This window comes from Sciurus vulgaris, assembly GCF_902686455.1.
Source record: "Sciurus vulgaris genome assembly, chromosome: 13".
Taxonomy (NCBI): Eukaryota; Metazoa; Chordata; class Mammalia; order Rodentia; family Sciuridae; genus Sciurus; species Sciurus vulgaris.
This window is the reverse complement of record NC_136474.1, coordinates 17,259,908-17,331,996: the sequence shown is the minus strand read 5'-3', so window position 1 is coordinate 17,331,996 and position 72,089 is coordinate 17,259,908.

Genomic DNA, 72,089 nt, shown 5'->3' with positions numbered 1-72,089 from the left:
AATTTCCAGATCTCACAGATCAGGAAAGTAAGAAGGTGCAGATGGTGCAGGGCTGGAGTTAGGGCCCAGTCTTCAAAATTCCTACCTTTTTTTCTTTTTTCCTTCCCGCAGTTGCCTGATGGAATGATTTTATTTACTTGTGGGATACATACTATGTAGAAATAATCAATGTCAATTATAATTTCCCACCTGCGGTTGAAGCACATTAAATTAATGGTAAAAATAACCTTGACTGTTCAAATTAGCAGGTCTGTGGATATAAACATTTCCATGCTGGATGAGCAGAGATGTAGATGGCCATTTGTGGTGTGGAAATACACAGAGACCACCCAAAGAGAACAAGCAGGAGCTATTTATGCAGAGCTTGCTATAGCAAGAGACTGGGCCACCATCGCTTGCATTTGGCAGAGACTCAGGCAGGCGGGGAAGCGGGAAAGATTACAGTAGAGAGAGGAAAGGCTTCGCGTCTGCAGCAGGCTAACCAGAAGCTAGCATCCTGCGGGACTGGTCGGGTGCCTGTTGGGCTTCCCTGGTTGCTCCCAAGCTGGAAGCGGGGAAAATGAGTAAAGTTGTCAGAGTTAATTAAGTCTTGGCCCTTTGGGGTCGAGTGTTGCAGAGGCTGCCGTCAGGCCTCCTGATCAGCTGCGAGGGGTCGTGCTCTGACTTCCTGCAAGTCTGATGGGAGATGGGCGCCGGCTTCCGGCTGGCAACTGTGGCTCTGTGTTGGTTTCCATTTTAATGCACGGTCTGTCCGCCGTCTGCTTGATGTTCAGTGGTGGCTCTGGAGGAATCTAGGCACTTGCTTTTGGACTAGACTTCTCCCTCCTTGACCTGCCTCTTTTAAGTCATAAGGCCCAGATTGAGGAACAGGGACGCACTCAGGAATCAGTGTGTGAATGTTGGTACCTCTGTCTTCTCAGAGGGCAGGTCCTCTGCTGTGTAACGTGGCCCCATTGAGCCTTCCCTAAAACTCCGCTTCCCCCTTCTTCATTCCCTGCTGGAGGGCAGGGCCCGGCTGTCTGCCCTTCCAGGCCTTCATGGCGCCCGTCTGCCCCACCTGCCCTATCCCCCTCCTCCTGCCCTGCCCAGGCCTGAGCGCTTGCTTCCCCAGTCCCCCCAACCCTGCCCTCTCCCCTGTGGCTTCCCCCTTGGGAGGCTCTCCGTTGTCTTCTCCTGATCCTTCCATCGTCCCTATCCAGAACCTGCTTCCGTGGGACTGCTTCCTCTGCGCTCCCAGGTGCCTCTCTTCTCAACCCCGAGGGTTCAATCCTCGCTTGGAGGTGCTAGTGGCTGTTCAGAGCCTCACGTGGGGATGTGCATCAAAATGCAGAGTCCTGGGCTTTCGTGGTTTAGAAGTGAGGTGTCATGTATAAGACAACGCAAGAAGGTTTAGAGGTGAATGATTGGGTTATTGGACCTTAACCCAATCCGTGCACTAATTCACTTGAGTCAGTTAACTGGAAGGTAACTTAAGGCAGGTAGGTTGGGCTAAAGAGGTGGGTCACTGGGGGCGTGCCTTTGGGGTACATATTTTGTGGCTGATGAGTGGAGCTCTCTCTCTGCTTCCTGATTGCTACGTCCTGAGCTGCTTTCCTCCTTCACGTCCCTCCGCCATGGTGTTCTGCCTCAGCGCAGGCCCAGAGCCATGGAATTGGTTGTCTGTGGACTGAGGCCTCTGGAACTGTGAGCCCCATAAAAATTTGTCCTCCTCTACATTGTTCTGGTTGGGTCTTATGGTCACAGCAGCATAAAGCTGACTAATATGTGGGCCCTTCCTCAGAGGTTCTGATTGTTAGGTGTAGCCTGGACTTGTAAGGAATAAGGAGAAAGAGTGCTTTTGTTCAAAAACAAGCAACATGCCCAAGGCCGTGGAGCTGGGAGGGTACACCAGTGTGTGTGTGTGTGTGTGTGTGTGTGTGTGTGTGTGTGTGTGTGTGTGCGGGCTCGCTCCCACATATGTATAGTAGAGAAAATTATGAAAGACTTTGAAACAGAACAAAAAGATTACAGGGTCCCTCAGAGGAAAACGAGGCCTTCTCTGCCTATGCTCTTCTGGATTATGTGAATCTATGGCGCCTCTGTTCTCTTCATTGTCTCTGAGCTTTCTACCCCTTTGTAAATTGCCAGTAACCGATAGCAATGCAGATGAATTGTGCGTTTGGGTGGAAGTTCCATTGGCTTGCCCCCCCACTGTGGAAAGAACTGCTTTTGCATCTGTGGCCTATAAATGCGTTCATTCTTTGAATTTTCCTTTAAGCCAGTTCTGACATCTTACTTATTCTGCCATTAATTAGTAAGTGCAATAAAATATTTGGCACAAGTCCATTTTATATTGCTAAGAGATGCAGTTTCAACTTTAAAAAATTCTCTCTCTTTGTCTTTCACACACACACACACACACACACACACACACACATGCATACACAGGCAGGCTCAGCCAGCTTACCCTGAGTAAATGGCTCAGTTTGGTGAGAAAGTTATATCAGGGCCTGTCAAATCTTGCGTCTGGAACTTTCTTAATAATTAGCCTCTAAAACCGTCTGCCATGTTAAATGGAATCACCACTTTATAGTTATTCAGCCCCCAGAATGCCTTTGAGCCCGAGTGTGGGGACAGCATGGCCCTCCCTCCTCCGGTGTCTCTGGGAGCCTTCCCCTGAAGTCCCAAAGTGTCCGGGAAGGTGGAACTATGGAACATTTCCCTCTCCTCATCGCCTGATCAGGAGCAAATGCTGATCTGCTGCGTTGACTTTAGGTACAAAATGTCTTGACCTTCTGTCTGTAGGGAGCCAGGGAACCAGCCCAAGGACGGTGCCCGCCCTCCTCCTGGGCAGCAGGAGCCCCGAGCCATCCTGAGCAGAGCTGCCCTGCCACCCGCACTTCAAAGAGCATGGTGACCCTGGCTCAGGGCTGCTTCACTCTGCTCTGGCCCCAGAGGCCAAGGGCCCAGGGCTTCTCCTGCCCTTTTCCTTGCCACCTCCCACTAAGCAGGGCCTCTTCCTTGGGTCCCATCTTGGACCCGCATTGCACAGCCGTTGCAAGGATCCTAAGCCAGTTTAGCAAAACTCCTACCACAGGGGTACCCGATGGCCCTTAAAATCTCATGGAACTCCTGGTCTGCCATCCTGGGTGCCCCATCACGCTGGCCTGCCTTCAACGAGAATCCTGGTAGACAGGTGCAGCAGCAGTCCCCCTGCCCTCCATGTCCCCTCTCTGAGGTTTCCACCCACTGATGCCCTTGCCGCCCTCGTTCTTCACCAGCTGTAAATGCCAGCTGTCTTCATGGCCTTCAGAGTTGGGCCCCATTCCGCCCCTCTGTTCCTAAGGTCTTGACACCTATTGCAATTGTCCTGAATAAAGTTTTCCTTATTGCTTTGACAAGTGTCAGAATAATTTTTTTAGCACCACCAGGGGCTGAGCTCAAAGAGATGACCCACCCAGGCCACAATGACCCATGAGCAAAACTGACCCAAGTGGACTGGGGCCGCTTCTGCTCTCTGAGGCCCACCCAATCCGAGTAGCCATCTCTGTTCTCAGGACATCCTGTCAAGCACTGGGAAGCGGATGTCTCAGGCTGTGCCCTGGAAGAGAATGGCCCGTTCCCCTGCGTCCTCGAAAACGTCCCAAAGTGCAGACTCCGTTTCCATTGCTGGGATGTCCTGGCGTTAAAGGTCAAGTGAAGGACATTTGGACTTGGCCAAGTACTGAGCGGCAAGGACCAGTCACATGTGTTGCTGGGGCCTGATGGGTTTGTACCCTCCTTACAGGCCTGAGGGGGGAGTCCGATTCTTCAGAAGGGGAAATTTCTGGAAGCTTAGGGCTTCCTTTTCTTCCATACTGCTCATCTCGTAGAACCCCCACAGAAGTTAACCTCCCAAGTATGCAAGGACAAACGGGGATGGGAAATGGACCCGAATGGCTGAAACAGCAAACCCTTTTCCTAAAGAACGATTTCCTGCCTTAGAAAGAATTTACAACTGCCATTGGCTTGCCTCCCCTTTCCTCTTCTTTTTTTTTCCAGCTTCCTTCTCATGCAATAAAGGAGACCTGTTTCTCTGGGAGCCCCTTCTTTTGGATGGAAGTCTGTCTCTGGGAAGGGGATCGTGCTTCAAGGAGCACATAAAAGTAAGTAGTAAAAAATAAAGCACAGCATGCAACCCAGTGCCACCCGCAGCCACCTCTGACTGGCAGGACCCTTTCTGGTTGGGTCCATCTGCACCGTGATAAGAGCAGCTTGTGGTGATGTCAGCCCAATTAGCCAGGCGAGTGTCTGGCCTCCTGGAGAGGCTTTTGTGAAGCCACTGGCTACCTTGGGGTCAAAATGCAGTAATTTCGAGTTTTTTTTTTTTTTTTTTCTTTAAAACTAACTGAGATAAACAGCCTTTGAATTCTTCAAGCAAGCAAGCCAATCACATTGAGAGACTTCGCTTTGTGCCCCAGAACTGCAAATGGGTATTTTGACAGGTGATTTCAATACCATGTAGATATTTATTTATTCTGGGTTTGGGACATAAACACAAACAGTTTGGCCTGCAGTTCTACACGTTGTCCAAAGGCAGGATTGCAGGGCAGAGGATCTGCTGCAAATTCTGCTGGTGGAGAACAAGGTCAGCAGATATTTTGAGCTTAAGCAGAAACTCTACCACAGTTTGAAAGTCAAGGGAACAGAATTCCCCATGCAAACCAGTTTCCTTTTCCCTGGTTGTTTGCTTATTTTCTTTGTAAAAATCAACAGCAGAAGAGTCTTGGAAGGCCATGGGAAGCTAATAAAGTTTGGAAACGTCATTTCCAGCTCAGGAGGCACAGAGGCGGGATCAAGCAGAGCAAGACGTGAGCATGATTTTCCCTGTCCTGACTAAGGCTGAACCCACAGAGTGTAAAGAAACTGGTGATAGAAAGCAGGGAATGTTTTATAAACGAAATGAGCAGAACTTGTCCCCTTCCAGGTCCCTCCACCCTGTGGCAAACTGGCTAACCTTAGCAACCCCCAAACCCAAGTGCTGTCCACAGATCAGCAGCAGCCTCAGGGTGCTGAGTCCTAGGCCCCATTGCAGACCTCCTGAGTCACGATTTGCATTTGACCACGATGCACAGCGAATTCCTACACTTATTCAAGTTTGAGAAGCTCTGGTTTCAAGTCCTCAGTGACAGGGTTTGTTCCAGAGAGCAGTGTTCATTCCGAGCAAAGACATGGAAAAGGCGTTTGTAGGGTCAAAAGATAAGAACGTGCCTCTGTGCCGAGTGATGACATCTGGGTCCCTTCAGAAGCAAAAGGGTCTGTAGATGGCTTTCCCCGACATCAAACTTCAGTGAGTTGCCGGTGGGAATTTGGATACGCCCGCCTCTCCTTATCCCCCACCTACAATTGCTGATGGCCCACCTGAAGGAGACAGGCTTGCTGGTCTACCTAGCAAGCAGTTGGACATTCCAGACCAACTACTGTGCTACCGTGTGAGCAGGTGGCTTGGAAGTCACCACTCTTCCCCAGATAGGCTTTTTTTTTTCTTTTTTTAATAGACATCTTTTAGGATCCACTACACATATGAAAATCAGGTAATGAAGAGCTCAGGTCTTTTCTCAGAACCACCACAAACCTTAACGATTTAGAGGGTGGGGTGGAGGACGACTTTGGGAGTCCAGACTCTTTGTGGCTCCCACAGTTCACTGCTGCTCTATCATCAGGGCGTTCAGTGGAGCACTGCAGAGCTGGCCTGTGGGATGCCTGGCGTTTTTCTAGCACACTGGGAGAATGCCGAGAGACTCTGCCTGAGGATAGTATCCACAGCACGGGTGCATTAAGCCATTTAAAGGTGTTTATTGGTCCTAAGTCATTATATCGTCCAGCTTGCCTCTACACAGTAAGAACAGGGCCTGATCCAGCACTCAGCAGTCCCCCGGGGAAAGGAAAGGAGTTAGATTACACGACAGTATTTCCATTATTTTAATGGACATTTGAGAACGTGAAAGCCAGAAGGGCTTTCAAAGCATTCTGGAAACAAGTTGCTCTATAATGGTCCCTGTGTCAGCTTTATGTCACTGTGACCAAAATACCTGACCAGGAAAACTTAGAGGAGCCGAGGTCTATTTGGGCACGTGGTTTTCGAGGCTCAGTCCATGGTCGACTGGTTCCATTGCTCTGGACCCAAGGTGAGGCAGAGCATCATGGGGGAAGAGCATGGCAGAGGGAAGTAGCTCAGCTCAGGCTGGCCAGGAGGCAGAGAGAAGAGGAGAAGGGGCATCGGGGAAGATGCACCCTTCCGGGGCACACTCTCCATGGCCCCCTCCTCCAGCCAGCCCCACCTGCCTACAGTCACCACCCAGTTAGTCCATTCAGAAGAGGGTGGACTAATTAGGTCCCAGCTCACACAATCCAATCGTTTCCCCTCTGGACATCCCTGCATGAACCCAGGAGCTTCTGTGGGACACCTCGTATCCAAACCCCTATCTAGAAATTTGTACTTGATGACCATATTCTGTTCCTTAAGTCAGAATCTCTTCTCCAAATCTGTCTGTAGGAACTTGAGTCTTAATACTGCACAAAATACAAGTTATTTACTCAAGACTCTGAGCCCAGTGGTGAAGTTGGTTGCTGGGCATATGTGAGCCACAATACTAAGCAGAATAAAGAAGATTTTTCTTTCTACCAGTGTTTTTTTGAGTCTGTCATGTCTAGATACTGGTCTAGAGTGAATGAATGTGATAACAGTTAAGTGTCAGCCACATAGCGGGCAACGTTCTCTGCAGGTGTCATCTCATTTCATCCCAATGCAACACCATGTCTCTAAGAGGACAGACCCAGCCTACTGTGTCCTGGATACGAATGATTAATGGCTGGTCTGATGAGTTTTACAAAAGGTTGCTATGAAGTTTGAAGGCATCCTGAAGAAGCTTGTGCAATTTGCAGCTAGAACTCTGGAGGGCAGGTTTTCATGAGAAAGCTAGATGAGAGAAACTGGAGCCAAATTAGGGTGAGCTTTGGTGTGCCACATGATAACACTGAATTTTATCTGGAGAGCAGTGGAAAGCCATTAAAGAGGGGGTGATGCGATCCAAGGAAGAGCCACAGCAGGGTTGAGGAATGTGTGGTTTGGGGGTGGTGAGGGTTCGGCTCAGTGGTGTCCCCAAAGCTCACGGGTAAGACACTGCAAAGATGTTCCAAGGCGGTGTGATTAGGTTGTGAGAGGTGTAACTGAGTCAGTGGCTTAATCCACTGATCCAGATTAACCTGTAGGCAGGTAGGGTGTGACTGAAAGAGGTCGGTCGCTGTGGGTGTGCCCAGTGAGGTTATATTTTGTCCCTGGTGAGATGAGCTTCCTCTGCCTCCTGTTTCCCACGTCCTCAGCTGCTTTCCTGCTCCACGCCCTTCCGCCATGATGTTCTGCCTCACCTTGTGCCCAGATGGAGTTGGCCGTCTATGAACTGAGACCTCTAAAACCATGAGCCAAGTAAACTTTTTCTCCTCAAAAAATTGTTCTTGTCAGGTCTTTTGGTCACAGCGATGAAAAAGGCTTTCTAAAGCAGAGGTGGTCAGGGAAGGCCAGAGTTGGAGGCTGTTGCAATAAGAGGCAACGGGGGCTGGGGTGGGCCAAGCGTTGGCCGTGGCACTGCCAGATGTGGTTGATTGACAGCTGCTTAGGGGTGGCATCAGTGGGACCGGGTTTAAAGTTTGACTCCAAGATGTGTGAGTAATAGTATTTGACACTGACCCACGGAACCGGGTATTACAAACAATGCTGTGGACAGTCCCTCCTGCACGCCAGGGACCTTGCAGCTGGTCTGTGCACCTCGCAGCCTTAATTCTCAGGACAGCCCATGAGGGTAGCCTGCCAGGGTTCCATGTTACGGGTGAGGAAGGCAAGACCTGAGGATGAGACGGGTGAGGCCGAGAAGGCCGCGCTGAAGCTCCTTGACCGGCCCCACTAACCCTGGTCCTCCTGTTTCTGTGTCTCAGCTTGTCTGCTGAGAGACTCCTCTGGGACACTTGTGAAACTTACGTGTCACCAGGCTCCACCTGGACTCTGCCGCAGGGAGATGGGACCCTAGCATCTGTATTTCCACAGGCCTTGTCACCTGGCCACTTAGGGAAGCACTGGCCTGGGCTGCCTGGTGCGAGGCCGCAAGCGGTTTCAGGCCGGCACTGTGGCCCTCAGCAGATCCTGGAAAGCCGTTTCTTTCGCCCTCTCAGCGGTCTGATCCTTCCCCGGCTCTGCTCAGGGTTCATTCACAGAACCTGCTACAGCCTGACGTCGTTGTGTTGTGTCTTACCCACCGTCCTTTGGACTCCATAGAACACAGGCCGCAAGCAGATCTGACCCACCCCGGGAAGTGCCGGGACTAATACCTGCCTTCTTCATGTCCCTTCCTCTTTCCACGGAGGACCAGGGGGACACCCAGGCCAGGCTCCCTGCTTCAGCCAGACAGGCTGACAAGCCCCGCCTGCCCCCCTTCCTCCCTCTGTCCCTCGGCTCCAGGTAGCCACACAGGCCTCCAGTTACTCCAAGTGATCTTCAGTTCCCCAGGACACCCTTCCTGGAGATGCCAGCACTGTCCATCAAGGTGGTGAGACTAGAGGCCACAGTCCAGCGACGCCCTCTGCCTGCGTCTTCTCTGGGCTTCCCCTGGCTCCTCCAGGGAGCTTCCTTCACTCACCGGCCTGGGGAAAAGCTCGGGAGGTGGGGTGTGCACACTGAGGGTGGGGAACAGGGCATGAGAAGCTGCCCTGGGCAGGAGGGCAGGAGGCTGCTCAGCCTCCTCTGTGGCGGGCAGGGAGTGAGGAGACCGTAGGGAGGTCCTCCCACATGGGAATCTGGCAGCTCCCTGGGTGGCCTGGCTCGCCCAGCCTTGTGCAGTTGAAAGAAGCTGCAGGGTGGGGGACCTGCTCCCAGGGCCTCAGCCACGGGTTACGCCACACATGGCTAAAGTACACAGACGATTAGCAATCAAGGAAGGACCTCCCTGCGAGGGGGAAGGACACAGGGGTTACTTCTCTGTAAACATCTTGAGCAAAAGCACCCGTTTCTTTCAAGGGCTGTCTTTACTTCCTCTGAGAAGTTGCAAACGCACCCACGGAGCGCTCAGTTCTCAGCTCACACATGGGGGGACACACATAGACATACTCACTCCCAAACAGAAGAAAACCCAAACACCACCAGGATGCACAGCAGGGAGTGCCCCGAAATTGACTCTGCGGGACATGCAGGACCCAGCGCGCCTGTGACGGGGAACAGGTGGCCCCAGAGCAACACAGCCCTCAGGGCTGGCCGGAGTCTGTTCCATGGTATTGTCCTGGGACCTTTGTCCTACAGGCTACTCTTAAGAGAAGAAAGTAGGGCATTCATATGTTGCAGGCGTGGGAACAAATTTAAGTCACGGGGTGATCTGAGGAAAGGAGGGACTGAGGTGCACGTGGTTTTAGGAGCCCCCAACCCTACCCAAGTCTGTGAAGCCAGAGCCCCTGGGGTGTTTTCACTGGAGCAGTTGCAAGTTGTCACTCTCTGACTGGGAAGCCTGATGGGAATTCTCTATGGGAGTGATGATTTCTAGGCATATGAATGACAAGGAACTTGGAAGTGACAGAAAGCCCAGCGTAAGCAGCAGAGGGAACTTCTGGGCTTCTGTGACTGGGAAGTTCCTAGGGGGACAGGGCTGAGGGTGAAAGTCCTATGCACTGAGCCTCAAGCCCAGATCATACAGCTGGGGACGGAGCTTCCGGCCTCATCCCATTGTGCAGATGGAGAAGCTGAGGAGAACGACCCCGTGCTAGGAGACAGCAGACCCAAGCACTGCTCTGAGTCAGCACGCTTCTGATGACCTTGGGGTTTGCTCTCTCTGCTTCTGGGATCTGCCACCCTCTGAATTGGTCCAGACAACGCCCTGGGCACCAGTCTTGCCCTGCATGGGAAGGGTGGCGGCAGGAAGCTCCCACTGCATACCTCCTTGCCCAGGGACCCAGAACAGGGCAGCCTGCCCATAGGCTTACAGAGCAGGTAGCAGGGCCAGGCAGGAATGTAATGTGTGCTGGGCACTGTGACAATTGGGGGGTCCAAGCCAGCCACTTGAGAGATAAGGCCCAGAGCTGGTGGATCCTCCCAGTCTCCACCAAAGTCAGAAATCTGGAATATAGGAAAATGCTACACAGACCCAACGAAACACAGGGTAGAGACACATGTGCCAACCCTTGCTCTCCAGAAGCCAGGGGAACCGGCATGAGCTGCCACCTAGTCCTAAGGCAGAGCAGGGCCTGAGGACTCTGGTCAGCCTGGCACTGTCTACTCCTGGTGGAGGAGGGGCTGTGACTGACAGCCTCATGGAGCGCATCTACTGTGCGGATGCAGAGTCCCCAGAGGAGAAGCTTGAGAAAGTTCTAGAACTTCTAGGGCTGCCCCGGTGAACCTGCGATCCCAGAGACCTCAATATCAGAGAGGAAACACTTCAACTTTAAGGTTCCAACCTTAAAGTTGCTTATTTTTGGAAGCATTTCAGAGCAGAGATTAGCACGCTGGCCTGATGTGAACAGTAGTGACCCTTCTCGAGTCTCCTCTGATGAACGCACCCTGCTCAGAAATTAGGGCACCCTCTGGTCGATCCTTCTCCTTTCCCCCAGTGCCCTGACTCTGTTTTGATGAGTCTTGCTTCTATTTGTTTCATTTATTGTGCTAAATGCTTAAATGGGACTTTTCCACCCAGAAATTTAGGTCTGTGAGTTCTGGGAAATTCTCCTTTTTAAATCCTTTGATAATTTTCTTCATGTAGAGTGGAGAAAGTTTAGCTCTCAAATTTGGTGAATGAATCTTCTAATTTTCTCAGATTTTCAAATCCCTTCTTTTTTGTCCACCTTTTAAAAGGTTTCTTCAATTTTTCTCTTCCCTGGTTTTAAAGGAAGTTTTAAAAATTCATGTTATCATTTGATGTGTCCCTCTTTACATGGCACTGTGATCTTCCTTTGTGGATGCAATTTCTCACTTAAAATGAGTTGTAGATTTTTTTAAAATATACCTTATTCTCTACACTATTTCTCATTCCCTCCCCTCCCCCTCTTTCTGTCTCTTTCTCTCTCTGAATAACCCTGAGATCATGAGATGGGCATGAATCCATTCACAAAGGCAGAGTCCCCATGACCTGGTCACCTCTTAAAGGTCCCTCCTTCCAATACCGACACAGTGGCAATTAAATTTCACCATGAGTTTTGGAGGAGACATTCAAACCATAGTGGTCATTTGCCCCCCGGGGGAATTCTCTCTTCCCTGGCTGTGGGTTGGGTGGGGAGGGGACCGTGGGTCTGACTTTCCGAGATCCTGCCTACGGAGGGCAGTGCTCTGGCGGGCTGTCTTCTCTCCGCCTGTCGTTCCCACCTGGCCGATGCCAAGCTTCCTTCTGCTCTCTGGCTGATGAAACACTTCCTTCTGCTTACCAGGCTTCTCTGGCTGATGGCTGCGGGGTCCCATTGCCTGTGGACCAGGGATCTGTTACTTCCCTTATAGGTCTGCAATGAACCCCATGGTTTGCAGTCACCAACACCTTCTCAGAAGAAAGACTTTGTTTCTACTTGTTCCGGGCTCTGTGCTGTGACCCGCCTGCCACCTGCCCGGCCATCTGTGCTCAGGTAGTCCCTCTGGATCGGATCTGTGCTTTCCCATTCAACGGACCCATCTGTGCTGTGACACCTTTCCTGGTTTCTTTGCCTTCGTGGGTTGATGCCTTATTACATCTTTACTGTCACTTTAATCGGGAACTTTTATGGGGGACATTTGCCATGATAACTGACAAATGTGTTGATTTGTCAGGTTTAGGTCAATCTCCATAAAGCCTCCTGTGTGCCTCTCCTCCACCCTCACCCACAGCAGGACCATCGCCCCTCGCTGCCCACTGCTCTTCCAGGGACAGCCCTTCGTTTGGGATTTGAGAAGCAGGGGAAGCAGAGGTGTCAGGGCCACAGCCCAGGGCAGAAGGACTCAGGGGACGAAGCAGCGCCTGCTGGCTTCTGGGACGTTTAGGTGCCACCCTGGGTCTACGTGACTGAATATGCCAGCCTTTGATCAGTCAGTTAGGCCTTTGCGAAATCTCCCACGTTTATTGTGCCACAGGAAGGAAAGGTCTACGAGGAACAATCCAGACACCCATCTGAACGAGCCGCCCTTGCTCTCTCCAAGCCTTTGCTCCCAAGCCTGTCCTCTGGCTGTCGCGGAGGAAAAGGAGGGTTGGAGGCGGGTGTGAGGGTTCGAAAGCCCCACCCTTCCCCACAGAAAAGGAGGACATGCGTGGAGCCATGCTGACCAGGCTGAGTGGCCCTCCCAGCCTGAGCCCAGGGTTGCGCTGGTTGTTTGGAGAGCTGGACTGTCCTTCCTGGACCGCGGAGGTTTCTATTCGCAGGGAAGACAAGGATCAGGGACTCAGTGCAAAAGCCATCGCCCCCCTGGCTACCGGAGCAGAGTTTGAATCTTGTCACTGGGTGCCTGCAGACCCCATGTGCACTGTTGGGTGGACTCTGCCAAGTGGCTCCCAGAGGCCAGCAGGACAGGGCCAGGCTGAGGACTGGCTCACTCTGGATACAGAGTATGTTATTCAGTGGGCAAAAGCAGGGCGGGAGCATGAGAGAAAACCTTTAGACTTTGTGTAGGGGGTTATTTAAATCTCCCCTCTTCCTCGTACTCTGAACACAGCCAAAAGCTTTTGGAATTTGGCCCATGCTGATCGTATCATGGGTGACAATGGAATCCAGGCCACCCGAAATCAATGAATTCCTAACAAGGCACAACTGGCTGTTGGAACTTGTCTTCAAAATCGTGACGTTGCCAGCTGGGTAAAGGTTCTTTGAATACACTCTTCTCAATGTGCAAGCATCTCCTTCCCAGAGAGAAGCTCTTTAGCTTTTCTCTTCTCACTGGAGGCCGAAAACACTGTACTCCCCAAATCTTGAGGGTCTGGATGTGGGGACAAGGGACAATGTCTGAGCCAGTTCCGGTCTGGCCCCAGGTTCTGTGGTCAAGGGATGAGGGCAGAGGCACAGGGCTGCAGGGGCAGCCCCGGGCTGGGAGTGCCTCTCTGTTTGGAAGCGGAGTCTCTGCAGGGTGGTTATGTTGCAGGTCACCCTGGATCTAGGGTGGGGTCTAAATCCAAGGACTGGGCGGCATCCACGTGAGAGAAAGAAGACACAGAGAGGCTCAAGGGAGAGAGCCCGGCAAAGGTGGGAACAGGAACTACTGTGGTGCTGCCACCGCCATGCAGGGGAACCAGCTGGAGGGTACCAGGAGGGGATTCTCCCCCAGAACCTTCCGGGAGAGGGCGGCCCTACCGATTCTCTGATTTTGGACTTCTGGTCTCCAGAAGTTTGAGAGAACACAACTCTGATGTTTTAGGCCACTGAATTTGTGGTAATTTTCTCTGGTAACTTGAGAAAACTCATTTAGCAAGAAAGAGGTGGGAAGGGAAGAGGCAGAAGGTGGGGAGATGGGTGGTGAGGGCAGGGACAACCATGGAGGTAGAGGACGGAGGGGACCGCTCCTTGCTTCTTGTCTCAGTCAACAGGCTGCCGTAACAAACAGCCAGAGACATGGTGGCGTAAACAGCAAAAATGTCCTTCTCACACTTCTGAATACTGAAGGTGCCCGCATGGTGGCTTCTGGTGAGGGCTCTCTTCCTGACTTATCGACTGCCGCCTTCTGGCTGTGCCCTCAAGGTGGGAACAGGGCGAGGGCTCGGGTCCCTCTTCTTATGAAGTCACCCATCCCATCACAAGCCACCCATCTGAGCTGCTTGTCTCCTGGAAGCTCCAGCTCCATCGCCATCGCTCGGGGGTGGCACTAATCCTCCACCTAGATATCCCAGCATAAGTCTGGCCAAGTAGTCGCCAGAACTGGCCAGAGCCCACTGAAGCAGGTGGACCCACAGTCGACTATGATTTAGCCTGGAGGAGAGAGAGATTATAGGGGATCCAAGAGAGACACCTTGCCTCGGGTTTTACTAGGCTCATCATAAAGGAGAACCCAGCAGTCCCGCTCAGGACGAAAGCAGCTAGGGCAGCCGCTCATCAGACCTGCGAAATGGGTAGTGGGGCTACTTGACCCCACCACCTCCATCTTCTGGGATGTTCCTGCCAAGAGGGATTCCCTGACTGGTCACCTTGTGGCTTGGGGATGAATTTGTCACTGGACAGGGGTCTGAAGGGTCTCAAAATGGAGGAGGGGACCTCAGTTCAACTCGACTTACACCACAGAAAGAAATTTCGGGGCCCATCAAAAGAGGCACAAAGACTCATTTAGGAGTGGAAGGGGATTTCTTCAGGAAAGCAGCCACAAAGCAGGATCCACACTCAAAGAGAGAAGGAGCAGAGTGGGTCATGGCATCTGGTTCTTTCAGGATCTCTAGGTTGACATCTTCCAGTTAACAGCATTTGGAATACACCCATATCATAGGCCTCTAACAATATTTTCCCTTGGCTTTATTTAGTCTAAAGAAAATACATTATGTAAGCTAGCAGTGGAAGTAGGTGCTAATTAACTGGACTCACAAGAAGATTCCAGAATTTTTCAGAATTCAATTCTGGAGGAAAACAGGCTTGGGGAGGAGGGGGAGGGTGCTCGTGGAGCTTCTTAGGTTGAACATCAGCTTCTTTTTCCTTCCCCGTTAGTCCCTTTTCTACCCACCCTTATTTCTTCTCTTCTAACTCAAGTCAGGTTCCCCCATCCGGTCTTCCCTGAGTCATATGTTGAGATCCGAAACCCCCGGTACCTCGCCATAAGACTGTGTGTGGAGACAGAGCCTTTAAAGAGGCAATTAAGTCATTGAGGTCATGAGGACGGGCCCCGATCCAATATGACTAACATCCTTAAAGAGAGAAATTAGACCGCAGGTAGGAATGCCCAGCCCACGTGAAGATCGGGCAGCAGGCCACCTCAGGTCCCAGCAGCCTCCACCACTGGCTTGCAAACTCTGGGCCTGTGAGAAGACAGCCTCCTCTTTCTTCCGTCATCTCCTCAGTGGGATTCCTTGATGTCAGCCTGGCAGACGGATACCTTCTCCCAGGCCAGCACCTGGAGCAGAAGCCTCGCCCTGAGGGCACCTGAAGCCCAGTCCACCCCACGCCAGTCCTCCCTGCCGCCTGGCCTGTCAGACATCAGGGGAGGTCAGCTGGAAGCAGCATGGACTCTGGAGCCACCAGGTCATGTTGGAATCCCTGTCTGCGTCCTTCTGACTCCAATCAGAGTCTTCGAGTCTGGGCCATCCAGAAAACTGGAGGAAATTAATTCTTTTTGAAGTTGTGTAAATTAAGTGAACCAACGTAGGTAAAAAAGGTTTAATAAGCCCTTTTATTAAATAAACCGAGGCCCAGCCACTCTAGCGTTTTCTCCAATTCCATCTATTATAGGGGACATTGCCACTTTTGAGGCCCACACAGAGCAGCTTGGAGGAAAACAGGCTTGGGGAGGAGGAGGAGGGTGCTCGTGGAGCTTCTAAACCTTCTAACGACTCCTTCTCTGGAAGTGGGGCAGGCCGTGTGACTGGTGCAGCTAGACTCCCCCTCAGCCTTGGGCTCTTCAAGGAGTGACATAAAGAACTCAGCCATGTGGCAGCAGAGACAAAGGGCCAGTGTCCCGGAGGAGCATGTCCACTGCAGTGAGCCCTGGGTGGACCCCCAGTGGCAAGTCCTGTGGCGTGAGTCACTACTTCTAGCTGGAGTCCTTTGTTTCTGCCCATTCCTAGGACCTGGTCCTCTTGGCTTCCCATTCTTTCCAGAGAGTGCCTTCCAATAATTTATATCTTAAATCGTCCAGTAGATTCCTTCTCCCTTAGATTGGTTTGCCCCCGAGTGCTCTGATTGGTACATCTTGGTGTCTCTCCTTGTTGTCAACTTCCTTGTTCTCTGTCCTCTCCCCTTGGGGCTGGTTCTCAGCCAGAATCATATTGGAAAGTTTTCGACAAATTATTTCACACTAAGGTGGGAAAGATTTGCATTCAGTAGCTACTTTCCCAAAGGTACTTGCCTTTTAAAAAAAGGAAAGGAAGACAGTAAGGGTAAGTCATTAGCCTGTCATTGAACTGGCAATGGGAAAGTTATTCTTTAAGGCTAAATATGCATGTCCAGCGGGTCTGTTGCACCTCTGGGATCTAGCTGCTCAGGCATTGTCTAGTCTGTCATGCCCGAGACCCACTTTTCTGAGGGGACACCTCACAGGTGGCTCTTTGGCTGGCACAGGTGGACAGTTTAGCTGTTGTCCAGGTTTGCAATGTGCTTAGATTTGACTGGTTTAAACAGAAGGCTCTGAATTTCTTACTCAGATGCTCATTTGGTTGCCTGACTGACCACCCTGTCAGGTGAAGGTGACATATTGGTTGAACGAGGAAGGAGGAATAGGGAGAGGACAAAGGGACATTGTTTCAAATGTTTTAACTCTGTTCAATTTCCATGACATGTGGCATGATCAAGGAAAGAACTTCTAGGTAGGTATAATGGATTGGGGTGGGGTGGGGGGAGAACCAGTGCAAGGTGGAGATCCCAAAGTCACGTTCCAGTGTGAATTTACCGCCACTTCTTTTTCCCACCCACTACTACTGCCCCCGGCCCACAATTTATTCCCACTGGGAAATTAGTTCTTAATAAGTTCTTGATGGCCTTGATTCAGGAGAAGAAAGGTGATCAAGGACAGAAGGTATGGAAAAGAGGAGGAGCATACAGTGGTCAGGAAAGGGGCTTTCTCCTTCACTTTGTAACTTCTAAGAAGGATCTAAGCCTGTCGAGGGAGAAGGATACATGGTTACATGAAGCGGAGACAGGACTGAAGTCAGCCAATGGCACAATCCCCCGATTAGGCTCTTGATGAAAATGTGAAGATTCACCCTGTGAAACATGGGGCTGTACTGGTCAGCTTTCCATCACTGTGACAAACGCCTGAGGTCTCAACTCACAAGAAGAGGTTTACATTAGCTCAAAGTTTTGGAGGTTCTAGTCTGTGATTGGTTGGCCCTGTTGCTTTGGGCCAATGGGAAGACAGTACAGCCTGGGGGGCGTGAGTGGTGGAGAAAGTCTGCTCACTTCGCATCCAAGAAGCAGAAGAGAGTGAGAGCAAGGGGCCTGGGTTCCACTGTCCCTTCAAGGGCACTTCCCCAGGGACCTACAGTCCCACCTTTCAGTGGTTCTACCACCTCCCCAAATACCCCTGGGGACCGTGCCTGGCATATGTGGACCTTCGGAGGACATTCAAAGTGCAAATGAGGTGCGCTGCCTGCCAGGTCGTTCCGGGAGAAGAGACGGACACTCGCTGTGCTTTGAAGAGTGAGGGCGCTCTGAGTTTCTGTTCCAGGACAAGAGCCTCCGCAGCAGTAAAAGCAGGGAGCCAGCCCCTCCTCTACAAACAGGGTGACTCTCGGCTGCCTAAGAGAGGGTTGGCCGCAAGGAAAGAAATGAGTCGTCTTTGCACATTCTCGGAGTACTCACTTTAGAGGCAACCGGTTGGGCTTGAAAATCTTCCCGGGGCTTTGAAAGGGACTCTTAACCCTGTGACATTTACTCATGTCAAACGACAATTCTAGCTTTGAGGCTGGCTAGCTTTCTGAGGCCCTGTCTGAACGCCAACCCGCGCCCCTAACAGAAACGTTTCCTGACTCACCAGCTGGCATCTCCAGGCTGCTCCCTCTCTGTGCCCCCAGGTCTGTCAGTCACACACTGATGGATGGATGTCTCTGCAGAGGCTCCTCCACCTTCTGCTTCCGCCGGCCCGACTTCCTTCTTACTCTTTACACTTTCTGCTCAGGTTGGGTTCAGTGGCTCCTTGTGCGTCTTCTGGTTCTACTTTATTCTCAGCTCAATCAGTCTTGTCTACATTGCCAGATTAATAATTTTCTTAAAAAATTCAAGCCTCTACATTATCTACAAAACATTAAGCCTGAGAGTCAATATCTTATTCAATCCGGGCCCTTCTTTCATCTTTCAGGAATGAGAGAAGAATTTCACTCAGTTGTGGTTTCCTGTCTCCAAGATGCTAACAAACTGGAGAAGAAGTCGTATCCTGGGAGAACGACAGGACTGGAAAAGTCGCCACTGGCGGGTGTCTGGCTTCCGCATAGACGTCAGAGGGAACTCAAATCATTTCCACAATTCAGAAAAATGCGGTCCTCATGGAGACACATTGTAGCATGTTTTCTTCCTTAGATTTGAAGCCACAGAACCACGATCATGTGGTTGATTGGCATCAGAAGGACAGTCTGGTATGTTTCTAACTAAAGGATGGTAGGTGGTAGCAGAGGAGATGGAGAAGGAAAGCCAGGTGGGGATCCCAAGATAGAAGCCAGATGAGAAGACTGTTTGCTCAGGCCCACACTTAAACCCTCTCACCAACACGCACACACTGGATTACCCACAGGTGCACAAAAACATGCAGGGTCCCTTATACACACCAACTCACTCATACTCGGATTTCTAGAGCACTCATGTTACCGTCTGATTGCCTCGTTCTTTGGATTCCTGTTCTGGTTTGGATGTTGCCCCTTCCTTGGAGAAGGACAGCAGACATGGGGGCAAACATACGGATTGTCCTCTCAGTGGTCATTCTTTTTGGTAGCCTCCTTTCCTTTTTCTCGTTCTATTTTTTTTTTCTTTCACTTTTCCTTGTGGTCCGATGTCCTTAATGGTGCAAGAGGATGCAAAAGTTCTTAACACCTCTGAGCACCCAGCTTCCCGTAAGTCATCCCTTTCAGTACTATTTGGAGACAACTTATCCAAAGATAGAAAAACTATCAACATGGTAGCTCCACCTGCCCCCAATTTGGTTTTGGTTACATGTGTCTAATTGCAGTGCAAACATATTAAATGGAAAATTCCAGAAATATACATTTTAAAGGGCATGCTGTTCTGAGTAGCATAATGAAACATTGTACCAATTCACTCTGTTCTGCCCAGAGTGTGAATCATCCCTTGTCCAGCGTATCTGTGCTGTATACGCTACCTGCCCATTCATCACTTAGCATCCATTTAGGTTATCAGATCCACTGTTGTGATATCACAGTGTTTGGGTTCAAGTAACCCTTATTCAACTTCATAATGGCCCTAAAGCACAAAAGTAGCAATACCAAAGAGGCACCAGACATAAAATATGAAAGGACAGATTAACTCTGGGAAAAAAATGGCATATATAGGATTCTGTACTATCTGTGGATAGAGATATCCAGTGAGCATCTTAGAATACGTGCCGGTGAGACAGGGAGGGCCAACTGTAGTTGTTTAAGACACTCCATTTCCAGGGTGGGAGAGTCTCTTCACTATTATGTATATCAATGTGAGCGTTCTTAAATTTCACTGTTTGGGGATTAGCCATATTGTAGAGACAAAAAGATGTGATATGTGAGAAATAAATTGAAAAAAGATCTGGACCAACAGATTTTGCACTGTAAGGGTAAATTATTAGGTGTTAGAAAAAATATAAATGTTGCAAACAGTGTGTTTTATATACTGCTTCCAAGAATACAAATATGCCAAGTGTAGGGGGAAAGGTGTTGGTTCCTCAGATTTCTGGCTGGCCTCCTCCCTGTGACTCTCAGCACTGCTGGGCTGTTTTATAAGGCAGTAATCCAGTCACCAAGGAGAAGAGAAGCCCACCAGAGGCCTGGAGGATATACCAACTTGGAGACTAATTATTGCCTTGTTAAACAGTGAAATGGGGTTATTGTAAATCTTGGGGTATGGCAGTTAAAATGGACTTTAAAAACAGCTTTCTAGAAGCCAAGAATTTCCCAAATTCGAGAAACTACTAAAAGAGTAGTTTACAGAAATGCAGTCTCTCCCTGGAGCCAGGTTACGGAACAAGAAAGAAAAAGGATGATGTTAAATGAGAATGGGGTGACTCTTCCAGAAGGTTTCTTGGAAACCCCTTTCAGCTACCCACCCACCAGACAATGCTACCGAATGACCCCGTGTGTTGTATTTTCAGGCTGCCATAACTAAATAAAACAAAAAGGGTGTCTTAATACAATGGGAATCTATTATTTCATGACCCTGGAGGCTAGAAGTCCAAAGTCAAGATGTAAGCGATTCCACACTGTCTCCAAAGGCTCTGGGGAGGATCTTTCTTTGTCTCTTAGCTTATAGTGGTTGCCAGTGATCCTTTGCCTCACAGCAACATCATTTCATCTCTGAAATCAATGGCATTCTTACCGTGAGTTTGAGTCTACATTTCCCGCTTCTACTAAGGGCACCAGTGATTGGATTAGGCACACTCCAACCCAGTGCACCATCTTTACTTGATTACATCCGCCAAGAACTCATTTACGAACACATTCCCACCCACCAGTATGTGGGGATAGCATTTGAACACCTGACTCCTAGTCTGCTATATCACCAAGAAAAGACCCACACTACAAGTTCCTTGTGACTGGTGTGAAATGGTAGTAATAGCTTTATGTTCAAAATAAAACTCCCCAGAGTGAAGTCAACTTCTGTCATGACAGTGTGAGGAGACAACTTTTCAATGAAACTGCTAAAAACCATAAAAATAACCTTCCGGGAATGTTTCAAAGGAAGAAACAGAAAAAGTAGACAAGTCTATTTAAGAAAATTTATAGGGCTGGGGCTACAGCTCAGTTGGCGGACTGCTTGGCTTGCAGGCTCAAGGCCCTGGGTTCAATCCCAGCAATAAAAGAAGAAGAAGAAGGAGAAGGAGAAGGAGAAGGAGAAGGAGAAGAAGAAGGAGAAGGAGGAGGAGGAGGAGGAGGAGGAGGAGAAGAAGAAGAAAAAGAGGAAGAAGATTATTTATAAATTTGCTGAGAGGGAGTGAGTGTGTAGTGGTTGAACCATTCCTGGCTCAGCAGGGTGGAGATTCTACTCCAGGTTGCTATATCCCCTAGCCTACGGGTTGCCCTTCCCCCAGGACACAAAGGGACTTCCTTCCTAGGAAGAGCAGGATGGCAGTGTCTCTCAACCTGCCCTCTGCTACCTGTTTCCATGCTAAGTCTTGTGCAGTTGACAGAGAAGGGCTCCCTTTATCCACCAGTGTCCATGGATCCACCATGGATGCAGCATGCTGAGAAGTCTGTGGCTCTAGTCACACTCTTGAGGTGGAGGCTCCATATCCTTTCCAGATGCATGAAGAGAGGACTTCTGGCTACCTCCAACTCCTTCACCAGTGCTTGGTTCCTAGAATAGAGATGTCATTCAGATTGAGCCGGTCACTCTCTCCACTCACAACTCCTGAACCCTAATTTAGATATTTCCTGGAAAGTAGTGAAGAAGAAGAAGTCCAGAAAAAAAAAAAAAAAAAAAAAAAGTAGTTCCTAATTTCTTCCCAAGTGAATTGACTCACCTATAGTAGAGCTTGGAGAAAGTCAAGTCTAAGGTTCCCCTTAAAAACAAATGGCAGGGGCTGGGGTTGGGGCTCAGTGGTAGAGCCCTTGCCTGGCATGTGTAAGGCCCTGGGTTCAATTCTCAGCACCACATATAAATAAAGGAATAAAATAAAGGTCTATCAACATCTAAAAAACATTTAAAACAGACAAGTGGAGGGCTGGGGATATAGCTCAGATGGTAGAGTGCTCGCCTCACATACACAAGGCCCTGGGTTCAATCCCCAGCACCACCAAAAAAGAAAAAAACCCAAACAAAAGCAAGTGGAGAAAATGTATTTGAGAAGAGACTCAAGATTTAAGCTAAATTGTAAGCTTGGTAGTTTGCAGAAAAGAATCCAGAATAAATCACCCGAGAGTAATTCTCCTGAGATCAGAAAAAATACCAAACACTAACTTCACAAACTATTTCATCAAAGAAACCACAATTTGATTGCATTAGTTTATAGAGCAATTTATGCCCCAGGACATTGTTGAAAACAATAGAGCAATTAGTCATCAATTAGTGGAGTGTAGCAGGTAGTTGTGGTCAGGGAAGTGGCAGAGAGCCCTTGCAAAACCGCTGTCATCCTAGCATTATGGGACGTGTCCAAAACTGTATCTTTCTGAGAAGTAATATCAGAGGCTTAACCCTGTGTGTGTGTGTGTGTGTGTGTGTGTGTGATGGATTTCATGAAATTAACTCAGTAAGTCATTAAATAAATAAATGAAAAATAACAATAACAAGCCCTTGAGGAGGGGAATACCAATACTCAGATGTATTCCAATATATTATCTAGAATGTCCAGTTTCCAAAAAAAATTACGAGCAAGCAAATAGACAAGAAAGTATGAACCATACACCTGATAAAAAGCAGGAAAAGAAACTATCTTTGAGAACAACAAATATCAGATTCATCTGAAAAGGACTCAAGAAATCCATTTTTAAAAAATCCACAGAGCTAAAGGAAAGCAGAACTGAGAAAGCAAAGGATGATACCATGACTATGTTGAATAAAATAGAGACTGCCTGTAAAGAGATAGATGGTGTAGGGTTGGGGTTGTGGCTAACTGGTAGAGCACTTGCCTAGCATGTGTGAGGTATTGGATTTGATTCTCAGGACCACATGTAAATAAATAAAACAAGGGTCCATTGACAACTAAAAAAATACTAAAAAAAAAAAAAAAAAAAAAAAAAAAAGAGAGAGATAGACATTATAAAAAATACATGGAAATTCTGGAATTGAAATATATAAATGATATAAGATACTACCAACACCCCAATAAGAGTGACAGAGCACTTCTAGGCAGAAACAATGGTGGCTAGAAAGCAGTGGAATAGCATATTCAAAATGTTCATTGACAAAAATACTACAGACCAAGAATACTGAGGCCAAGTCCTCATTCTGGAGCAGTGGACCAGGTGAGCTGGAGTGTGGCCATCATGCAATTGTGAGACTGAGGTGCAGGTAGCCCAGCCCTGGCGGGTGCTGCTGCCCAGTCTGCATGGCACTGTGGCTCTGAACCCCTGAGCATTTACTCAACTTACCTCAACTTTCCACTTACCTCAACTTTCTGGGAAGCTGGGATTGCAGGCCATCAGCAGAAAATGGACATGGGGCAGACCAGAAAGTAAGAACATGCATCCAGATGGGAAAGGGAGGCATGAGACACTCCTGATTTGCAGATGGCATGTTCCTGTACATAGAAAATCCTAAGGATTCCATGAGAGAAAACTTTTCAAACTAACTCAAAAGCTTAGTAAGGTTGCAGGAAACGAGATCAATACATGGGAATGAATCGAATTTCTATACATTTGAAGTAAGCAATCGAAATATGAAACGAAGAAAACAATTCCACATACGCTATCATCAAAAAGAAAAACAAACTTAGGAATACATTTAGGAAGGGTGTAACTCAGCCCCTGAAAACTACAAAACATCATCGAGTGAAATTAAAGATGGCTCAAGTAACTGAAAACATAATTTGTGGGTCAGAAGATTCCACATCATGCCTGGCACGGTGACTCATGCCTGTAATCCCAGCAGCTCAGGAGGCTGAGGCAGGAGGATTGTGAGTTTGAAGGCAGTCTCTGCAACTTAGCAAGACCCTAAGCAATTCTCTAAATAAAACACAAAAAAGGACTGGGGATGTGGCTCAGTGGACTCAATCCCCAGCTTAAAAAAGAAAGAAGAAAAAGATTCAACATTGTTATGATTGCAATACTCCACAAGCTAATGTACAGATTTGATCAATCCCTATCAGAATCCCACTGACTTTTTTGTAGGTGTTGACAAGCTGATTCTAAAATTCATAAAGAATTGCAAAGGATTCAGAAGAGCCTAAACAATCTTGAAAAAGAAAAACAAGGCAGGAGGACTCACACTGCCTGATTCAAACTCAGTACCAAACAGCGGTAATGGAGGTAATGGAGAGAGTGTGGCACTGAAGCCAGCACAGACACAGGGGAATGGAATACAACTGAGAGTCCAGGAAAAACCCGCACATCCGTGGCCAACTGATTTGTGGCAGAGACACCAAGATCATCTGACAAGGAAAGAAAGATCTTTTCAATGAATGATGCTTTTTTCAAAAGCATGATATTGGACTCTGACATCATACCATACGTTCAAGTCAACTCACAAAGGAGAAACCCCCAAAGGGAAGGATGAAACTGTAAAACTTTTAAAGAAAATAGAAGTATGACTTTGGATTTGACAAAGGCCTCTGAGATATGATACCCGCAAAAGAAAATGGATAAACTGGACTTTATCAAAATAAAAAGCTTTTGGGCTACAAAGAATTGTATCAAGAGAGTGCAGAGACCATCCACAGAATGAGAGAAAAATATTTGTAAATCGCATATTTGATAAGGAATTTGTATCAAGAATACAGAAAGAATTCTTACAAATCAATAATAAAAAAACCAAATAAGGTAATTTAAAAACAAGCAAAAGATTGACAATGAATAATAGACATTTCTCCAAAGAAGATACAGAATGGCCAAAGCATGTGAAAAGATCTTTGGCGTCATGAGTCCTGAGGGAAATGCAAATCAGAAGCACTTCACAACCACTAGAATGGAAAAAAGACGAGAGTGCGTTGACAAGGAGGTTGCTGGTGGGAATGTAAAGTGGTGAGGCCATTTTGGAAAACAATCTGGCAATTCCTCAAGTGATTAAACATGGAATCACCATATGACCCAGCAATCCTACTCTTAGGTAGATACCCAGGAGATAGGAAAACATCTCCACACAAATGACCACCCATGGATGAATGGATAAAGAAAATTTGGTAGATTCACAGGGTGGAATATTACTCAGCTCTAAAAAAGAATGACACACGCTACCACATGGATAAATTCCAAAACATTATGCTACATGGAAAAAAAAAAAAACCACTCACAAAAGACCACATATCACATGATTCCATTCACATGAAATGTCCAGAAAAGGGAAATATAGACAGACAGAAAACAGATCCGCCTTCACCTAGAGCCAGGGAGGCTGGCAGGCGTGAGGTGATAACTAATGGCATCAGGTTCCTTTCTGAAATGAGAAAAAGTGTTCAGAATCACCCGTGGTAACAGCGGCACAGTTTTGTGCATGTAGTGTAAGTGACTGAATCATACCCTTCAGATGGTGAACTGTGTCAGATTGAACTGTCTGAATGGCGTGTTTCTCTGTATCTGCAGGGGGTTGATTCCAGAACCCCCAGAGGATGCTGAGTATTTGGACACTTAGATGTTCAAGTTCATCCATGCCACAGGGTCGTATGTGCCACCCCGCTCTGCTTCAAATCATCTCCGCATTGCTTACAACACCTCCTACCGCATACATGCTTGTAAACAGCTGTTCTTCTGTGTTGTTTAGGAAAAGATGACAAGAAAGGGCGCCTGTACTTGTTCAGTGTAGACACCACGGTTTTCACATATTTGGGGGCCTCGCGGGTGGAATCTGCAGTTGGAGACGTGTGGGTGTGGAGGGCTGACTGGAGCCTTAGTTAAGCAGCTGAAAAAGAAGCCAGTGACCAACTCTCCTGAGTGAGCACACCCTTGGGCGCCAGGACCCCGCACCTCCCGGGTCTCCCTTCCGTTGGGGGCAACCATCTGCCAGGCCCCTGTGAGGCGGGCTACCCTGGAGATGGGAGAGGGGTTCTTTCCATGCACTTCCCATAGCTGCCTGCGCGCACAGTGGCCTGGGGAGCCTGTGCCTCCGGTTCTGTTCTCCTCCTGGCCTCTGCCTCCTTAGCTAAGGAGGCTCTGCGCAGGGGCTGCGGTGGCCGGGCCCCATCTGCCCAGGCAGAGGACAGAAGCCCATGTGGGCCCTGTCCCGTTACCCTGCCCTCTCCCATAATTTCCACGCTGCTTCATTTACTGGGACTCTGAACCTCCCTGCCCATGTCTCCCTCTTCGTTTTGCTTCACGTAAGGCACTTGTGTTATAATAGAGTGCTTCTCCACAGCAGGCTTTTTTGTGTGCTTTGGAGTCAAACACAAAAAGCTGTCCTTCAACAAAACAAATACCCAGCCATCATTGAACCAAGTAACCCATGAGCCTCGAACGCTCGGCTGCAAAGTCCCTTCCAGCTGTCCCTGCTGAAGCCCCTCTGCCGAGTGTCCCTCCCCCCGCCTTGTTAAGGAGCCCAAAGACAAATCCCTGTGTTTGGTGGACAATGAGTTTCTGAGTGTGAATAAGTTTGCAGTTGGAGTGTTGGTCGGCCTCTTCCCCAGGGAATGGTGAGGCTGTGGGATTCGGGGTCTGGGTCCACCACTGGGTCCTTTTTTCCAGGCTGAATTTGTTCAGAGCAATTTCTGTGCCCACCCCCTCCCCGCCCCTCCAAGTACTGGGTGGTGAACAAGGGAGGAATCTGCAGAGGGCGGGGCTGGAGGCTCAGCTCCCTGTGCGGTTCCTCTCCCAGCACGGAGGCTGCTTCTTGTCTCTGACACTCGGCTCCCACGACCTCTGCCCCTGTGCACACATACTACACCTCATCTTAACCCTCGCCCTTTTTATCTAACTGTGGAAACCCTCCTGGCTTGCAAGACTGCAGGGACGTGCCTCCCTCCATGGAGTCTCCTGGGCCTCTCCAGTTCACAGAGAGCTCCTTTCCTGAAGTCCTGTGGGACGTGGGGCCTGGGTCAACCACTGGGAGTTCCCCTGTGTACCCTGCTGTTGCTGGTAGATTTTATTAGTGACATGTTGTTTCCAGTTCACCTTTGCAAATTGATTACAGATTTCTGGAAGGCAGGGTCCCAATGTGAAAAGTCATTGTAGTCATATGGTAACCACACTTTTGACCTTCAATACCACATCCTTTGATCTATTTGCATAAGAAAACTTTCCTTTTAAAAACTGTACCACTGGGTGTTTCTGGAAGTGCCCAGGAACATGGCTCACAGGTGCCCATAAAAAGTCTCCCTCCAGCTGGGTGTGGTGGTGCACACCTGTAATTCCAGCAACTCAGGAGGTCAAGACAGGAGGATTGAAAGTTGGAGGCCAGCCTCAGCAATGTAGTGAGGTCCTAAGCAACTTAGTGAGACCCTGTCTCAAAATTTAAAAAATATATAAAAAGGCCTGGGGATGTGGCTCGGTGGTTAAGTACCCCTGAGTTCAATCCCTGGTACAAGGGGAAAAAAGTCTCCATTCACCTAGCCCTTCCTTTCTGGTTACCCCCAGCATACTCCCCGCTTTTTCCTCCAGTGTTCAGGAAGCTCTCTTCCACAGCTTGTCTCTTTCACCATTTTGAAATGAAGCTGCATTCCCTTTCACCCTTTTTTCTGAGACATAATATTATACAGCAGTTAATGAGGTGTCCAGTCCCGTTGGATTGAATCTGAACATTATTCATGTGTAAATACATTTGACAGCGAGGGAAAATAGGTCATGCTAAGTAACAAGCAGGACTCCCCAGCAGAATAGCTTTTCCCCAGTAATGTGAAAGTAGGAAAATCTTTGGTGTGGTACTGACATGGTGCTCCACAGTATTGGGGCCCAGGCTCCTCTCTCTGTGCTCTGCCATGCCTAGAGCAGTGCGTCTTCAACGATCTGAATTATCATCATCATCATCATCATCATTGTTCACATTTCCAATCCAGCTCACATCAATGTGTGGGTTTTCTTGTGCCCAAATCATGTTCATGCCTGGTCTACGCAGGAGTCCCCCCTTATCTCTGGGGCACACCTTCTGAGATCCCTAGCAGATGCCTGAAGCCATGAATAGGACCACGTTCTGGATTTAAATCAGTCTTCTGCACCCCTGGGTCCCATGTCCATGGAGTCAATCACTGCAGATCAAAAATATTTGGAAAAAAATTGCATCTGTATGAAACCACTGCAGATTTTTTTCTGTCATGATTCCCTAAACAACGTACTGTAACAATAATTTGCATAGCATTTGCATATCGTTTGCATTACAAGCAATCTAAAGAGGATCTGATCTTACAGTACAAGGGAGAATGTGGTTGATTGTATGCAAATACTGTGCCATTTTATATCAGAGACTTGAGTTTTTTTGGATTTTGGTAACCATGGGGTCTGGTATCCTGGCAGATACCAAGGCATGACTGCATTCTGTTTTTCCTAACAATATATAATCATGATAAAGTTCCTAAATTAGGCACAATGAGAGATTAACAATAATCTAAGAAAGCAGAGCAATTTTAATAGACTATCGTAAATGTTATCTAAAACTCCACGGACTCTGGCTTTCCACTTAGCATTTTCCCTCCAGGTTGACTGCAGGTAACTAAAACCATGGAAAGTGGAGCCACAGAGAATGGGGCCCAGGTGTGTGCTGGGAAGCCAAGTCGTTAGGCAGGTGAGTCAGCGCTGACTCCCAGCTTCTGTCCTCTGTGCACACGCCGGCAGGGTCCACATGGCATCCCTGAGGACAGAGCGCACGGTACCCGGCGCGACATCGCTGCATCGGCCACTGGAGCAACCTCGGGGCAACTGGAAGGGAACGCACCGCGCAGGCCTCGCTTCTTACCTACGGGGCCACCAAGCTGGGAGCGTGTGCTGCTTCTGCCCACGCCATTGGCCTTGGCTCGGTCACATGCGGTTGTGCTGAGCGGCAAGAGAGGCTGGAGAAGAAATTACTTTCTGCAAACCATGCACCCAGCTAAGTTTTTAGGGTTCTGTTACTCAAGAAAGGAGAGAATACATGTTAAGAGGCTTGAGACCTCACGTAAGACAATCCAAGTCAGGTAACAGGAAACGTAGAGGTCCCTGGTGTCCTCGATGGGGGGAGGCTCGGTCTGCACTGGAGGAGCAGGAACTTAGCCCGGCCATGCAGAGGTGGGGGAAGGCTTCTTCAGCAGCTGGAGCCGCTGGGCCATCTGTCAATGGCCCTCAGAACATGGGGACATGCAGAGATGGGATGTCCCAAGTGAGGTACGTGGTCCCCTTCTGTACCACCCACTGGTCTTTCCTTTGGTTTTCTGTATGACGCACAGACCAGACCTTGTGATGAAACTGACTGCAGGTTGAGAGGAGGGTTTCTAACCCGAAGGAGGAGGACTTACAGTCCCAGGGCCTTCTAGGACTCTTGATCGAGCTCTTCTCTCCTCCTGTCATCTGAGGGCTCTGGGCAGCTCTCTATTTCAAACTGACGGCAAAAATGGCCCTGAGAAGTTTGCGGGGCAGGGAATATATAACCTCATCTTTGAGATCCCATTCTAGTGTCTGTGGAGTGTGGTACAATCCATGGTCGCCCAAATAGTGACAGTCATCAGATAGAACATTCCGGAAGTCCGAGGGACAGAACTGTGAGGACCATCCTATGAACGAAGGCTCAGCCCAGCCCAGTCGTCATAAAACAATTTCAGTCCAGCTTCTGTGAGTTTTGTCTCACTAATTATTCAGTCACAACCTTTGTCATCTTAAATCCCACCATGATGAACAACCATAATACACCAAAACAAAACAAAACAAAACAAAACAAAACAAAACAAAACAAAACAAAAAGACATTAAAAAGAATACCTTCCCTTCGTTCCTCAGAATTTGAATTTAGTCCAGAGTTCGGCTGGCAAGCCAGATCTAATGACATTCCCTTCATTTCCCCACATTTCTAGATACTGATCTTCATCAGTTAGGATGGGTTTGACTGCCAGCCCAGCCTCCAGTGTCAAGGACTGAGTTTGGCACTGTTCCTGGAGAGTCAGGAGAGTCAGGGAGGCCAGGAGGTGACAGCAAGCCATCCAGTAATCCTGTGTTAGAAATTTATATTCCAGGGTTGGCCTCCTGGCCGTCCTCTTTGCCTGATTTGTGGTGGTGGTCTCTCAGATTATAGGACTGGTGGGGGGCACAGAGGTAGCTAGGGAGGGCAGGCGTCCTTCCGGACCTGATTATCTCGTAAACCCAGAGCATGCCCTTCAGACTATTTCTGTTTTCTAAGAGAGTAACTTCCTAACCTGGCTCACTGAAGATGTATGAGATCACATGTATTAGTCAGCTTTCTGTCATTACAATGACAGTTTTGGAGGTTCTGGTGCAGGATTGCTGGGCCCCGTTGCTTTGGGCCTGTTGCGAGGCAGCGCATCATGGCAGGAATTGGGTGGTGGAGCAGAGGGGGCAGAGAGGAAGAGGACAGGGAGGAGCCGGGGTCCCACAGTCCCCCAGAGGCCACACCCCCAGTGACTGGAATTCTTCCCTCTAGACTCCACCCATTAAAGGTTCCAACACCTCCCAAGAGCACCACCCTGTGGATCAAGTCTTTACACATGCACCTTGGGGGACCCTCAAGATCCAAACTGCAGCATTGCCTCTGAGAATCGGATAAACAGACATGTCCCAGCTGCAAAAGGGCATCCCTGTGTCGTGCCTGCCTTCTTGTGGGGTTCTCTCCTTGTTTTCATGACCCCAGTGCATTGAGATGGCTCATCGATTAGACATGTAAAAATTAGTCGTGGTCCTGTGCGCGACAGGGCTTGGCCTTCGACTCTGCTGAAATCCTTGGCATGTCTGAAACTCCAGTCTTCTCTCCCTGGAATTGCTAGGGTTTTCCTGACACGAGGGGAGAGCTGCATGAGTCTTCCTGAACGTGCTCCCCTCTGTGGGCACGACTCTGCCACGGTTTCCTTGCTCCCACACTGGAACCTGGCGACAGTCTCGTTATTCATGGAATCATATTGCTGTCTGAATTTTTTTAGTTGCAATCTCAACTGTGGTAAAATAGTGGGAAAATGTTCTAACCTTTTGTGGTGAAGCATTTTTGGGTGAAAGAAAGGCAGACAAAAGGAAAGGTGGAGGAGAAGCAACTGGGTCATAGGAAGGGGGCTCTTTTCTATTTGGGGGCAGAAAATGTCCTTGTCCTGTGTAATGAAAGAGGAAGCCCCGTCAGCCCTGGGGCTTGACACACAGCAGGGAGCCACGGTTCCCTTCTATCAAAGTGCCCGACTTCATGAGTCAGATCTGGGCTTTGGAGCAATTTTTTTTTTTTTTTTTTAAGTTTGCATAGCCTATTTAGGACTGAAAATTCGAGAATCTGATTCTTGGGTCCCTGTCTTTAACTCTGTTCTTGTAACTTTGAGTGACCAGAGACAAGGGTCCCTGGGCAACTTTTGAAGGAGGAAATGATTTCATGCCCCACCCTGGGGTGTGTGGTTACTGGATGGTCGTTTTGTACCATTTGGGGGTATACTGAAAATGTATCCAACAAGAGGAGGGGAGGGGAGGAGAAGGATGGCAGCCATTAATATGAGAGAAATTCATCCAGGAGAGCGGAGCGCGGGGGGAGGCGCTCAAGGTGTCCTTTGGGGAATGACCTGCGGACCCGGGACCTTGGCCATGACTCCTCCCTAGGAGCTGGGCCTTACTGCTCTGTGCAGCTTCAGCCTCTCAGTCCTGGTGCAGAGGTCAGTCTTCGTTGTCACCTTGACAGGACCGAGGGACCCTAGGAACCTGGTGGAGCACACTCCTGGGAGCGTCTGTGAGGGTGTTTCCAAGGTGATTGACACGTGGGTCAGCAAACTGAGTAGGGAAGGCGGGCCCTCAGCGTGGGCAGCCCCGGGCGGTAAGCCGGGGCCTGACCCCAAGGTGCGGGGTGATAAGGGGGCCTTGCACCGTCCTCCTGACCCTTCAGGAGCAGGTTTGTGCTTCGCTGCTGTTGTCACCAGTGGTCATCAGACTCCAGGGTCTTCCGGCCTTTGCAGGAGGCAGGCCCCAGCGCCTCTTCAGGAAGCTTCCAGGCCTCCGGCTTGCGGTGGGGCTGTTCCAGGGTCCTTCGCAGGCTGAGGCTTCAGCTTCTTGGACTGGTTTTCCAACCTCTCCAGCCACCTTGGGAAGGTTACCTGATGGTGGCAGCCAGTCTAGTAAGACCCTCTTGTATAACCACGTGCATCCCCCCTGCTCCTCAGGAGAGCCTGACCAGGGAGGAGCCCCTCAGCCATGTCCATGCACCTCAGCCTTCTCCTCGGTCCCACATCCTCCTGCCCTTAAAGGCTCAGCCAGACACTCAGCAGTTACAGCAAGAAGAGCAGTTTGTGAGTCACGACTGCAAGCAGTGTCCCACGCCATGCTGCCAGGACACTTTGAGTGGTCCCAGTGTGGCCCCACTTGAGAAGCCCCTGCAGAATCAGGGCTGAGGGCAGAATGCCATTTGGAAAGCCTCCTCCTCGGTGGGAAGAAATCTGGAGGCACGGACGCGGCCCCCAGGAGCACAGGGCGCCAGGCTGTGGCTTCCCCACGAGCTGGACTATGGGAAGAGGCGAGGTGTCCCCCTCACGGAGGAGGAGGAGCTCCAGGTGGCCCCTCACGTGGCGAGGTTAACCACACTCTCTGAGAACGCCGAGAAGCTTCCACTCATGTCAATAAGCCAGTCACGCCAGCTCTGCGGGAGGACACGGGAACCCAGGGACAAGGACGCCCACATGGCCTCTTGACCCCTCTTGGCCACAGAGCGAGGCAGATCTGCCTCTCGCTCTTGTGAGTGGCTTTAATCCCCACATGCCTCAGTTTCCACCTATGTGTAGTTAAACCATTTCCTCCCAGGAGGCAAGACCCCCGGGGGGGGGTTCCCATCTCATCTTGCACGTCCCCTAAATGGGGACAACGGTGGCAACGCTGCCCTCAGAGAGCCGGTGTGTCGCAGAGATGAAGGGAGCTGGTACCAAGGGGTCCGGGACTGTTTCCTCATTCTTGAAAGGGAATGACACTTAGGGGTGAGGGGACCCAGTGAGCAGACAAATGAGGGGTTAGAGGTGACCCCTGACACTCAAGGTCCTCAAGCAACCTAACGTCACAGGCTGCAGCTGCAGCAGAAATTTCATCGAAGATATCACAGAGACAAGAGGCTGTGGTGAAGTCGTATGTCACGAGGAACTATCCTCATGAGACTCTTCTATCTCCACAGTCCCCTCAGGGTGGCCATTGGCCAAGGCTCTCCGCCATCACGTTTGCCTGCTTGGCTGTTACTATCATCATCGTGAACGTTGTAGTTTGTGATAATAGTGAAAAGTACGAGCAACCCATCCTACAAGGAGGCAGGGAGTGTTTACCTGGCAGCACTTACCAAACTTACACAGTAGCTGCTCCTGATCTGTGGGGGACACACAGCAAGACCCCCAGGGGGTGCCTGAAACTGTGAAGGGTACGGGCCCCCTTAGGTATTGTGCTTTCCCCGCATCTGCACACCTAAGATAAAGTTTATAGATAGTGTAGGAGATTAACAATGGTGAACTAGCACCATTATGAAGACAGTGTAGGAGATTAACAACAACGGTGAACTAGTACCACTATAAAGACAATGTAAGAGATTAACGATGATGGTGAACTAGCATTATAATCATATACTGTAGCACAAGTTACTTGAAGTTATGAATTGTTTATTTCTGGAATTTTCCATTTTATAGTTTGGACCATGGTTGAATGCAGGCAACAAACAGGAAAGGTGAGGGCGGAACACTCGATGCCCAGCCCGGCACTTCTGCTCCTCTTTGCCCACAGGGTGGGAGCCGTGTGCGCCATGATGGTGTGGTTCGTCACAGTGCCCCCCGGGAGCCTGCAGACAGCGTGAGGGGTGCCAGCTGGGCACCATGGTGCAGTACTCAGAGGCAATGGAGTAGCCGTGCTCCTGGCAGGAATGGAGGCCCTTCCAGCTGTTCTCAAGAACCAGAGTCCAGAGCCTCCTGCTCCAAGCCAGCGACCAGACCAGGCAGGGGACGGGCACCCACTGTGACGCTGCCTCCCACCTCCGGAACATGAGTCTGTCTGCTAACAAGATGCCGATGAGCACACTGAAGCTGAAGTGGCACTGTTTTCAGCCCATGAAGCAGAGCACATTTGGTCTACAGTCACAAAAAACCAGAGGGACTCATATCAGTAGCTCACATGGTTGCTTTAGGGGAAGGAGATTGGCAGAGGAGAGAAGAGAAAGAAGTCAGTAAAGAAAGTTAAACCAAAGTGAGTGCAAAGGCCTTAGTGTGTTTGCCCTCCATGGAAGTGTCATTGCAGGCACCTTCTGCCAAAAAGGTGGTCAAAAATGTGGCCAGGTTCACCCAGGGCCTGGGCCACCTCCTCCTCCTCTAAGCTCAAAGGGAACTCAGGCCTCTGCTGGCAGGCAGCAGACAGGAAGCCAGAGGGACCTCTTACCCAATACCAAGGAGACAGCCCTTTTCCAGAAATCAGAAGATCCTCATTGTTACTCAGTGCTGTGAATCCTCTTCGACAGCTAGATTAATGAATGGCTCATGGAAATCCATCTAACCCAGGAGTCCTAATTTTTCCAAACACAGTGCTTGAGCATTGAACATAGGCTGTAGTAAAAATCCTCCAAAAGAGAAAAAAAAAAAAAAGAATTATTTTGCTTATAGTCTTAGTCTGATCATTGTGCTATCCCAAAATACTATAGATTAGATAATTTATAAATAACAGAAATTTATTTCTCACATTCTGGAGTCTGGGAAGTCAAGATCAAGCCACCAGAAGATTCAGTGTCTGATGAGGGCGTCTTCTTCCAAGATGGCGCCTCTTGCTACCACCTTGCATGGCTGAGAGGCAAGAGGGAACAGTGCTCTTTCCCAGATCAGTGAAGAGATGGAAGGGCAGAAGGCACTGGGGCAGGGGGCACTGTTAGGGATCACTAATCTACTTATGAGGGTGGAGCCTTTAGGATTTAATAATCACTTCTCCAAAGGCCCCATCTCTTAACACTATCCCATTGGGTGTTAGGTTCCGACCTATGGATTTTAGAGAGACCTGTGCATTCAAGCCACAGCATTGGTCTTTGGAATTCTGAACAACTTGTTTAACCTGCAGGATGCATAGAGCATGTTTCCTGCTAACCATGTTGCATTTCTGGAAGGATAAAAAGAAGCGAAAGGGATATGCAAATGTCTTACAGACTCTACCAGGTTACACGACGTAAGATATCTGCACCAGCAAAGGGTGAGATTGATGTGTTCTTTCCTCCTGCTCAAATCCCTCTGAGGGGTGCAGCTTTCAACTTCTAATTGCGCTGTGGCTACTTGACACATGGTCCTCCCTCTTTTTTTCTGTCCAGAACCTTCCATGATTCTATGCAACTGCCAACAATCTTTCTAAAAGTCAGGGATTTTCAAATGCTAGCCCCAGAACTGTTGCCCTGGAGGCAAAGTTTTCCTGGTCCTTAGTAAAAATGTTAAAATTTTATAAAGCCAGTTAGGTGCCCCCCCCCACAAAAAAACCCACCTGCTCCAAAGCCCAATTTGTTCTGTTGAAACAACTGTCCTTGATTTTGAGATTTTTTTTTGTTTGTTTGTTTGAGCCCAGTAGTTCAAAGGCAGCTTAGGCAACACTAGGTATTAAAATGGTGGTTTCTGTTTTTGTTTTTTCTTCAGCGTGCTTACTTAGAAAAATGACAAGGTGTCTACCTCACGAGTCCTCTAGTTTTTAGTTCTAAAAAATTACATGAGTCCATGAAAGTCCACCGTCTGAAATCAGTGCTAAATGCTACGGCGCTTACTTTCTGAAGGGGCGAACGCGCGCCTGTGTCCCACGGTTAGGCGGGGATTTGGACCCGCTCAGCTCTGGCTCAGGGACACAGCCTTCCAAAGTGTAGGCAAGAAAAAGGGCAGCTCGGGGGGGGGGGGCAACTGCGTCGACCCTGAGTCAGAACTTTGGGGGCAGCTTCTACGCACGGCTCAGGGAGGTGCATGCTCGCTGCCGCTCAGGAGCAGAGTCTGCTCTCTGCATCTTCAGTCAGAACCGTCAAAAAATAACATTTTAAATGATCACACAGGGTAATTCAAAGCATGCTTTGTTCAGTGGGCATAGTACCCATTAATTAGGGCTTCGCGAAGGGCCCAAGGCTCTAATTCCATTTATAGTGTTGTTTCTAAGGAAAAATGCACTCGGTTCCAGGTTATTAGATTAAAATCAAACTCATGTAATGGTTTATACAAGGGGGGAGCTGGGGCCCATCCAGGAGACCCTACCTCATCAAATAACAATACAGACAACTTCCAACTTGGGATGACTCGACTGATGATTTTCAATCTTTTAAAAAATTTTTTAATTTTTACAGACTGCATTTTGATTCATTGTACACAAATGGGGAACATCTTTTCGTTTCTATGGTTGTGCACATTGTAGATTCACACCATTCGTGTAATCATACGTGTACAAAGGGTAATGATGTCTGTCTCAGGGATGATGATTTTATTTTGGTGCAGAAGCAAGAAAAATTCAGTAGAAATGTGCTTTGAATCTCCACGTTTTTCCAAGCCTGCAAATACAGGGTATGGTGCTCTAGAGGTGCCTGACGGTAGGCCCAACGGAGCATGTCCAAGGCAGACTGGGCTAAGCTAGGTGTTGGATAGGTCAGGAGATCATGTGCAGTTTCCAACGGGTTGACCAGGACAGAACCCCACCAAAGTCACAGAGCTTTGTAATGGACTTTCTTCTTCCTTTCTGTAATTGCATTTCCGTGGTGGGTTCTTGTGCTCTGTGGTCTTGGTGAGTCATAGAGCACAAGATAGAAGCAACTGGGAAAACCTACTTCGTGCAGTCCCAGCCATCTGCAGCTACGGAGCCCCTGAAATGTGGCTGGTCTGGCAAGAGTAGGTCGGATTGCAGAGACTTATTTAAAAAAATAGGGATATAAAATATATCTCATTAATCATTTAAAAATATGATTACATATTAAAGTAATAATTTGGATATGTCACTTTTAAAATATAGTATTAAAATTAATTTTATCTCTTTTCACATGTTAACATGTGGCTAAAAAGTGTTAAGTGGTTCATGTTTGCGGCTGGCATTGTTTCTACTGAACAATCTCTGGGCCACAGGTTGGCAAACTATGTTCCCCTGGGGCTCAATCCAACTAGATGCCTGTTTTTATAAATAAAGTTTTATTGGAACATAGGCACACTCATTTGTTTACATATTATCCCTGGCTTCTTTTGAGTTAAAGCAGAGTTGAATAGTTGCAACAGAGACCATATGGCCTAAGAAAGCCTAATACATCTATCATCTGACCCTTTATTAAACAAGTTTGCTCACACTGGGTCTAGATGATCAGGGTTCAGATCCTGGCTTCCTATCTTGTTGACTGTATGATCTGGCCAGGTTAGGTTTCTCTTTTTCTTTCCTTTTCTTTTCCCCCTTGCTGTTCTGGAGGTCAAACCCAGGGCTTTGTGCGTGTTGGGTCTGTGTTCTACCATGGACCCAGCCCTAGGCAAGTTTCTTGACGGGTATATGCCTCTGTTCCTTACATGTGAAATGAAGCTAATTAAAACAGACCTCCCCCAAGAGCTTGTTGTGAGGATCAAAAGAAGAAGTGCATATCAACCCTGAGTAAGGGCTCAGCAAACACAACACCGTTGTCCTCCTTCAGTCAACCTCATGCCTGAGGCTCAGAGAAGTCAGTGTGGTCCACAGCCACAGCCACGTGGCTGGCAGGCAAAGAAGTGAGAACTCAAGTCCCTGTCTTCTAGCTTATATTTTGCTATCTCATCCTTAGGCCCTTTAAAAATAAAGAAGCCAGGTGTGGCAGCATACGTCTGAAGTCTCAGCTACTAGGGAGGCTGATGCAGGAGGATTGCGTTTGAGATGAGTCTGGGCAACTTAGCGAGATCCTGTCTCAAAATTTAAAATAAAGAGGACTGGGGATGTGGGTCAGTGGTAAAGCACCCTTGTGTTCAGTCTCCAGTAGAAATAATGATGATGGCAAGACAACAAAAGAAGTTCTCTAAATTAAAAAGAAAAAAAAAAAAAAACATTGTCAAATGCCAGGAGGGCAGCTGGCAGCTCGGACACCCCTCTCCCTACCCTGCTGTGGTCTCAGAATCAACCTGGATCGTTCTCCAGGTATAAACACTATTGGACTTGACATAGGAGGTGGAACCTCAATGTCATTGCTGGTCCACAGTCATGGACTTCAAGGTCAAGTGGCTGGACAAACTCCAAAGCTCTCATCAGCAGACACAGTGACTCAAACAGGCAGCTCCAGCTACGCAGGAGGTAAAGGCAAGAGGGACCCTTGAGCCCAGGTATTTGAGGCCTGCCTGCAACATAGCGAGACCCTGCCTCGAAATAAACAGATAAATAAAAATAAATAGCGTGCAGTATATCAAACGAAAATACATCTTGCTTTTGGGGTCCCTGAGCGTTCTAGAGATTTAACTGTAGGATTCTTGGTTTTAAAAAATTGCTGGGCCAATACAACAAATAACAACTCTTTGCATTGGCAAAGTTCTTTGCCATATATAAGACATGTTCAGATACATCATTCTCCTGAGTCCGACCTCACCCCTAGCGTGTTAATGGGGCAGGTATTGTGACAGTATTGTCACAGGTGGGGAAATGGAAGGCCAGAGAAGCTATGACTGGAGGAAGTGCAGCGAGAGGCAGAAATTAGGTCCTGCCCTGGGGCCTGGGGTCCTCCCATCGATGACCACTTTCCCTAGCGTCAGAGTCCTCAACCAAAACGTGCTGGAGCCCTGCCCGGGTGGGTTCAGGAAGAGGCTGGATTGCTATGTATGATCCCAGTAGAAAGAGTTCTCAGCTCCAAGGTTCACTTTCTTCCATTTTCCCTGAAACAGAGCCAGCTTCTCTTCCTCCTGAACCTTGATCAAGACCTGGTGTTTGGTTAGCTGTTGCTGCCGAACAAACCACCCCAAACTGAGAGGCATAAAAATACCAAAACAGCAGCCACTAAGCAGCTCTCACAATTGGTAGGTTAAGTGGACTCTGTTGTGTTTCTTCTACTCCATATGACATCGGCCAGGGCTGGCATCATCTGGAGGCTCAACCAGTCCAGATCCTTCTGGATGGCTCCTTTATGTGGTTGAAAGTCGTAGGATGGAGTGTTCCAGAGCTGGGGATGTAGCTCAATGGTGGAAGTGCATGCTTAGTATTCACCAGGCCCTGGGTTCAATCCCCAGCACCACCACCAAAAAAAAAAAAAAAGGCTGGAGTATTCCCAGTTCCTTCCAGGTGGCCTCTGTAAGTGGCTTTGGCTTCTCCCAGCACAATGGCTGGGTTCCAAGAGGGATTGTTCTAAGTATGTGAAAGCCCAGGCTGTGGTGTCTTAGGGCCCAGTTTCAGAAGTTATGCAGCACGACTTCTACCACATTCTGTTGGACAAAATGAGCCACAGCCAGCCCTGATCCAAGAGGAGAGGAGATGGCCGGCCTTCACTTCTTCACAAGAAATTTGCAACCGTCTTCAATACACGAGATATGACTTCAGAGCGAAATGTCTCTGATAGCAGAGCCACTGCAGTGATAAATGGCCACTGACCTTAAGCTTTGACATCAGAGCCACAGACATGACCACCCTGGCCTACAGGATGGGCACATTCAGGCAGCAACTGCAAGGTGGGAAGGTCAGCTGGCCACCTTCCAGCAACCTCTCAGTGAGGAAGGCCAAACAGGAATTTCCCTGTGATACCTCTTGTGTTTTTGGTCCAGCTCCATCTTCAAAGTCCCATGGCATGGTGCGAGTGACCAGCAAGTGCCACTCTTTACAGACGGCTCATCCTTTATGGGAAAGACCTGCTGGCAAGACCCTCACGGTCATCATCCATAGAGGGTGCCACTGTGTCGTGGTGGGGGAGGGGGATGAACAAGCTACGGTGGGGGCTGCGTAGTGGCCAGGGCGAAAGGCATCTCTGTCACTTATTTCCTAGTTTTATTTGCAGGACAATACACTGAAGTCTGGGGTCAGCAAGGAGCAGCCACAGCTGTGTCGGACAGACCTGGTCTGTGCAGGATGAGCACCTGGGGGGCTGGTTTCCCATTATTTCCTGCAGCTCTTATTAGATTCCAGAGAAGACAAGAGGAAGGACAAGGAAACAGAGGGGAGGGCGGGTGAGGAAGCAGTCTTGGTCTCTGGAGAGACATCGGGAGCAGAGAAGGAACAGGGGCAGGCCAGGGGAGTCCCAGCTGGAGAAGCCCCCAGAGTCGCCTCGCCTGATCCAGCAGCTGGGTGGGGGTTCTACCCTCGCTCAACCCCCTTCCAAGTCCAGGGCCTTTTCTCTGTTTAAGTTGTTTTATCATTTCTGTGATCAAAAACCCCAATAAGAACAACGTAGAGCAGGAAAAGTTACTCAGGAGGTCTCAGTTCATAGACAGCCGACTCCCTTGGTCTGGGCCGGAGGTGAGGCAGCTCAAGACATCACCACCAGGAAGCAGAGAGAGCTCTGCTCGACGGGGGTAAACTATAAGCCCCAAAGGGATGTCCCTGTTGAAGACTCCCAGCACACCCTTTCTACCTCAGTGAGCACCCCGTGACTGCCTGTCAGTGGACGATGCACTGACAAGGTTAAGGTCTCACACCCAGTCATCTCACTCTGGAAACTCTTACCTTGTCTCACATGTGAACTTTTGGGGGACACCCGATATCTAAGCCATGTCATGCACCATGGACACCAAGTATCATTCGTTCAGCAAAGGAAAGCCCCTGCTGGTTGCACAGTATCCCTTACCAGAGAGGAGCGCGTTCCAGGGCTCACAGTGGAATGCTGGAGGAGCTGGGTTTTCCTACGCGTTCGTACCTGTGAAAAGGGTTCACCTATAAACTAGGCACTGTATGAGGAGTACAAGAAATTGATGATCATAACAACATACTATATCAAAATGACCAGCCTCAGTACTCTATCCTTTGGGACCATTATTAAGTAGCCTAAGTGTTACTGGAACACAAGCCCGATGACAACATGGCAGTTGATATAATGATTGACGTGTCTAAGTGACTAACAGGCAGGTAGCACATATGGTGTGGACACACTGGACAAAGGGATGATTCACACTCAGGAGGGATGGAGTGGGACGCATGCGATTTCATCTCGTGACTCAGGATTGTTGTGCAATTTGGAACTGATGACTTGTTTATTTCTGGAATGTTCCATTTAATATTTTCAGACCAGGGTTGATTGTGGGTAACTGACACTGGAGAGTGGCAGCTAAGGGGTCTACTGTATAATGAGCCCTAAAACCAGACGCTGGTGATGGTGGGTGATGGAGAGCTCTGAAACGTGAGCCTCGGCAGCACTGCTCACAGCAAATCACTCCCGACATGCAAGGCGGCAGGGAGCCGCCTGCTAAAGGGTGTGTCAGCTGCACTGGTACCATGCACTCTTCCAAAATTCTGCCCCAGGGGCTCCGGGCTGAAAAGAGGAGCCAGGCTTGTCCTGCACACCACACTCCCTTCCACACAGAGTTGTGTGCGTGTGGTCGGCAGGCCTTACGTTGGTTTATTCTCTCATTTTCCTAGTTGGCTCAACAAGTGCTTATTGAAAGCCTAAGTGAACCAAGACTTTTCCTGCTCCAGGTCCACAGCCTCTGCCTGGAGACGTGAGTGGGATCCTCCTAGGACTTCAGGAGAAAGTCTTGGAAGGGGGGTATAGGTCAGGGGACAGGTCTTCCCTGGCTGCCAGAAAGATGAGGAAAAGCTTATAGGTCAGGGGACAGGTCTTCCCTGCCTCCCAGAAAGATGAGGAAAGGTTCCTGGCCCAGTACCCTTCATGACCTGGGGCCATGTGGAGCAGTGGCTGTATTTTGCAAAGGTAAAGCAGAGCTAAATTTAAAAGCTTTTTTTTCAGCTGCACTTCCAGGCCAGAAAGGCAGCATGTAAGAAACAGCCTGTGTTGTGGAAGTGTGTTGTTTTCCTAACGTTTTTTACAAGGCCTGCTTGCTGGTCAGGGTATCTGAAATTCAGAACCTGTAGCAAATTCCCTCCCTACCTGGGGTAAAACCTTCACAATATGGAAGCACGAAGGACTAAGAATTGTAATTCTGGGGATAGAATCCTTCTTTGTAAGATTTATGGAAAGTAAAAAGCATATTTTTTGCAGGAGAGAAGTCTGAGCCCGTTTGCTCATGAGCCTTCGTGGGAGTCGTTGGTGACTCCCAACAGCTAATGTTTACTGAGGTCCCACCAGGGTCAGACATCTGCACGTATCATCTCAGTGAATTCCTGCAACACCACCCAGGATGTTTATTTATCCCAGAGGTGAGGCACTCGTGTGTTTCCCTATTGGTACCTGGCAGACCTCGTGGCCCCAGAGGCTGCTCCCGGGAAGCCCTAGGCACTCACTCTGGATTTGAATAGATGGGAACAGACTGGGGCGGAGAGATGCTGAGTGACTCCGATGAGAAGACTGGGCAAGGAGGCAGCGACGCCCAGGCCGAGTCCTCATACTAGGAGACTTGGTGGGATGACCTTGACCATGTCACTTCCTGGTTTTCCAGGCCCAGTCCTTCTCCAAGCATTCACTCTGCCTTTGTCTCCTACCTGGAAGAAAAAATGTTCATGGGGCTATCGTGGCCACTGGGGGCCGTGAGGCGGGGGTGGGGCACAAAGCTGATTGCAGTCAGACCCTTCCCCAGGGAGCGTGGCTGAGCCGGGAGGGAGCAGCCAGCAAAGCGCACCATAAGATGCACATGTCGCCGCTGGTGAGCTGGCCATCTCGGGCTGCATCTGGAGCCTGCACTGGGAGGGAAGCCAAAGGGTCCCAGGCAGATGCAACCTGACAGGCAGAGGCAGGGAGGCTTGGTGGGGGCGTGGAAGGCCACTGCCATCTGGTGTGGCCACAGGGCAGCGAGCCCGTGGACACTCACAGCAGTGGGGCCAGACACCAGAGGCCTTGCATGCCCAGACTGGGACTGTGGCCCTGGGGGTTGTCAGCCAGTGGGGCGCCACGCGATGCAGCCTGCGACGGAGGTTAGCTCTGCTGGCCACATGTAAGTACCAACGGACTGGGCAGGGAGGCCCGGAAGGGTGAGCAGGCCGAGGTAGCTTGATCAAGGTCCCTTCCATAAACGCACTTCTGGTCAAACTGTGATAAACTGGAATTCACTGATTCTAGTCCAAGCCAGGGACTTCTCCAAAAAACAGGAAAGACACCTTGCCTGTAACTAGTGCACAAGATGGCTCGGGAGATGTAGGCCACGTGAAAGAGCCAATTTCTGGAGGACTTTCCTGATACCTGGGGTGAAAGCAGCCGGTGAAGCACAGGGATTGTTCCTGTCCGCTAGGTTAGCTTGGACCGGAATGGCTCACTCGGCAGAAGCAGGCACGGCTCGGTCTGAGCAGGGGAACCCATGGGTACATCTTTTAACTTTTATAGCACAATGCGGTCATCTCCCTAAATCTTTGGGTTCGCCTTGCCCCTTCCCATTAGCCCATATCAATGCCATTTAATTATAATCTCCATCCAATTCCATTTTAGCACAATAAAAGTTGACGGGCTTTAATGACCGGCAATTGAGGTTTCTGGTGACATGTTTCATCTGGGAAAAGATGTAGAAGATAAAGCTTTTGATCAGCTCGGAGAGCATTCTTGCCTGCAGGCTAACCACGGAGGTCTAGACTACCTCTGTGTTTATAGACGCTGCCCTCCTGTCCCCCCTCCCACCACAAAGCCACAGTCGCATCTGGGAGCCTCCAGTGGTGGGGGTGGCCCCCAAAGTGCTCAAAATGCTACATTTGTCCCCAAGGCCCAATCTACTCCTAATTTCAGTTTTCTTTTCCTTTCCTAATTCCCATCTTTTAGGGGAAGCGTCAACTATTTATGGTTAGATGAATGGATCACCGTCTATGACAGTCGACTTCCATTTATGATCCATTAGTTTGAGGTTGTCAGCGCTGCTTCGCAGTCACTGTGCATCTTTCAGACCCCTCCACCCTATGATTTATAAGCACTATGGGTTGAGAGAGAGCGTGCCTGAGAGAGAGAGAGAGAGAGAGAGGGAGGGAGCGAGCGAGTGCAAAGAAACCCTATAGGACTTTTATGGGCTGCTGAAATGCAGGAGGGACACACACTTTGAACTCACAGAGGAAGACAACCATGCCTGAGATTGGAATAAGTCACCTCGGTCCCCTCTGGGCTCCCTTTAATAACCTCTGCATTGTTTTCCTCCGAGGATTTATTGATGACCGGCAATAGGCCTCTCCCAGGCCCCGGCCCGCCGGGGTGTTTGTGGGGAAAGGGCACCGTGCGGCCCACGCCCTGACCTGAGCCTCCCCATCAATCAGGCCTGCCTTCGTCTGTGATGGGGAGCCAGAGGGCAGCTGTTCCTGCAGCAGCGCGACAGGAATCGGGGCCTGTGATCTTTCCTGTTGCTAACAGGCCTGATTTTTATGGCTGTCAGCGTCCTTGGAACGGCAGAGGGAGGCAGAGAGGGAGGCTGGGAGGGCAGGGGCCCCACAGCTCCAGGTCTGGGCTTTCTTCTCCCATAGGGACAGGCTACAGAGGTCTTTCCCCTTCCTGGCTGGCCAGGGGGCTTGGTCCTGGATTCTGTCTCTGTGGAGGTTTCTTGGGGTGTGCACGTGGCAATACCTTCTGGAAAGGTGGCCAGCTTCTTTAGAGGCCACCCTGGACCCCTAGCATCAGGACACTAAGAGACAAGAGCTGGCCCTTTCCATCAGAGTAACACCTGAGACTCAGGGGCCCTCCTGGAGCACACTCTTGTCATGAGTACCTTCGATGCTGAGATAAAAGCCATCACTGAAGCTGCTTGGTGGGTCCAACATGTGGATTTTCTGTTTTTTCAAAGTAGATGGACAGAAAGATCTGAAAGGAAGAGGAGGGAGGAGGTAAGGATAAAGGATGAAAAGCAAAGAGCTTGCCAGACAAAGAGAGGAACCAGCCAGTTCTGAGGCACCTGATTAGGGGGTATTAGCTGCCGAGATCCGGTCATTACAGTGGAGGAGACCACAGTGGGTGGGTCGGCTGGACAGCAGTGCAGAGTAAACTGTTTATTAACAGTCCTTGTGTGGTCCAGCAGCCTGCCTCCAACAGGCACAACCTCCCAGCAAGAACAGCACCGCCACGGGCAGGACCGCGTGGCCCACAGCAGACAGAGCCTACAGCAGAAGAGGGGATGCTAATAGAATCCCATTCGCAGGCCAGCAGCTCGCAGCACAGGAGAGTGAGCCTATTTATCTATTTTTGTAGGACTTGAAGCTGGTCTTGGACCTTTAAGCAGCTAAGCTCACAAAGCAGGCCTATCCAAGAAGCCATGTCCAGAAAGTTCCAGGGGGCCACCCAAGGTCTTAGAAACGGTTCGGGCACTCTGAGATTCCTACTGCAACCCTCTGCAGAGTCTGTAGCCAACTCCCAGCTGTAAAGCTCTGGGTCTGGTGACAGATGCGTAAGAGGATCACCACCCCATTCGGATGATCTCAGCCACTCGCATCGTGTCCAAAGGTCTTGCCCATTCAATAAAGAAAGCGATCCACATAGGCTCAGGGGAGGCCCACCAGATGCGGGGCAAGTTCAGGACAGGAGGCTGGACAAAGGCATTGGACATCTCCCAGAAAGGGCAGATGTGCTACCTCTCTGCGGTGTCATTGCCGTGGGAGGTGCCAGGTGTCCTTGCCAAGGGGCTCGAGACACAGGCGAGACCTTCCAGACTACGGCTGGCAGGCTGGCAGGTACGTGGTCTTGACAAGCCAGCCTTTCCTTGGAGTTAGGGCTTTTGGATTTCTGATTCATCTTTGAATTAACTCACAGGGCGGTGAGACCCGGTCCTTCGTCTATCCTTTCTTCTGGGTCCTCGACTCCAGTGCTTCCATCTGGAGCCCTTCCACGCAGCCCTCCTACCTTCAGGCAGGCTCTGCATGTATGAACTGTGCTAAAGTTCGACTCTACCCGGAGGTCAGAATTCTTAAGCATCTTCCCTGCGGGACACTGACTCCAGCACCAGAGGGAGATGGAGAGACCCAGGAGCCAGTGCAGTGGACAGTCCACCATGGTAGGCAGAAGAGAGATCTCTTGCCCTCATCCTCAGCACCAGTGAATGTATGATCTTATGTGACCAAACGGACTTAGCAGGTGTGATTAAGTTAAGGGTCTAAGGTGGGGAGAGTAGTCCTGGTGGCCCCAATGTAGTCATAAGAGGAAGAAGGAGGTGGGTGGGCCAGGAGGGGAGGTGTGACCGTGGAAGTGGTGGGAGGGACGCCATTGCTGGCCGGAAGGGGCCGTGAGTCAACGTGTGAGCACCCTCTACACCCGGGGACGGAACCAGGACCTGCGTCCTCCTTTCTGCCGACACCTTGATTTTAGTTCCCTGAGTCTTGTTTTGGACTCCTAATGTCTAGAAATGTAAGGAAAAGCTTGTGCTAAGTCGCTAAGTTATGGTTGGTGGGTGCCCTGGGCACTCTCCTTAAGATTCGCTGCACTGACGAGTATCTTGGCAATCAATGCCAGCCGAGAGAAGTCTCGCCTTCTGATGGAACCTGGGAGGAAACGTGGGCCTCCTGCAGCGCAGTGGTCAGGGCAAGCCCCGTGATTCTAGGTAGGGTGCAGGAATGGTTGGCCTCAGTACTGCCCTCCAGACACAGGGTAGTGCCGGGGCCACCCTTCCTGGGTCATCTTTTCCATGAGGAGCACAGATTACTGCTTCCTGGGTGCTGGAGAGTGTGCCAGGCTCACAGGCAGCATTGTGAGGAAGAGGGCGACAGCTTTAGGGGGCCAGAGGAGCAGCTTAGTAGCCCAGGGAAAACGGGAATTGGGAAATGCAGCAAATATCCAATATGCTAGTATCAGAGGAAAAAGGAGGGAAGAAATCCTGGAAGAGAGCAAGAACCCAGCCCCAGAAAGTGGGACAAGAAGTCAGCAAAATGATGTAAATCCAGACCTGTGATGAGGGGAAGCAGGAAGTTCCAGGTAAGGTGACTTGCTGGGCTCAGCAACCTTCGCTTGTTTGTCCCATCCTGGTTCCTAGAGTCCACCAACGCGTCCTGTCAAAATAAAATGAGGACATTTTAAAAATCTCTCCTCCATAAATCTATGTGTGAATGAATAGCTTCTCCATCTCCCTTCAGTATCTGCTTTATAGATAGAGAGTGGTCCATTGGACAATGGTTTCATGGAGGCTCAGATACCCGCCAAAAATCCCAACCCTTAATTTTAGAATCCAGAAATCAGCTCCTCTTTCTTTTCCTCCTCCTTCTCTCCTCCTTCTCTTCTTCTCCTCTTCCTCCTCCTTTCCCCCCTCCTCCTCCTTTCTCCCTCTTCCTCCACCAGCTCCTCTCTCCTTCCTCTTACCTCTTCCCCTCTTCCATCTCTTCCTCCTTCTTCCTGCTCTGTCCTACATTCCCTGCTTAGATTTCTGGAGACTGGAAGGACTGAATTCCAATAAGATACAAAGCAAACACCCTGGCCCAGAAGCTTCGCACGTGATTTAATATCACATCACCCTCCATAGCTGGCTGGGCACAGACGAGAGCAGCAAAGGTGAGATCTCCAGCTGAGCGAGGTAAAATTAATGTGTGCGTGTGTGTGTGTGTGTGTGTGTGTGTGTGTGTGTGTGTGCGAGAGAGATCATACTTTGAATTTAAAGCTAACAGTTTTATTTTCATAAAATACAGAACATTAAAGTGAGCTCCTGATGTGTTTTGGTGTGCCCAGGCTATCCTTCAGGATTAAGAAAAGCAGGGCAATTTAGCTGCGCCTCATATTTTGATTCCCTATGGGGGTGGGGCTGCAGATTTCCACTGCATGATAGTGTCACTTTGGCCCCGGCTTGTGAACCCTGGAGGCTGCTGTTGTGTGACTATCACTTCCGGTGGATCACGGGGTGTGGAGGCCTGGATTATGTTACTAGTTTAAAACTCTTATCTCGGCTCTCGCCTGTTTTAAATACCAGGAAGAGTTTTGTGGAGAAGCCAAGGCTACGTGGACTAAATGCGCTGCATTAAAACGCGTGCCCCTGGTGTCCTGTGGGTCACACCGCGCACTTGGAGAGTCAGAGAGGCGAGTTCAGGAATGACCAGCAGAGCGACTGGGCACCGGCGGGGGCCTGCAGGAAAAGGGGGGCCCAGTGAGACAACGGGGAGAGGGGAGGAAGCAGAGGGACTGACAGACACGTGGAGAGCGGGGTCGTGGGCAGGGCTGGTTTCTCTGCCTTTAATCTCTTCTGGTCACCCCCAAATGCCCCATTTGGACTCCACGCATCCCTGCACCCGCCACCCCATGGCCACCTGCAGGAAGTGGGGAGTGAAGGGACACCAGACACAAAAGCCATGGTCCCTGAGGCTGGAAAGTGGCGGGGACAAGGTCCAGGGGTGCACGGCTTCCCTGAGCTCCGCAGCGACCCTCTGCTTCTCCACGGCCCCACGGCCCCGCGTCCCCGAGGGATGTGAAACGCAGGCTGCCAAGAGCCCGGCCCGTGTTTAGTGTTTGCTAAAAGGTGGAGAGAAGTCAAGGGCTCCGTTTCTGCTCATGCTTCTCCTTATGTCATTGGAAGTCACGGTGGGAAATGTCCACAGAGGTGGCTTTGTGGCCGTGAAGACCCAGAGAGGGCAGGGGAGGGGGCTCAGGCGGAGATGCTAAGGACGCTAAGGAAAGGCGACAGGGAGGAGGGAGGCCCTCACCGGGCTCCCCGGGCCGGAGGCTGACAGCAGAAGGCGCTCACTGGCCCACGGGGCTCTTCGGCTCGGCTCCCTGTTGTCCACCACCTTCGCCCCAGGTGGCCTCTCACCGGTGGTAGATTCCGAAACTCCTTGTTGGGCTTGACTAGATTCAATGACTCAGGTCTAGAAGCTTCGAGTGGAAGAACATACGAGAAAAAGCCCATGCGGTGTGCAGGAGAAACACCGAAAAGACAGTGAGCGAGGTCTTCCAGGCGACTCCCTTTGCTGCCCTCGGCCGGCACCTGACTGGGACTGCCTGGGAGGAAGTTGTCACTCTTCTGTCCCCGCTGGGCTGGATGCTTTGGGCAGAGAATGGAGCCCAGGGCCAGCTCCTGCTTATTCTCAACGGCTGTTGTTTCGGATGGATGAGAAAAGGAGACGAAAATTAAATGAAGTCTCTTGAAGAAATGAAGGGGATGTTTTAAAACAAAGGGTATTTTTTGGGCTGGGGAGATAGCTCAGTCAGTAAAGTGCTTGCCTTGCAGGCACAAGGCCCTGGGTTCCATCCCCAGCACTGCAAAAAAAAAAAAAACACAAAGGGTATTTTTTAAAATGAGAAGATGTTGAGGCATTTTTGAAAGAAAGGCTGTCCCTTGAAATGGTTCCTTCAGGAGCTGAAGGAATGGCTCCTGTTGGAGAGCGCTCGCCTAGCATGAGCAAGGGCTGCGGTTCAAATCCCGGAGGAAGAAGTGATTCCTTCATCCTCAGGGCTGGGGAGGATTCCGAGGCTGGCAGGTGTCCCACCACCCAGTGGTTCTCCCAGCTCCAGAACTTGAAATAAATGCTGTTTTAAAATAAATGCTCTGTAGTGAAAAAGAGGGCAGGAATGCTGTGAATCATGGTCACCCCACAGTGGGGTGAGGGGTGTGTGAAGATTGAAGAAGGTGTGTATGAATGCAGGGCATCTCCTGGCCTGTGCAGCTAGCTAACAGGCTGAGAGTGACAGGGGACCTTATTTAGGAAACTCATGGAACTTATTTATGAGAAAAGGGTTTTGCTCTCCTGGCTTGGGTGAGCAAGACTAGAGAAGGGCGGGGAGCTCTGGTTTCCTCGGCTTGTTGGATTTTTTCCTTTTATTTTTTTAAATCGACACAAAACAATTTTACATATTTGTGGGTTGCCATGTCGTATTTCAGCCCACGTGGCACGTTATGTAATGTTCACCTCTATTTCGTCAAATGTTTATCTGTGTGTGTGTGTGTGTGTGTGTGTGTGTGCGTGTGTGTTTGTGTGTGTGGTAAGAACACTCCAAATCCTTTCTCCCGGCTTTTCAAACCCGACTGGCACATTCCCTTCACCTCCAGGCCCCGCTGTGCAGCAGGACACCAGCGCTCCTCCTCCTTCCCTACCGCAGCTTTGGACCTTCCACGGACTTCCCTGCCTCCCCAGACTCTCCTCCAGCCTCTGGAAAGGGCTCTTCCTCTCCACGTCTGTGAAACCCACTTTTGGGGCTCCCACAGATGAGCGAGACCGCGGGGCTGTGTCTCTGCCCAACTTCTTTCACTTAACACAGTGACCTGCGGGGCCTGCAGGTTGTCCCGGGAGACAGAGTCCATCCTTTCTGAGGACTGAACGGGGTCCACAGTGAGCATATCTACCACATTCTTGCCCTGTCCCTCTGCAGGGTCTTGGCCACTGTGTTGCAATGCCCATGGAGAGCGGAGGCCTTTTCCACACTGATCTCACCTCCTCTGGCTCTGTACCCATGGGCGTTGCTGAATCCTGTGGTAGTTCTAGTTCTAATTTTTCGAAGGCCCTCGGAGCTGTCATTCATGGTGGCTGCACTAAGCCACCTGCCCGCTGGCAGCGCGTGCACCCTCTCCACACCCTGCCCGGCTCTTCTGTCTCCTGTCCTTTGGATGATAACCGTCTTCTGGGGTGAGGTGGCGTTTCACTGTGGTTTTCCTTGGCATTTGCCCGATGACTAGCACTGTGCGTTTTTCTAATACCTGTTGGCCATTTTTAGGTCTTTCCTTTACTGTTCTTTTTTTAATATTTGGGTCTATGGTGCATTTAAAGATCCGATGTTTTCTGCATTGACTTCTTTGAATTCCTTATTTATTCTAGATATGAACCCTTGTCAAGAGCGTACTTTGCAAATATTCTCTCCCGACCTGCAGGCTGTCTTTCTTCAAGCCGTTGCTCATTCCCTTTGCTGTGCAGAAGCTTTTGAATGCGATGTCATCCCACTCACCTGTTTTTGCTTTTGTTCCCTGTGGTTTGGGGGTCTTTCCCTGAAACCTCTTGCCCATCCCTGTGTCCTAAAGCATGGGCCTGCTTTCTTCTAGTAGTCTTGTGGTTTCGAGGTTCAGGTTGTGTGGCGAAGGCTTCCATCTACTTGGAGCTGATTTTCGTAACTGGAGAGGGGTGGGGTCGAGTTTCTTTCTCTTGCCTGTGGATGTCCAGTTCCCCCAATGTGTGTTCCAGCACCTTTGTCACCTTTGTAGACCTGTGGGGTCAGCTCGAAGCTCTCTGTTCTGTTCCATGGCTCTGCGTCTGTTTTAATGCCGGTACTGTGCTGCTTAGCTGCCGTAGCTTCGCAGCAGACTTTGAAGGGGGTAGAGTAACACCTCCTGCCTCGTTCTTTCTGCTCGAGATGGCTTTGTCTACTGGAGGGATGTGTGTGTGGTTTTGCACCAATTTTAGTATTTTTTTATCTTGCTCGAGTCACCCTCTCTGCAAACCTGCCACTGTGGCCCTGGCAGCTCCAGACTTGGGTCTTGACAGTGTCACAGATGGGGAAAGGGGGCTTCTCTCTCCTGCCGCAATCCAATAAATCCCGGGAAGGCCTTCGCTGAGTCCCATCCGAGCCCTGTTCTTGCTCTGCGCTTCCACTGCGGTCAGAGACATGAGCACCTGCTCTGGGCCGCATGCTTGCCCCTCAGCAAAGGGCAGAAGCGTGGGGGACGTCCCTGTGGACCAGGCAGGCTTCCTGATTCATGCCCATGATATCCACTTAATGGAAACTGTGGGTCACAGCAGCAGGAATAAAATGCAGTGAAGAAAGGGAAGTCAGGGATGTGACCGGTTTATCCACCCCGGACACAGTCTGGGGTCATGGTGCCTCCTCTGGCTTCTGCCCTTGATGCCTACTACAGCTGAAGGAACTAAGTCAACCCTGACCCGCGTTACATCCACTCTCCCAGTCCAGCTGGTCTGCCCGCCGCTCAAGGTGACTGGTCCTGGGATCTGCCCTTCCCTCCCCTCCTCCTCTCTGAATAAACACTGAGTTCCCCAGAAGTAGACATCACAGCTTCTGGGTTTTTTGTGTACTTCACATTGGACAGAGTGGCATATTCCCCATAAGTTTTTGTTATTGTTTTTGTATTTTGGTACCAAGGGCAAAACCCAGGGGCACTTAGCCACTGTGCCACATCTCCAGCCCTTTTTTACTTTTTATTTTGAGACAGGGTCTCTTTAAGTTGCTTAGGGACACCCTAGGTTACTGAGGCTGGTTCCTCCCACCTCAGCCCCCCAAATTGCTGGGATTACTGGCATGTGCCACCATGCCTGGGCCCAGTAAGTTTTTATTGAGTGAACAGATGGATGCGCACCCCACATCAAACATTAACCACATGGCAAAATAAAACACCATGTCAAAGTGTTTTCTATGAAACCAACTCCCTGGAAATAATTGAAAATGTTGCCCCAGAATTTAAGTCTCCTAATCAACCTGGATGTTCATTAATACATAAATGAATTTTTAAAAAGTAGTCTACATACACAATGGAATATTATCCAGTCATAAAAAAGAATAAAATCCTACTATGTGTAGGAAAATGGATGGAACTGGAAGACATTATACTAAGTGAAGTAAGCCAGACCCCAAAAGACAAGTCCCACATGTTTTCTTTCACACATGGAATCCAAAAATATTATCTCAACGTTGGAGAGCAGAACAGTAACTACCAGAGGTTGGGAGGGCAGGAGGCTGGAGGGCTAGAAGGACGCTGACCGTAGGTGCCAAAGCACGGCTGGAGAAAGTTCTTGAGTTCCACAGCACAGTAGGCTGACTGTAGGTCACAACAACCGATCACACGTTTTTAGGAAGAACTAGCAGAGAGGAGATCAAAGCCTGCAAACAGAGAGATGAGGAGGAGACGGAAATGGTAATCACCCTGATGTGGTCAGAAGACATCACATACACACACTGGAAAGTCACACGGAGGCCATAGATGTGTGTGTTTATTACAGGTTGATTACAAAGAAAAAAATAGAATTGGGGGAAAAAAAGAAAAGAAACTCCGTCTCCAAAGCTCATTAAAAATACTTATTGGATGCCTAAAATGTACAGCTCCATATGTTTGGCAAAGCCCTGAAGTAGAAGATCAGGCCTCTGACAAGGTTCCAATTAGACTTCTTTATAGTTTCTAAAGGAAGCTGTTTTAATATTTCTCAGGGAAATGTTTATTTATCCCTTTGTATGTCAACTCTGAGCTCCTTTTGCTAATCCTACAAATAAAATCTACCTTGAAGAGGCAACAGAAAAATCCAAAGAACATATTTACAAAAGCATCCACTAACACGGGAACATCAGCACAGTACTCTTGAATAACTAAGTTCTGGACTGGGGGATGTGGGGCCAGCAAAGGAACAAATCAATTCATGTGCAATCAATCTCGAAATAGTTCCTGAATGAGGTGAGTTTTGAGTCATATTTTAAAGGAAGTTAGGGCCACGCATTGAAGGAGGGCCAGGAAACCAGGGGAAGGAATTATCTAGTCACAAGTGAATTTGAAAGCAAGACAGATTGATCTCTTTCTCACTGTCCTTTGTAAAATAAATTACCTCCAAGATTTATAAGGGATAGGGAGGTGGGGCGTGAGATCAGAGGGGGAAAACTGCTCCAGGGAGTTGTGTCTTTTCTGGGCTGTGTCCAGAAGCAGGATTGGTGGGAGAGGTCAGCCTGAGAGAGGGGCAGGAGAAGCCAGGGCCAGAGCCACTGGAGTCTGAGCACTTGGAGAATGCTGACAGATGGCAGAAGCTTGGAATCTCTTCAGGTGACAGAGAAATCAGGGTAACTGGCAAAGCAACACACTATGTGTGACGCCCATTGAAAGCAGCATCCAAGCATCAGTCTGGATTTGTCAAGGTGATTACAGTGAGAAAGAATTATGTGAGAGGCGTAGAGAGACAGAGATGGAGACAAAGAGAGAAAGGATTGACTGGTCAGGATAATCCAGGTGATGCCTCAGTGACAAACAGTTCCTACGTCTCTGTGTTTAAAGTAGATTTGCATATCACCACTACAGCCAATCAGACACCCAGGCTGATGGGTGCGCCATCTTGATCCATGCTACCGCCATCGACGAGGCAGGACAAAGGGAACATGGAGAATCTCACACATTGTTTCCTAAAACTTTTGCCAGGAAATGATGCACATCTCTTCCTGCTGCATTTTGGATGTGACCTCCAAAAGTTCATGTGTTAAGAACTTAACCCCAAGTGGACATGTTAATGGTATTTAAGGGTGGGACTTGGGTGAATGATTAGAATTAAATGAAGTCATGAAGATAGGATCCCCATAATGGCAGTGTCTTTAAAAATAGAGGAAGAGAGACCCCCAAGCTGGCATGCTTGCTCTGTCTTGCAAGTGATGTCCTCGGCCATGTTATGATGCAGCCAGAGACTCTCACCGGAGGCAGGCACCATGTTCTTAGCCTCCAGAAATGTGAGCCTCCATTCTTTATAAACGACAGTCTGTGGTGCTCAGTTTTAACAACAAAAACTAAAGACATGCCCACTCACTCTTCATTGAACAAATTGAACGGTCATGTCTGCCTTCATGACCTATTATGTGCCAGAGGGAGAGGATTCCAGAAGCTTTGGGAACAGCTCCAAGACTTACCACAGGATTCTGCAGCAACCTGGGGCTTGTGGGGTGCTGACCCTAGGAAGGATGCACTGGACCATTTCAAACACTTTAAGCCCCAGGATGGTTTCTGATTCTCCCCTTTTACCTGGATTTCTAATAAGACATTTCAAATTCCTGATCCTAACACCCTGGATTCCTCCATTTGAAGCTAATCGTCATCTGAATAAATGTTAGTATCTGTGAATAAAGAAGCTGTAATACGTGAAGGAAGCCTGTGTTTCAGTCTATGGAGTCTTCTCTGCTGAAGGAAGGGCCTGTCACAATGGCGTCTTCTTTGCGGGGCAGGAGTGTCAGTCTGCGAGGCTGACATGAATAAGCAAAGACTCGCCCAGAGAATTCCCAGAACAGAGGCGCCTTCGTTTTGCCCGACACCAGGACAGGCCCAAGCCCAGGGCCCGGCAGAGCTCTGGGACGGATGCCTGCGGCCTGCCTGGGCCAACAGCCTGGCTGGGGCAGGGCGCTGTGGAGGGCTCTCTCGGGCCTCTGCCTTGGTGGTAAGGCACATGGGACAGGAAGATCTGTCCCGTCTGATGATCTGCTCCAAGATTCACGAAATGACGTGTTCATTTGGGATTGAGATGCAAGATTGGAACGCAACGGTTTAGAGTGATCCTGTGTAATGGTTACTGGGGACAGGATGAACCTCAAGCCACCAAGACCTGTGTGTGACTTACTCCTTTATCTGTCAAAAACTTACCAAGCCCCTCCAAGGGACCAAGTGCTGTTGCAGGCAGTCAGAACACAGTGATGGAAAGACAGTCGTGGTGGATGCTGGGATGAACCCCAAAGACCCCGGAAGCAATAAGGCTGCGGGGGATGTTATGGGGACATGTTTCTCAGTTATCAGCCCCCTTGGGGACCACCTGAGCTACAAAGAGCTGCATCCCTTAAGGTCATGCCCCCTTTAGAGAGCCTTTCACATCCAGTGACTGATCAAGAGGTGACAGAGGGGCACGGGCCTATTGGCCCCGATCTGGGGCAGCTCTGCAGAGGCCTGTTATTTCCAGGACTCCCTGGGGCCACCTGAGGTTTCTGTTGAGCTGCAGCGGGGCCCGGCTTCTCCCTCTGCCGGGTCCTACTCCCTCTTCTCTCCCCTTCCTTTCCCTTCCTATGGTGCGGTTCCTGAGTGTGCTCCCTGGGAAATCTTTGTACACCTCCCAGAGTCTGCTTCCTGGGGGACCCAACCTGCCACCAAGAAAGCCCCTTGTCATGGAGCACTAAGGGGAAGGCAGATGCTAGACAGGCCAACGAGCCAGAGGTGCCAGGCTTCGCTAAGTAACATCAGGAAAGACAACACTGGGCAGGGTGACTGGGGGTGGGGTGGGGGGGCTCTGGACAGGAACCCAATTAATGTAAACATGGAGGACTGATTCCCAGGGTGAGAAAAGGGCAAACGTAGGGTCCTCCGGTGGAAAAAGTGTTCACAAATGTGCAAAGAGCAAGCTGCGTGGCCAGAGGGGCATGACAGAGGGAAGTGGCCCTGAGCTCAGGGACACAGGCAGAGGCAGACCACGGAAGCCACCGTTGGACTTTATTAGAAGACTACGGGAGATCAGGGCCCCTCGTCCATACAGAGCTTTCTGTGACTTAGAGAGAAGTGCCCTTTCTCAAGTGAAAAGAAAGGTTAGTGACTAGTTTAGTGCACTCTGAACAACCTGCCATGGCATCCTGGCTGGAGATGGCGGGAAGGAGGAGACTTCTCAGCGGGGACTTATAAGCAGGAGAGAGTCGTGAGAGGAGAGGGAGTCTCGGCCCTGGAGCCGCCGCTGCAGCAGCAGTCTGTTCCCCAAACAGTGATTCCAGAATTCAGACTGCTTTGAATCGCCGGCCAGACATATGCATCTTATTAGGAATTAGGCACAATGGCTGCTGTGAGGACGTACCCCTGATTGTCCTGGCTGTCCCAATGCGCTCACTCATCACCCCCTACAAGGGGTGTGCATGCGGTCAGTGCCGCGCTGCACCTCCCTCCCACACGCCCACACTGTGCGTGTCCCGCGTGGTCTAACGGGGCGAGGGCTGCTTTCCTGGCATCGTCAGCTCCATATCTCTTAATAACCTGCTATATGTCTTGTATCAGATAGGAATCGTGCTCCACTGCCAGGACAGAGATCCAGCAGAAGTTGTTTAAACAAGATAAAGATTTGTTTATTTCTGACATAAGAGAATCCAGACATTGGGAGCAGAAAGATAGAAGGAACTTGGATCCCAATCAATTATAGATCCACCATAAAAACACTGGAATCCTCACATCTGGCAAGAAAGAGACAAGAGAAAGGAAAAGGGGGTGCCCCATGTGGTTTTTGGCCTTTTAAAGGAACTTTTCCATAAATCCTACCAACAACTTCGGCTCAGATTTCATTGGTGCTAATTTAGTATATATCTCCTCTCCATTTCTGTCCTGATACAATATGGCACTATTTGTAGTTAAATTAATAATCAAATTTCTATTTTGTGACCACGTGAATAAAATTTACTCCAGGCTCCAAAACATGAACAATTTCTTTTCTTGTAAAGTTTTTGGTTTTTCCTAGAGTTTTGACTAGCCTTTTTTTTTTTTTTTTTTTTTTGTACAATCTGCCTTCATTATAGCTTCAGTTCCACTTCTCCTCCCTGAGTCTCCATCATATCATGTTCTCTCTCTCTTTTTCCAGATGAAGGCCTTTCTCCCAGGACCTTCTGTTCTTGGCCTCTTCCTCTGCTGACTGATCTTAGTCCTGCTGCTCAGCTCTCATCCTAGGCCTTGCTGTGGCTATCCTCGTGAGTTGAAGTTTTGTTTCCTGGGTGCCAAGTCTTTGTTTATTTTGTTGGAGTTTTCCATCTTGCTTACTTCTAGACTAGCACCAGCCATCCTGAGATAAATAAAACATCATCCCTGCCCTGCAGGGTTTCACAGCCTAGCGATGGGGAGAGACATAAAGAGACGGGTAATCATCCTCAAGTGTGCTCACGCACGGTGAGGCTCTCACTTAGCACCTGAAGTGTGAGGCAGCACCTGACAAAGGACAATAAAGTCTGTTTGAGAGATCAAGGAAAATGTCCTAGTAAAGGTGAAACCAGGTTTTGAAAGAAAACTAAATGTTGGCTCAGTGGAGAAGTAGAGGAAGGGAATAAAATGCATAGAGGTTTAAAGACAAAGTCACTTAAAGGAACAGTGAATTCAGCAATTCTGAATTACAGAGGGTGGATTATACCCAAGGATGCAAACCTAGTGTGGGTTCCGTGTTCCCAACAACCCATTTATAAGCCGATAAGCATGTCTTATTCACAAGTCTGTGACCTAAGCATGTCCATAAATGTGGACAGGGCATTTAAAACCCTAACCACTTCTGTCCAGGAAATAAGGTCATTTCGAGTCTCACTGTAGGGTTTCAGTCCTGTTGCAAGCAGAGGTGACTGGAGGATTCCCATCGAGCCCACACATTTCTCAATAAGAGATTGCTTACATTATCTCAAGAGATACAGAGTTTTATTAGAAAGTAAGAAAGAATGATTGCTTTCCTCGATTTAGTATGCAAACCCTTTGGCGTTTCTATTATGCTATGAAATGTTAGCATTTAAAACAGTTTAAGATCTCTCTAGCCAAATCTCCCCTACCTTGAAATGCCAAAATGCTTAGATGCACAGTTTGCTTTCCCCTCAAAAGACAGAGCTAGCCCAAGCCACAAGGGCAAAGACCTCCTCCTCCCTTCCCACTTCCCAGATTATGGGTTTAATTCTGTATCTGCAGCATTTCTAAGTGCATCGAAGGCGTCCGGGGCAGACATAACCTCACCTTGTAGACTCCCTCTGGCTCCACATCACAAGTCTCTTGGGTATTTTTACATTATTATTGGTTGAAACATATTTAAAATATCTTTCCTCCATAAATGTATGTGTGAATAGCTTCCCCGTCTCCCTGCAATATCCACTTTATAGATAGGAAGTAGTCAATTGGACAACTGTTTTATGGAGACTTAAAAAAAAGTCCCAACCTTAATATTAGAGTCTGGAATAAGTTCCTTCATGCTTACTCTCTTCGTGAATTTTTTTTTTTTTTGTCTTTATTGATTATGGTGTTTCAATGCTTTTATTGTAGTAGCTCTTTAGAACAAATTGGTGAGGAAAATCAGTGAGTTCTGAAGGAGGCATTATCTGGTAACATCAATAATGTTCTGAAATACACACCTCAACTTAAAACCCGATTCATAAATTTTGTAATGAAAATTTGAAAGAGTTGAATCCATTCATTTATTTCTCTGATTCTTATTGAATGAGGACCTGGGTGGACGCTGGGCACCTGCTGGACAGGAGAATGAGGAGGTCCCACCTGCAGGGACTTGCTGTCCACAGGTGAGGATACCTTCACAGCTGCGTAGCCAGGTCGGCCTCCGGGAGGGCCAGCATAGCCTCTGCCAAGGTCCTCCTGTGTCCTGTTGAATTTTCTCCCCCAGTTACATCATGTTGGAATTCACTAGATCTCATCATTATAAATGTCTTCTATTGGAGGGAAAAGAAGCATTTTGGTCATTGCTCAATTATTACAATTTTCTTTGATTCAATGTACACTTTCTGTGATTTTCCATGGAATAAAAATACCAGAAATCCCACTAAGGACTTTCGTTGCTTCTGGAAAGGAGCGTCTGTAAGGAATCCCACGAAAACCACGCCGGACACGGGAAATCACATAAGGGAGTTTATTAAACAAACGAAGTGTCTCCCTGCAGGGTAAGAGAGAAAATGAGAGGAAAAGAAAGGGGAAGAGAAAGGGCGTGTGCAAGAAAGAGTGTGAAAAGTGAGGAGGAGAAAGTAGGCAAGTATGTAGGAGAGAAAAGCAAGAGAAAAGATGGTGGGGTAGCTACAGTGAAGCAGTTGAAATCCAGCGGGCTAACGGGACCAATAACGGAGAGGGATACTTGGAAGTTGACTGATGAACCAATAGCTAGCTAGGATGTTCACAGACTGACAGTAGTTGGGAGGCGGGGAAAATGGCTGCACCGGAAAGGGCGGGGAGAGCGGCTTTCAGACTGACAAGCTAGGTTGTGATGCAATGGAAAGGGCCGGGGAGCAGCTTTGTATTACAGTATCAACTGCCCCAGGCTTCCTTTCCAAGTTCTGACCCAATCCAATGTCATCTTGGAGTCATTTCTAGGTGTGTGTGTGTGTGTGGGTGTGGGTGTGTGTGTCCATACATAAGTATGTACCCAAGTATACGCAGTATGTGTGCATGTACAAAAATTAATGTATTCATGCATACCTATGTATATGCACATGCATATATGTGTAGAGGTTTCAGTCTGTGGTCACTGGGTTCCAGCATTTGGGGCCTGTGACGAGGCAGATGTTGGGGAGCACAGGACGGAGCAGAGCTGCTCACCCCAGGGCAGTTGAGGGCAGAGAGACAGAGGAGGGGCCAATACAGCCTTGGGTGGCGCAGCCCCGATTCCCTGCTTTCTCCAGTGAAGCCCCACCTCCTACAGTTCCTACCACATCCCAACAGCACCATTACCTGGGACCAAGCTTGTGGGGGACATTTAAGGTCAAAATCATAACCATGTTTGTATTTCTGTTGATTATTATGGGAAAACCCATACTAGAAAAATGCAAAAATGCAAAATCGACAAAAACACGACATCACGTGTTTATGGCTGTAGATGTCACAGTGTGTAATGATGTGAAAAGCAACGTCACTCCAATGATCTCATCTCTAAGACAGGGAGGGTCCCCCTTTGCTGGTGCGCGGTCGCGTACATTTCCCCAGGCGCGGCTGCTGGGCTTGACCCAAAGATCCATGCAGCAGAGGAGAGAGCCTGCAAGGGGGTGGACCTGCCCAGATGGCCAAATCCCTGCAGGCTGGTCAGTTTGATGGACATGGTTGTTGGCAGGTCCAGTTCCACCTGTGCCCTGCATCCTGGCGGGTAGGTGGCTGTGAGGGTGTGGTCCTCGAGACCGGGAAGTGGTTTCAACCTTAGCAGCACATCAGCCATTCGAGGAGCTTCCAGAAACACTCCCCGGGCTCCTGCTGCAGAGTCTGATTGGCGTGGGTGCAGCCAGGCCCAGGGATAAGGACACGTGCTTCCAGTGCCCACCCCGGAGGGCAGCGGCGTCCCTGGTTTGGAGGTGATTTGGTGTTGGAGATGGAATCTCCAAAGGCAGTCCGTCTTCTCCTCGTCTCTCTTTCTCCAGAAAGCAGGCCAGAGAACGTGTGGTGTCCTTGGGGACGCCATCCTCCCTGAGACGGCTGCACATCTGGCCCAGAAGCCTGCACAGAGCGTGCAGCCGGGTAAGATAAGCTCCTAGGAATGAAGAGAAGGCAGCCCCGCTCTTCTGGGTTCCGGTGCCAAAGCAGGAGGTCTCAAAACCACAGGGTGGGGGTAGGGTCATTTGTGGACACACACAGCCACAGGACAAGAGGACCCTGTCGTAGCAGATTAATTCATAAGAAAAATATCAGAAGCTGAAGGCACACATGGGAATATTGTTATTGGAAAGAGCATTTGGCAAAAGAATTTTTATAAATGGAAACTGCCTGGAGTTCAAGCCATGTTTGAAAGCGCAGCCGCTTGGGTGGCAGTCAGGAGGGTAACAGCTGTGCTCAGACGTTTTCCTGGAGGGATGAACACCAGCCTCGCCCGGCTGTCTCTGCACAGGCCCTGAAGGGCTCCGTGTGGGTCCTGTTTACTTTTGCAACTGCGGCCTAGCCCTGCCGAGGCTGCTAAGACCCAGGACGTGATGAAGCCTGGTAGCCTCCCCAGACCCAGCCCTTTTCAGAGATTAACCCCCCGTGATTCAATAAAAAGTCCTCCTGGAAATGGAAGGAGAACCGGTGACGAGCTACACAAGAACTGGTGGAGCAAGTCGAGGCTCCAGATCTCCCGCGAACCTCCTCCTGCCTGAGCTCAGGTTCATGGCCAGAGTCCTGGCTGGGAGTGTGCCTGTGGGGCAGAGCAGTGGCTTGGCCAGTGCAGGGAGCTGGGCTCCATCCCAGCTCCACACAGACACACACACACACACACACCACACATTCCACACAACCACACACACCACACACATTCCACACACACCACGCACATTCCACACACAATCACACACACCATGCACACACACACACACACCACACAGCATACACCACACACTACACACATAGCATACACCACACACCACACACACACACCACACACACACATATCACATACAGCACACACGCACACACAGCATGCACGCACACACAGCACACACCACACACACACACCACACACCACACACACACACACCCCATACACCACACACACACCCCATACATCACACACATACACGCACCCCATACAGCACACACACCACACACACATACCCCATACACCACACACACACCCCATACATCACACACATACACGCACCCCATACAGCACACACACCACACACACATATCATACCACACACACCACACACACACACCAGACACACACACCACACACCCCACACACCAGACACACACCACATGCACATATCACACACACCACACACACACACACACACCACACCCTACACACCACACACACACACACACACACACACACACACACACACACAACACATAACAAGCCTATGGTGCTTGCCTAATGGATTTCTCAGATTTTCTTTCCTTTCCTCTGACCCACAAAAGAATGGAATGAATTGATCTTGGGTGTTCTGGGTTGTGGGTTGTTGGGGGAAGTTGAGAGGATGTAAGAAAACCAGAGAAAATAACTTTTGACTGGACCAGAAGTAAAGATCTGTTGTGGGGTGCAGCCCAAAATCAAGTTTAGGTGGTCCTCTGTGATAGTTTAGAAATTGCACTGTTTGCTGCGACCTCTTGGTCCTGATGGGACTTTGCTTTTCTAGAAAAGCACCCTGTATGTTAATGCAGTGTTGGCCCAGCACTGGGTGGCCGGAGTCTGCCCTGTTTCCAGATCCCTGAGGGTGACTGTCTCCCCTGGGAGCCCCCAGGAAGCACTCCTGCGTCCACAGAAGAGCCTTGGGACATTCGCCCCAGGTGGGCCACTTTGGTTCTCGGTCTGTCTGTGCTGCTCTAACAACATCCAAGACCAGGTAATTTATAAACAGCAGAAGTTTATTTCTCACACTTCTAAAGGCTTGGAAGTCCAAGATCAAGGCTGGGCTGGTTCCAGGTCTCTGGTTCCAAGAAGGCAACATGGTGCTGGTCTTCCAGAGAGGAGGCGCTGCGTCCTCACAGGGCAGGACAGAAGCGTGGGCATCCGCTCCTGCGAGCCTTCTTGACCGGGCGTGGATTCCTCACCTAAGCATCCCCCGTGAGACCCCACTCCCCACACTGTCCTGCTGGAGTCTAAGTGTCCAATACGAGAATTTTGGAAAAGACAAAAAACGTCTGAACCATAGCATTCTACCCCCAAATCGTGTCCTGCTCATATGCAAAATACATCCTTCCATCCTAATAGTCCCACAGGTCCAGCATCAACCCGAAAGTGAAATCCAGAGCTCATCCGAGTCAGATAGTGGTCAGACTCAAGGCAGGATTCATCCAGCGGCAAACTCTCTTCCGGCTGTGAGCCTAGAGATCCGACCAGTTATGTGTACCCGAGACACAGTGGTGGGACCGGACACACGTCATATTCCAAAGATGAATAGAACACAAGGAAGGGTAACAGCCCCAAGTCCAAAACCAGCAAGGCCGCTTACACCACCTCTCTAAGCGTCCAGGCCGCCCCTCTTGTAAGACAGGTCACATTGGCTCAGCACACCCAAGTGACCTCACCTGCCTGTGACTGCCTCTGGAAAGACCCTCTCTGCAGGCAAGGTCACCTTCTGAGGTCCCCAGGGTCAGGATGTTGACGTAGGCACTTGGGGGAACACAGTTCGACCCCCGATGCTATGACCAGCCCCCTCTCATGGAGGCTCCTAGGACAGCGCCTTGGAAATAGCTCTGGACAGTCCGCGAAGGCCGAGACCCATCAGCCCCTTTCCTTGGTGCTGACCGTCTGTAGTGAGCACGGCCGCTGATCAGGGAGGCCGCTGAGCGGACCCATGTTTACCTGGGGTCTAGATGCGGGTTTCTGCAGATCCTCCCCCAAAGAATGACCCTGCCAGGGATGGCTGAACTTTCAGCCCTAGTAATCTATGCAATCATGTTGATGGAAAGGAAGGGATAAATTGGAAAATGTAGAGAAGATAAGCCTCCTATCATTTAATGCCCACTACTAAATTCATGAAGGCCACCCTTGTATCCCTGGCAGTAACATGAGGCGGGAATCAGGATTAAGATGCTAAAAGTAGGCAGGTAAGCTTAATGGCAAGAGGGACACTTAAGAAGTCCCAGAGGTCTCCCCACGAGTTACTGATTAATCGCAGAAGGGAAAGTCAGAACCCTGCAGTGGAGAAAACTGGAAGACATCCCTCTACCACGTGACCAGGGCAAACAAAACAGCCCCGTGTGCCCAACGTGGGCAGAGCGACGCCGGCACTGCTGAGCTGCTTCTGCTGCGTGTTCCTGTGGTGGCCCTAAAGGTCACCTGATGGCTAAGCACAGCAGAGGTTCACCTCTCAGATCTAGCGGCTGCAAGCCTGAAAGCAGAGTCAGAGGGCAAAACCCAGTGCTGGCAGGCCGCCCTCCGTCCAGTGGCTGTGGGGACAGCCTCCCTGGCCTCCAGCTCCCCAGTGCCACTGTGCCAGCTCCCCTTCTTGGGACGTCATCAGCTCTCCCGCTGCCTCTTGCTCACAGTCACATGGTCGCCTTCAGGACTCAGGTGGATGATCCAGGATCTTCTCCCCATCTCAAGGTCCTCAGTTTAATCACATCTGCAAAGACCCTTTTCTCAAACAAAGGGGACATTTACAGGTCCCAGGGATCAGGACCCCATGTCTTTGCTGTGGCCATCACTTACCATTACACAACACTTTCTGAAAATGCAAAACTGGACTATCTTCAGGAGGACACGTCACACAGACCCAAACTGAGGACATTCTGCAGAACAACTGGCCTGGGCTCTTCAAGAAAAACGAATGCCCTGAAAGACAAAAACTGAGGACCAGTTTAAGATTAAAGGAGACCAAAGTAATGTGATAAAAAGGCACCGTGTGATCCTGGACAGGGCTATGGATCAGGGGAGTATTGTAAAGGGTATTATTAGAACGATTACGTAAGGTCCACACCATGTTAAATATTAGTAGCATATCAGTGTTATGTCTCTGAATTTGATAATATAGTTTTTTGTTTCACATTTAAGGGTGAAAGGACATCTCAAATAATTCTGCACTCTAAATATCTATCTATCCATCTATCTAATAAATATCATATCTATTACACACACACACACACACACATCAAGGAGTATGCAAAGCAGGAAAGTCCTAAATGCCTAAAAATCTGCTAGTTGAAGCAATTCTTAAAACAACTGGATGTGTACAGTTTTGAGTTCGGTAGCAGCGTGCTTTGGAATTAATGGATTTCCAGTAGCAGGAGGGAAGTGAGTGATGGAGAGAACGGTACTCCAGGGCCATTTTCGGCTCTTGAATACACAGGAAGGGAGTACCCATGTGTCCTACGATGGAGGACCTGCCAACACTATGCTAAAAGAAAGCAGATCCAGATGGCCTCATATTACATGGTCTCTTTCTCCCTCTGGGTGCTAGTAGGTAGCTAGGCAGATATGGATACCTGTATCTACCTGTGTTCTGTCTCTCTGTCTGTAGATACCATATATCTATTCATATGGATGTGGATCTATTGTCTGTAGATACCATATATCTATTCATATGGATGTGGATCTATTGTCTGTAGATACCATATATCTATTCATATGGATGTGGATCTATTGTCTGTAGATACCGTATATCTATTCATATGGATGTGGATCTATTGTCTGTAGATATCATATATCTATTCATATGGATGTGGATCTATTGTCTGTAGATACCATATATCTATTCATATGGATGTGGATCTATTGTCTGTAGATACCATATATCTATTCATATGGATGTGGATCTATTGTCTGTAGATACCATATATCTATTCATATGGATGTGGATCTATTTACATAGGTGGATGTGGTGATATGTCTATGCGTATTTATGTAGATAGATATGGAGGGAGAGCACACAAATGTGAAATGCTAGCAGTTGGTGACCCTGGGTGAAGGTGATAGTAAAGTTGTTTACAGTATTCTTACAAGTTTTCTGTAAATTTGAATTAAAAAAAAAAATGTGTCTCCAGTTACTCATCAACCGGGGTACAATGTTCAGGTCATTGGAAAATCTAGACCTAGTGACAGTCAAGCCAGGCAGCAGGAGTGCATCTGTGTTAAAGTTTTTTTGTGTGTGTGTGATAATGTATCATAGTGAAAGAAGGACTGGTCTGCTCCTTTAATATTGAATTACTATTGAATATTGAATACTGAAACATCAGTGCTAGGAAAAGCAGCCTGTGGGTGGAGCCTTTTAAACATTTTTCTGGCCTTCCTTTTTGCAACAGTCTTAACTGAATACCATAAACTTGGTGCATTTAAAGTACACCATCTGATGGTTTCCATGGTGCTCAAGAGCTGTACAACCTGCACCACCATCTCTTTAGGATGCTTCCGTTGCCCAGAAGAAGCTCTGAGCCCCTCAGCTCCAGCGCCGTCCTCTCTCCCGGCGACCTCTGCTCTGCTCCAGCTCTGTGAACGAGCCCGTCTGCGCAGCTCATGAGGCGGCACACAACATGCCGTCTTCCGAGGCAGGCTTTTTTTTTTTAACAGCATAGTGTGGCCGAGGTGCTTCGGTCCTAGGCACCTGTCACTACTGCATTCCTGTACACAAATGAGCCAACATGGCCTCTGCGTGGTTCATTTTTCATTGCAGACCAAGACTCACTTAACACAAAAGCCCAGGAAAGGTGCCAAACTGAAACGGAACACATCCAGTTATTTTAAGAACAACCTCATCAACCAACCATGTGGGAGGCTGAGGCTGGAGGATGGAAAGTTCAAGGCCAGCTTCAGCAACTCAGCAAGACCCTGTCTCAAAATTAAAAATAAAACGGGCTGGGGATGTGGTTTAGTAGTTAAACACCCCCAGGTACAAAAGAAAGAAAGAAAAGAAAAGAGAGAGAGAGAGAAAGAGAAGGAAAGGAAGAGAGAAAGAGGAAGAAAGAGAGAAAGAAAGAAAAAGAGAGAAAGAGAAAGAGAGAGAAAGAGAAAGAGAGAGAGAAAGGGAGAAAGAGAGAAAGGAAGGATAACCTCATCAAGCAGGTTTTTGATCATCCAGGGCTTGCCTGCTCTGCTTACCCCGTGAAACCTGGCCTCACCTGCTGGCCTCTAATGAGACCGTGTGGGTAAGACCCCACAGGGCTACTACCTCAGAGTTCTCTGACCCACTGACTCTCCCACCCGCACTGCCCCACTTGTCTCCTGGAAGCCAAGTCCTGGCCATCAGTCTCTGGATGGCCTGGTGCTGTGAGGGACTTCCTGGTTCAGGCAACTGTGTGTGTCCCGGCATCATCCATAGAGCGTGTGGGTGTCCCTGCCTCTCGGGGTCTCCTTTCCCTTGATCGGCCCAAGTCTCTCATGCCGCCCACAATTCCTCTGGATTGCTCAGTAAGAACTACTTTGTTGACCTGCTCATCCGTTGATGGGTCGGCCGGCCTTTGGCTACTGCGAATGATGCTGCTCTGCATTGTGTTGCTCATGTTGCTCGAGTCCCTTGTTTTCGTTTCTCTTGGTCTGGCCCTAAGTGTGGAACAGCAGTCACGGGGGGACTGTGTTTAACCCCTGAGTTGTTTTCTGCCAGGTTGTTTTCTGAACCGGCTACACCACTCCTCACTCCTAGCAGCCATGCGTGAGGGTCTCTGGTTTATCCTGTTTACCCGGCCTCAGGACAATGCCCTCTTGATCACTGTTGCTCAGGGGCGGAGCCTTTTATGCAACCCAGTCACCCACCAAATGAGCTGCCCAAGGCAGGCCCAAGACCCGCCCACCCTGCCCCAACCCTGGGCTGTGGCATGTTTTTAAAATTTTTATTTATTTATTTATTTTTATTAAAGTAATTTTTATTTTTACACATTTTGATTCATTGTACACAAATGGGGTATAGCTTTTCATTTCTATGGTTGTGCACAATGTAGATTCACACCATTCATAATCAAACATATACACAGGGTAATACTGTTTCCTTCTACTGTTTTCCCATCCCCACCCCCTCCTACCCCTTTTTCTTCTACACCATCCAAAGTTCCTTCATTCTTCCCTTGCCCCCGCCACCCCCCCTTGTTATATATTGTCATGCACTTATCAGAGAAAACATTCAGCCTTTGGTTTTTTGGGCTTGGCCTATTTCACTTAGCATGATATTTTCCAACTTCATCCATTTACCAGCAAATGCCAAAATTTTATTCTTTTTTTATGACTGAGTAATATTCCATTGTGTATATATACCACAGTTTCTTTGTCCATTCGTCAACTGAAGGACATCTAGGTTGATTCCACAATCTAGCTATTGTGAATTGAGCTGCTATGAACATTGATGTGGCTGCATCACGGAAGTATGCTGATTTTAAGTCCTTTGGGTATAGGCCAAGGAGTGGGATAGCTGGGTCAAATGGTGGGTCCATTCCAAGCTTTCTGAGGAATCTCCATACTGCTTTCCAGAGTGGCTGTACCAATTTGCAACTCTACCAGCAAAGTATGAGTGTGCCTTTTTCCCCACATCCACGCCAACACTTATTATTGCTTGTGTTCTTGATAATAGTCATTCTAATTGGAGTTAGATGAAATCTTAGGGTGGTTTTAATTTGCATTTCTTTAATTATTAGGGATGATGAGCACTTTTTCATATATTTGTTAATCACCTGTATATCTCCTTCTGTGAAGTGTCTGCCCATTTCCTTAGCCCATTTATTGATTGGGTTCTTTGTATTTTGGGTGTAAAGTTTTTTTAAGTTCTTTATAGACTTTGGAGATGAGTACTCTGTCTGAAGTGTGTGTGGAAAAGATTTTCTCCCACTCTGTAGGCTCTCTTTTCACATTATTAATTGTTTCCTGTGCTGAGGAAAAAACTTTTTAGATTGAATCTATCCCATTTATTTATTCTTGCTTTTATTTCTTGTGCTATGGGGTTGTTAAGGAAGTCTGGTTCTAAGCGAACGTGATGGAGATATGGGCCTACTTGTTCTTCTATTTGGTGAAGGGTCTCAGATCTAATTCCTAGATCCTTGATCCATTTTGAGTTGAGTTTTGCACAGGGTGAGAGATAGGGGTTTAGTTTCATTTTACTGCATATGGATTTCCAGTTTTCCCAGCACCGTTTGTTAAACAGGCTATCTTTTCCCCATTGTAAGTTTTTGGCACCTTTGTCTAGTATGAGATAACTGTACTTATGTGGGTATGTCTCCGTGTCTTCTATCCTATACCATTGATCTACCTGTCTATTTTGATGCCAGTACCATGCCATTTTTGTTACTATTGCTCATAGTAGAGTTTAAGTTCTGGTATTGTGATACCTCCTGCGTCACTCTTCCTGCCCAGGATTGTTTTGGCTATTCTGGGTCTTTCGTTCTTCCAGATGAATTTCATGATTGCTTTTTCTGTTTCTGAGAGAAATGTCATTGGGATTTTAATTGGAATTGCATTAAGTCTGTATAGCGCCTTTGGAAGTATGGCCATTTTGACAATATTAATTCTGCCTATCCAAGAACATGGGAGATCTTTCCATCTTCTAAGGTCTTCCTCAATTTCTTTCTTCAATGTTTTGTAGTTTTCATTGTAGAAATCTTTTACCTCTTTGGTTAGATTGATTCCCAAGTATTTTATTTTATTTTTTTTTTGAGGCTATTGTGAATGGAATTGTTTTCCTCATTTCCCTTTCAGATGTTTCATTGCTTATGTATAAAAATGCTTTAGATTTATGCATGTTGATTTTATAACCTGCTATTTTGCTGAATTCATTTATGAGTTCTAGAAGTTTTCTGGAGTTTTTTGGATCCTCTAAATAGAGAATCATGTCATCGGCAAATAGTGACAGCTTAAGTTCCTCTTTTCCTATTTATATCCCTTTAATTTCTTTAGTCTGCCTAATTGCTCTGGCTAGAGTTTCGAGGACAATGTTGAATAGAAGTAGTGAAAGAGGACATCCCTGTCTTGTTCCCATTTTTAAAGGGAATGCTTTCAGTTTTTCTCCATTAAGAATGTGTTGGCCATGGGCTTAGTATAAATAGCCTTTACAATGTTCAGGTATATTCCTACTATCCTATTTTTTCTAGTGTTTTGAGCATGAAGGGGTGTTGTATTTTGTCAAACGCTTTTTCTGCGTCAATTGAAATAACCATATGATTCTTATCCTTAAGTCTATTGACATGATGGATTACTTTTATTGATTTACGGATGTTAAACCATCCTTGCATTCCAGGGATGAACCCCACTTGATCATGCTGCACACTTTTTCTTAGTATGTTTTTGGATGTGGTTTGCCAGGATTTTGTTAAGAATCTTTGCATCTATATTCATCAAGGATATTGGTCTAAAATTTTCTTTCCTTGATGTGTCTTTGCCTGGTTTGGGTATGAGGGTGATATTAGCTTCTTATTATGAGTTTGGTAGGGTACCCTCCTTTTCTATTTCCTGGAATACTTTGAGAAGCATTGGAATGAGTTCTTCTTTGAAGGTGTTGTAGAACTCGGCTGAGAATCTGTCTGGTCCTGGGCTTTTCTTGGATGGTAGGTTTTTAATGGCTTCTTCTATTTCATTGCTTGATATTGATCTGTTTAAATTGTGTATGTCCTCCTGGTTCAGTTTGGGAGGAACATATGTCTCTAGAAATTTGTCGATGTCTTTGGTACTTTCTATTTTGTTGGAATACAGATTTTCAAAGTAGCTTCTCATTATGTTCTGTATCTCAGTGGTGTCTGTCATGATATTTCCTTTTTCATCATGAATTCTAGTAGTTTGAATTCTCCTTCTCTTTGTTAGTGTGGCTAAGGGTTTTGTCTATTTTGTTTACTTTTTCAAAGAACCAACTTTTTGTTTTGTCAATTTTTTGTGGCATGTTTAAAGGTTCTGTCTCCTGGGCATCTGCACCTCCTCTCTCTGGCCATGTCCTTGCTCGGCCTTCCTCCCAGCCTTTCTGGGTCATTCTTCCTTCCATTTCCAGTCCAGGAATGTTTCTGTCTGATGTGGGCAGTGGCTCGTGATAACCAGAAGCAGTACTGAGTTCTGGGAGAGGGCGGAGATCAGCTATCAAGGGATGGAGGGCTTTGTCTGTGTCCCCTGATCCCAACTGACACAGATCTTTGGGGTTGACTGTGATTCATGTTTTGGCTTTGTTATGAGAATTCCAAAGCTGAACCCAAGGTGTGAACAGCCTCACGAGCCATGGGGAAGACATTCCAGAAAGTATTCCATGACACCCGGAAGAAATAGGGCCTGGGTCAATTCCTCCACACGTGGCTCTTGACCTCCCAAATATTCCTGAGCTTTCCATCCTTTTGAAGGCATGCAGACGAAGATTCAGAGAGGTGAGACCATTTGCCGTCAGAGGGTACCGTGTCTTTAAAAGCCTTCTTCAAACAGAAATGTTGCCGCAAAGGGAGATTTTAGACTCGCTGCAGGACGTAGAGGACTCTGGAACTGGAAAGGCGGCTGGAAAAGGGAAGAAATCACTGTCCTCAAGAGAGCGACACAGGGAAAGGGAACCTCCCAGAAGACGGATTTCAGCCCAGCAGAGGGACAGACAGAGAGCTCGGACCACACGTCCCCAGAACGGGGTGAGCCCGGTTTCTCCGATAGGGAAGTCGTTAACCCGGCCATCTCTGAGATGATCGGGACAGAGGAAGTGTTGGGTCGTCTTTCTCACCTGGAGCCGGATAGGGTGGACGGGTGTGTGGGACAAGAGTCCAGGGACACCTGGAAGGGCCTCTTTGCTTCCCAGGCTAGAAACCAGCAGGTCGTTTTGCAAACAGGAAGTGCAACATGAAGAAGGCAGGGACGAATGGCAGATCTAAGAGTTCCAGAGTCTATGTCAGCTTTGTGACCGCAGCCTTTCCCTTAGAGTAAGGAGTGGAAGGTCAGTCGCCAAAGCCACAGAGAAAAAGGTCACAACGCACAGGCGTCGCACAGACTAGCTCTGGGGGTGGGCACTGCCCGCCACCCTTCTCTGCCGAGATGCCAGGCCAGGCATATTTATCTCGCCTTTACAGTGTGCACTTCTGATGAGCACAGGACAGAGGGAACCCTGCAGTGGCCTTGGGGGGTCCCCTTTGGGTAAAGTGCAGAGAATACAGCATGACCAGGCCCTATATCTGTGCTCTGTGGGACCCTGGGGCTTTGGACTGTTTCCAACTGGTTATTAGCAGGGATTTTCCTTTATACCTTCGTACTTTTTATTTTACATAAGTACATGTTGATTTAAGAATGTAAATAAGTGAAATGATAATTATAAGAAACCCCACCTGATAAGATAGCTCGTGGTATTGTTTCATGACAAAAATACACACACACACACACACAAGCACACACATATATTGGATTTCTTTAAAAATGGAGTTTCACTATAATACTCTTTCTTTTTTCCTTCCTTCCTCCCTCTCTCCCTCTCTCTTCTTTCTTTCCTGGGATGGAACCGAGGGGCACTTAACCAACCAGCCACAACATCAGCTCTTTTTAAATATATTATTTAGAGACAGGGTCTCACTGAGTTGCTTAGGGCCTTGCTAAGTTGCTGGAAGCTAGCTTTGAACTTGTGATCCTCCTGCCTCAGCCTCCAGAGCTGCAGGGATGACAGGCATGTGCCACCACACCCAGCTCGCTACAGTACTCTTTTCTAAGTCCCCGCCCGACACACTCAACTGCCTAGGATGCACATCCTCCCAGGTGAGCTGAAGTCTTTCCCGATGTCACTCACAGTGGCTGCTCACCACTGCCTCCTCGGGGCTGCACAGTGGCCTTCCGGGGTTGGCACCTCACACTAATTACAAAAGCAGAAGAGCACACTTGGCCTCCTCCAAGCACAGCCCGAGCAGGACAGTCTGCTGGACGTCCCCCATGTGTCCCCTGACTTTCTCAGCAAAACAGGGGCCTGTGGAAAGGGGAAGCAGGGCAGGCT